We start from the raw sequence: 72,089 nt of genomic DNA on the forward strand, positions 1-72,089 counted from the left end.
AGGGCAGTCATCTGGGGCCCAGCTGTGGGTCCCACAAGCACCGGCATTTTGTAAGGCAAGTAGTGTTTTGCAAGAGTAGGCTAATCTTTGTGCCTTGGGAGAGGCAGAGTCCCTGGCTCCTGGCAACGTCCAGGCGCGGAAGGGCGCACACGGGCTTGCCTTAGGTGTGCCTTTGGCACACCAGCGGTGCGTCTGCTGTGCGTCCTTGCAGCAGCGACTATTAAATGCCACGGGGGCTCAACAGGCTCCACCCGGGATGCGCACTGATTGGCTAAGAGCCGACCAATCAGCGCACGAGCACTGCCAGAGGCAGGAAGTGAAAGCGGTGATTCGAGTGCGGGTAGGCTTCGTCACATTTTAAAAAAAGAGCAGTTTAAGCAATTGTGGGTGCAATCATAAAAACGTTTAAAAAATGTGGGCTGCAACCCTTCCAGGCGCCGTCTGCCACAAGTAAGGCAGCTCTTGGGTACAGGCACCTTCCCCTTTCCCTTACTATTGGAGGTACCCTTACTCATGGTTCTGGGTGGGTGGGGGCGGGAAAGAAAATGTAGGAGTAAAAAATAAAGTCAGGAGAAGAAGTAGGAGAGTAAAACAGCAAGTAATATAAAACAGTAGAATTTTTTTTTAAACGCAGTAAAAGTAGAAATAAATATACACTTAAGGAGAGAGAGGGATGGATAATAAATAAAAAAGATCAGAAAAACTGTGTAAAAAACAAAGGATTGCACTCATTAGAGAGGGATGATGACAAACAGGACCCAGAATCCTTCAAAAAGTAGGAAAACAAGTTGGCTGCGCCTATTGGTGACTGCATGGTGAAGTTTGTGCGATATTTCCCCCCCAACACGCAATCCGCGTTGTCAAACAGCAAAAACATTAACCCTGGGAGGAGACCACCGCTCCGCCAGCAGCGTGTGCAGAGATTTGCCTTATCTGCGTTCCATGGAGAACGCGGAGAAGGCAAATCTCTGCACACTCTGCGGGCGGAGCGGAGTTGGCCAGCCCCCGCCGCCAACCCCACTATTACAAGTAAGTAAACATTAGGTAAAAATACATTTAAAACCACTTACCTACATTTATATGTACGTTCTCACAAATAAATGTGCATGCGCGGTCACACGTGCATGCGCAGTTTTCACCAGGATTACCCATACTACGAGGAAGATGAGGACTCCAGCCTGTGGACACTGCAATACATAGGTAAGTGGTTTTAAATGTATTTTTACTTAAAGTTTACTTACTTGTAATAGTGGGGTGTGGAGGCGTGTGGCATAGCAGAGCTCCGCGAGCCCTGCGTAGCCCCCTACGCCCAGGGTTAAAAAACATCTTGCAAGCATGCGGAACAAGCAACTCTGCATGCTCGTGTAACTCCGAGTAGCATTGTGGGGTGTTTTTGCTGCTTCGCGTAGCCTCGCGTAGCACGACTATGCGAATTCTGCTCGGGGTTAGATATATCACTAATATACCACATATTTCCACTACACACAATTCCACAACAAACAATTCCAATCCAACACATCTCTTTCTTGCACTTCCACCAACCCTGTCAACTCTCCACTCTCCCCCATACACCCACTGCCCCTCTCATCTCTCCCTCATGTTGTCTTTACCACCTCTCATCTCATAATCTCACTGTCCCCTCTCATCTCTCCCTCACATTCCCTATTTCTTCTCAAAACTGCCTACTCACACATACTAAGGCAGTTTCTTTCCTGTACCTTTTCAAGGTTTCTGTCCCTCAAATCACACTCACCACCTCTTCTTATGGTGTCTTCTGCATACACAGGCACACCTTTTTATGTGTTTGTGGCCTGCTCTCTCCTTTTCACACACTCTTTCTGCTCCTCTGTCTCGAGTTCATTCACCTCTTCCTGCGCAAATGACTTATTCCTCTCTATCGTCCTTACTATATATTCTGTGCAACTTTCACCCCATCTATTCACCATTCCACATAATCCCACTCCACAAATATACTCAAACCAAACAATACCAACACACAAAATTCCACAACTAACAATTTAAATACAACCCATATAATTCCACTCCACACCACATACATCCACTACATTCTAAACCAAAACACATGGGTAAAAAGACTATCATTTATAACGCCAATAGCTCTAACTCTCCCAAATGCGACACCTATTGCATTGCCAATGCTTGTTCACTTTAACACTTATATTCCCACATTTATGGCTGGTAAATGCAATATTATAATAATAATAACCTTTAATTTGTAAAGCGCACAACTACCTCCAAAGTGGTTTCCCGGCGCTGGGGCCCTCGGGAAGACTAAGGGAGCTATTGCCCTGAGTCACATGGTGCTGGGCTGACCTGCCGCCGGCGATCGAACCGTGCAGCCTAAGGTCTGGAGTCAGGCACCCTGGCGCTGTGCCACACCTCTTCCACTATCAGTACCATTAAGCAAAATAAGGAGAGCTGAAAGATTCAATTTGGCAGTATTACTAGCATGAAGGGGCCTCAGCATTTAATGCTCATACATCATACTGCAGTGTGGTGCAGTACTTGCAAACAAGTTCACAGCTTACAACAAACAGGTTCATCTAACTCAGTCACGTTAACAAGTAGAAACAACGTAGTAGTAAAGACAAGTCTCATTCAGCATGGCAAAAGTTATATGAATTATGGTTTAGCTACCAATGAAGGTTTAAGTGGAAGTATTACTTTATCAAATCAAGGAGAGACTTAGCACAACTAGTGTTGCAACTGCACATTTCAAAGAGGTTGTGCTTTCTTTCAAAGGCCTTTTACCAAAAATATGTGAGAAAATATAAAGCTTCTCTTTACAATACTTTCCTGTTGATGTCTGTGTACGGACTGATGTTAAAGAATTGTCATGTAGTGCTAAAGGCAATTTCTGTATAAACTGAACATTTAACCCGTTACGTGCTAGTGACGGAACCACTCCGTCATGAGCCACGGGCGCACTGTGCTCATGAGGGAGTGGTTCCGTCACGCCGCGGCCGCTCCGCCCACGTGGCATCAATTCCCTGCGCGGGTGAATTAATGAGCGGGCGGGGCCGTGATGGAACTACTCCGTCATGAGCACAGCGCGCTCGTGGCTCATGACGGAGTAGTTCCGTCACAAGCATGGCGGTGCCACGCAACCCCCACCCTCCCCCTCAGCGCCGCGGCGGAATTACCGCCACGGCCAAGGGGTTAAAAAGTGCAGATTTTTTTTCATAAGTTCAGTAAAACGTTTAGGTCATACATTGTTGTATAATTTATAATGTATGAGTAACTCACTTATGAATGGATTGCCCTTGGGCACTCTTAATTATCAATAGACATGGATGCATCATGAGAATAAATCAACAAATCCCAAAAAGTAAAAGGAAAAGGAGAAGGAGAAGAGAAAAACACTGGGAGCATATACAAACTTAAAAATATGTTTTTAATTCTCTATTAAATCTTTCTTCATTAAATATTACTTTTATAATTCGAGGGAAATACTTTGTTTCTCAAATCCCACACTTTAGCCGTTATATGCAACTAGCAGTTTATATAGGCAAGCAATACATAAATGCTTTCAATATGTTAAATATGTTAAAAAGGGGAGAAACAACATTGGGTAGACAAGGAAAAACAGGAACAATTCTCCAAATCTTTTTGAGAGAAGGTTGTACTAGTTATTTATCATATTTCATCAGCCCTTACAATGGCACAATCTATTGACGTTTCAGTCCCCTTCAAGAGTTTATCGGGACCATCATCAGGACTAGGTGAAAGTTACAAAATATTCAGAATAAGGATACTGTTAAAAAAAAAACGTAACCAGTTCTCAGTTAAAAAAATGTATTGTATACTTCAGTTGAAAGTCAACTGCATCCTTATATATCAGTCCTACCTTAGGATCTCCTATATTTAAGTTGTGTCCTTTCACATAGACAACAGGGACAATTTGTTCTTCACCATAATCTCATAGAAACTAATAGGCAATGATTGTAACTTTTGAAAAGAACATCTGCCCATGTGATCATTCATTAAAAGATGGTAACATTGGCTTGCCCTTAATTGCCATATTTAATCTACTTACAAGTTCTTAGTAAAGAGACTTTTTACCACGCTCAATCATTTTTAATGCCTATAAGTCACACCAAGCGTCCTTCCTAAACAGCCCACAAGGCAGTGTGCAATTTATTTTAAAAGTAGGACATGCGATTGTACGTTTTACATGTCCTGGTAGTGAAAAACTCTTCATTTTGCGTTTCACTACTGTACGGATTGCTTCTCCCGTAGGATAACTTTGGTGATACCTTTTACATGTACTAAGCCATAACTTCTAAATGGGAGCAGGTGAACAGTTCATGTTTTGAGTCTTTGGAATTATAATAATTATTTATGGTAAAATCAGATATTGAATTACAATTTTGAAAATGCCACTTTTAGAAAGTTGGATTTTCCTGCCAAAGCCAATAGGTGCTTGCAGCCTGTCTCTGGGTCACATGACTGGGTGTGAGTGTAGTTGGCAGCTGGTCTGTGTGTATTTGTCATAGACAGCCACACACAACAAAGCACTTACATGTGCCTGGATGGGGCATCACTGGCAGGATGGGAGGGCGGAGTTAGGCATAGCCCCACTTACTCCTGAATAGGATGTGTCCTGCCTTGACAGAAAGGATTACCTACTCCCTATAGTTAGTCTGGAGCCAGGGCAGGGGTGGCAGGAAACCTGTGCACTTCAAAGGTAATACTCTAAAAGTTTCTTCCACTTCAAAGAAGGCACTAGGTATAAATATTGAACCTCAGGTACCAACTCTTCAGTACACTTCTGGACCTGTGGAAGACTGCCAGGAAGAAGGAAAGATGTGTTGCTGAAAGGACTGCCATTCTGCTGGACTGATGCCCTGAAGAACTGCTTTCTGTTGTACTGACACAACTGTGAGTCCTACCTTGCCAAGTGGTGCTACCCCCGTCCAGGACCCTTGGGAGTGGACCTGAAGGTGACCATCTCTGGAACCAATAGAACTGATGCATCTCTGCTGATGCACGGTGCAACCCAGAGCAGAACTGATGCATCACCTCTGCTGCATAGTCTTTTCTGACGCGAGGAATTCGCATTGCAGCCAGCAGCCTCATCAAAACCGCCACAGCGTGATGCATCTTCAACGCAGGCCCTCACATCACAAGTCACTTATCAACGGTAGCCTTGACAATGACGTAGAGCTTCACACTGCAAGCCCCACAACTTCTTCAGAACCAGCCGGTGCCCGATGCATCTTCAACGCCGGACTTTGTATTGCATGCCCTCTCGTTGACAGCCTCCTCGACAATGATGCAGGACCTCACATCGCAGTCTTGAAGCTGGAACTGATGCTGCATGACATATCTCCGACCTGCACCTTGCATTTCCTTGGCTGCGCAGCGCATCCTCAATGCGGGTCCTCGCAAAGCTCAATAATCATGATTGAAGGTACTCTTGTTTAGCTGCCCTAAGTGGGTCACTATAGCCATTGCGCTTGGCCTGCAGTGCACTTGGGACTTTGTCCCGGTCTAGAACAACCAGATCTCCATAGTTGGCGTTTTGTAGTTCTTGGCTCTATTTTCCCCTAAATCTTTAAAATTGCATTTCCCTGGTTTTTCTGATTGGATTTTTGGTCTTGTTTATTTATTAACATCTACTCTATGTTTCTAATCTGGTGAGCGACTGTTCTTGTGTTATGTTATTGCTGTTTACTGTTTTAAGTGTTGTACAAATACTTTGCACATTGCCTTGGATTAAGCCTGTTTTTTTTATCAGGGTACCAGAGGGTTGAGCACAGGTTAATTTAGGATTTTCTTGTGACTTCACCCTGACAAATATTGTAGTTTCTGCTTGAGCAGGGGTTTACTCCCTTTAACCAGGTGCACTTTTTCTTACAAGTGGCTTCTGTAAAACATTGGGAATAAGCAAGAAAAAGTCAAGAGTAAAAATAAATTTAGGGAAATATACTATACCTTCCCCTATGAAAACAAAAAGCAGTGTTCTCTATGAAGGATAAGATGAGGCTCTGTAAGGATGGCCTGGAGGACATAGAAGCCTTGTGAAGGGATGTAATGGGTCCTTAAAGCTTCTGTTGAAGAGTCAAAGGTTACCTCACCACCTACAAAATCACCACTTGTGGAGTCTTTAAAAAAATATGTGCTAAAATATTTTAAAGATTGGAAATGGTATGGAAAATGGCCTGAATTAATCCTCTGGAAAATTTTGAATACACATGACAAAGTGGATCAACTGAATGTTGCAACATCTTTAACATCTCCAGAGGTTCCAATTTCTCAGACATCAGTGAATGTAGTGGCACCAAGGTTATCTTATTCACTATGTAGGAACTTTAGTTCTTTCTTGTGCGACAATGTATCACTGGTTGAAACAGAATTATTAGGTACCTACATATTTCAAATGCACTTGACCGCAAGTCAACATATTCACAAAGGAGACCATTCGCAATCTATGTCCAATAGTGAATAAATGGATAATGTACATTTTTTATTATTATACCTTTTAAGTATGTTAGTAACCCCCACAACTTCAATGCTAGATATATTATTATTATTGAAAAAGAAGCCCTGCATGGAATATTAGCACCGTTCGTCTTAAATATTGACTTAATGAAAGCTCAAAAAGGTTTTTTAAAAACATTTTCTCTGAGTAAAAACAAATAAATTCATGTATGCCTACTCTTGGGCAAGCAGTAGTGGTGTGTGAATTGATAATTCTATCACAAGAGAATAGCGGGACATACTCCATGTATGCTAAAGTAGATCACCTTCCCTCAGTATACATCTCTCCTAGACTGATGAACATTGAAAAATTAAGGGAATGTGGTCTATGTTTTTTTAGATATTTTGTCTGCTTGAGGAGCCTCTACTTAAATAAGGTAACATTAGTATTTTGGTTCCATTATTAAAAGGAAAGAGTGAAAAGGGAAAGTGGAGCAAATAGGAAGCAATAATGCTTAGACCCTTTGAGAAATGTACAACTCTCTCATTGCAGGATGGGGAAGCTTCCAAAAGATAGTTTTAGAGATTACCGAATCAAGAAGGTTGGGGGAAATAGGGGATGTGGGGACTAATCAGGATAGTTGTTGCAAGGAAAGTGCGATTGTTGTGGATATGGAGAAAAATTAACAAATGCTATCCTATAAATTAGAGAAATTTCAGACAGCAGACCCTTCATGTCTGTATTTTGATATATGCAGAGAGGGGGAGAAAGTTACAACATTAAAACCTCTAAATCATTCTTGTCTACTGCGGATTTTTTGAAATATCACACATTTAATGGGAACATCATCTTTAGAGTTAAAAAAGGTTAGCTTGGTAACAGACCTGGAGAGGAAGGATGTCACTAAAGTGGTTTCTATTTACATCTTAGTAAAGATATCCAATTAAAAATACAAAAAGAACTAAACAATAAAGGATGAATACAAATAATAGGAGAGGAAATGTGTTTTAGAAAATACATGTTTTTTAATCAGGTAGGTGTGCGCTCCAATCAAATATAATATCTAACAAAAATCAACCAGTTAAGTCATGCAAATAAACCAGTGAAACATAGGTTGAAAATGGATGTATGACGTTACATCGTGAACTTTTACAACGCACACCGTTACAACGCAATGTTTACAACGCAGATACATTTACAACAAATGCTTTTACAACGCATGACATTACATAGCAGATGCTATTACAACGCATGCCATTACAACGTAAGTATAGGTAAGTATATTATTTTTAAAAAAATGTAATTTATTAAAATTTAATTAATTTAATAAATTAAATTATTTTTTAATAATTAATTTTTAAATATATATACTTTAAAAAATTGTTTATTTTAAAAAGAACAATTATTATTAAAGAACTAATATTAAAAAATAATACAATTATTAAAATTAATTATTTAAATTATTTAAAATTATTTATTTAAAAACTGAACCCTAAAAATACCCATCACCCTGAACCCTTAAAATACCCATGTACCCCATAACCCATACCTAGCCCTGAAACCTAAAAATACCCCCTGTACCCCAAAACCCATACCTAGCCCTGAAACCTAAAAATACCCCTGTACCCCAAAACCCATACCTAGCCCTGAAACCTAAAAATACCCCTCTACCCCAAAACCCATACCTAGCCCTGAAACCTAAAAATACCCCTGTACCCCAAAACCCAAACCTAGCCCTGAAACCTAAAAATACCCCTGTACCCCAAAACCCAAATCTAGCCCTGAAACCTAAAAATACCCCTGTACCCCAAAACCCAAACCTAGCCCTGAAACCTAAAAATACCCCTGTACCCCAAAACCCAAACCTAGCCCTGAAACCTAAAAATACCCCTGTACCCCAAAACCCAAACCTAGCCCTGAAACCAAAAAATACCCCTGTACCCCAAAACCCAAACCTAGCCCTGAAACCTAAAAATACCCCTGTACCCCAAAACCCAAACCTAGCCCTGAAACCTAAAAATACCCCTGTACCCCAAAACCCCAACCTAACCCTGAAACCTAAAAATACCCCTGTACCCCAAAACCCATACCTAACCCTGAAACCTAAAAATACCCCTGTACCCCAAAACCCATACCTAGCCCTGAAACCTAAAAATACCCCTGTACCCCAAAACCCAAACCTAGCCCTGAAACCTAAAAATACCCCTGTACCCCAAAACCCATACCTAGCCCTGAAACCTAAAAATACCCCTGTACCCCAAAACTCATACCTAGCCCTGAAACCTAAAAATACCCCCTGTACCCCAAAACCCAAACCTAGCCCTGAAACCTAAAAATATCACTGTACCCCATAACCCAAAACTAAATATATACTATTACTTAAATTAATTTATTTAATTTACATTTAAAAAAATGATTAAAAAAAATAACATACTTACCAATACTTACGTTGTAATGGCATGCGTTGTAATAGCATCTGCTATGTAATGTCATGCGTTGTAAAGTCATGCCTTGTAACGGATCCTGCGTTGTAATGGTGTGCGTTGTAACGGTGTGCGTTGTAATAGTTGCGTTGTACGGGTTGTTTCCCGTTGAAAATTATCTAAGAAAATATCTCAGGATAGTTGTTTCAATAGACAGGAAGCCGGAGCCAAAAAGGTTATCTTGTTTTATCTAATAGGTTTACATGTATAGAAGAGGATGCAAGATGTGGCTTATTATAAAGCGTGTTCACGCAAACTTGCTCTTGTAGAGTAAGGAGGTTCCCCTTTAATGACCAACACACGCAGGATGAAGTTTGCAGTTAGTATGTTTATTTATTATATAACATGTGGAAGAGCGCCGGGCTAGCCGCTCCTATCGCGCTCCTATTCGCACTCATCTGGCGCGAACCGCCGTTCGCGCATGCGCACCAGCGTGCGCCGTGTTCCCAGTGCGTGTTGCGTCACACGCACGCATCAGCGCGGCTAGAGCGCTGACACCACATATCTCCTCCTTTTACACCAACGAACAGTTCAAATCCAAAGTCAATTGTTCATTCACTCAAAGACTCTGAGGTGTGCAGGTCTGACAATCACTCTCCCCGCTCACGTGCGCCTTACCGGAGTGGAGGCTACATGAACACCCTTGGCCGCTGGGCTACTCTCCTTTACTTTCTCATGGCCTTGTTCATTCTCCCGGGGTGTCACTTCTTCCTTGGCTGATGACTCGCTCACACTCGGCTCACTCGGATCTCCATTTTCTCTGCACGCACCTTCTTTCTCCTGGTTTCCATTGTTGTATGCACTTTCTCCTGCTTCCTCTTCTAGTCTCTGGACTGGAGGGCTGCTATCTCTTTCCTCCGGCCATTTCACAATTTTGTTTATCTTCACCATGCGATCCTGGGACCATACTTTGCCGTCGCTCAGAAGTGCTGCTCTGTTGTACACCTCTTCCACTTGTAGGGGTGGGCTATACTTGCTTTCACCTATCTTCTTCAGTGCCGCCTGCTTGACTCTCACCCACTCTCCTTTCTCTAGAACCGATTCCTTCACCTTTTTTCTCTGATTGTAGTGATCCGTGTATACTTTCTGGGCAGTTTCCAAATTATGTTGGACTACAGCAGGTGACCATTTACTGGTGATGGTCTTTTCCCTCCATACTACAATGTCTTTCGTGAACGGGTGTCTGCCCTGTAAAATTTGGAAGGGACTATATCCTGTTGCAGTAGGGGTGATTCTGTATGCCCACAACATTTTCTGAATCTCTACTTCCCAGTCTTTGCCCTGCATGATGGCCGCTTGGATTGATCCCATGAGGACTCGGTTAAACCTCTCCACCTGTCCGTTGCTCGCTGGATGGTACGCCGAGGTGTGCTTGGATTTTATGCCGTTCCTTTTGGTGTATCGGTGCCACTTATCGGAGGTAAACTGCGGACCATTGTCTGTTAATAGTGTCCTAGGAATTCCTTCCCTTAGGAACACTGAGGTGAGAAACCCAATCACCACTTCTGAGTCCATCTCCTCTTGCACATGCACCTTAAGCCACTTGGAGTATTTGTCAATGATGGCACATATGTACTTGGCTGTCCCTTGGCTATCCAGTACCGGCCCTAGTATGTCCACCGCCAGGTCCTCCCAGGGATTGCGGGGTTGCTCAAATTTCCCCAGCGCAGGTCTCAACGGTTTGAGTACTTTGTCTGACTCTTGGCATTGATTGCAGTCTCTAACATGTCTCTCACTCTGGATATCCATTCCTGGCCACCAGTACATCTGTTTAACCCGTGACTTGGTTTTCACTATGCCCAGGTAACCCTCATGTAGCAGGTTCAGCAGAGAAGGGATCAGCTTCTCCGGCGGTACCACCTTGTCATTGCGGTAAAGGAAGATTCCCGAATTACTCATGGATAATTCTTCCCTTATTTCATACAATCTCCGGGGTACTTCCTTCAGTCTTGTCTTTTCCGGCCAACCTTTCACAAGATTCCTCTTAACTTCTGCTAGGTTCACATCTTCTTTGTACGCTTGCTCCCACTCCTGTAAGCTGATAGCCTTCTCCACATTTTCCATCACCGCAACCATCTCCTCGTTCTCTGCTACTGGTGTGGGTGCGTCCTCCATGGCTGAGGCCCTGCTAAGGTAGTCCGCCACCTTGTTGCGTGTCCCCGGGATGTACTCCACGTCATACGTGTATTCTAGGAGCTTCAGAGTCATTTTCGCGATCCGCGGGGTGGCTGTGTCGTGTCCGCAAGAGGTAAGCACTTCAACCAAGGGCTTGTGGTCGGTCTGAACGCGGAACCTTGTTCCCCACAGGAACTGTCGGAACTTTCCCATGGCCCAGGTGACAGCTAGCATCTCTTTTACGATCACGCTGAACTTTTGTTCCGTCTGTGATAATGCTGTGGACGCAAAGCTGAGTGTTTCCACGGTGTTGTCATCTCTCTTCTGTGCCAGGACCGCGCCCAAACCTTTCTCACTGGCGTCCGTGGTGAGAATGGACCTTCCTGCGGGGTCGTGCCCCTGCAAAGGCACGGCTTGGCTGATGTTCTGTTTGAGCTCTTCGAACTCCTTCTGAGCTTCTTCGTCCCACTGGAACGTTGTCTTGTCTCGTACCAACTGTCTCAACTTGTGCGTTTTTGTTGCAAAGTGTTGGACGAATTTACTATAGTACTCGGCCATTCCAAGGAATGACCGCACCTCATCTTTGTTGGCTGGGGCTCTGGCTTCACAGATTGCCCTCACATTTTCCTTCTTGGGAGTGATCCCATGTTCGCTTATCTCGTGACCCAGATAGGTGACGGCTGTCATCCCAAATCTGCACTTCTCCCATTCTGCGGTCAGCCCTCTCTGATGTAGCACGCTAAGTACTTTGTCCAGTTTGTCATCATGATCTATGCGATCCTTCCCCATTATGAGGATGTCATCCTGAAAGTACTGGATGCCATCGACCTCTTTGAACAGACGGTGCATGAGTTTTTGGAACACCGCTGCGGCGGACGCCAGCCCGAAGGGCATCCTGCGAAACTGGTAGCATCCGTATGGTGTGATGAAGGATGTGAGTTTTCTACTCGACGGGTGCAGGTCAATCTGATGGTATGCTGACGTGAGGTCCACCGTTGAAAACCATTTCACTCCTCTGGTCTTGGCCAGTATTTCCTCGATTCTTGGGAGCGGGAACTTCTCTACCACCAAGCATTTGTTCAGTTCGCGCAGGTCCACACATAGGCGCACCTTGCCATTGGGTTTCCTGGCGACCACTAAGGGGGCCAACCACTCCGAGCTGTCAATGGGCTCTATGATCCCTTGTTCTTCAAGTCTACGCAGTTCTAGTTGTACGGCCTCTCTCACTGCTATGGGCACATTTCGGACTTTGTGGGACACCGGTTGGGAGTTTTCCTTGAGGATGATCTTGTGCATGAATTTCTCGAGTTTCCCTACTGTTCCTCCAAAGACCCTTGGAAACTTCCTCTTCACACTTTCCAAGTCTGGCCAACTTTCATTGTCATTGAGAAGTATTTGTTCTTTGCCGCCAGGGTCTAGTTTGATTCCTAGGTCTCCCTGGTCTCTCAATCCTAGGACCGACGGACCTTTCTCCGCCACGTACAGCTTGCATGTAGCCGTCCTTCCCCTGAACTCGAACTTCAGGCTCCGGTAACCCACCATGGGAATCAGGTTTTCCGTGTATGACACAGGCCGTATGTCCGGTGGTTCTAGCTTGGGACTTAGGCTGGGTTTGAATTCTTCTTCCCATACCAACCTCGGCACTATTGTGTATGGAGATACCGAGTCAATTGTGATTCTAATTTTGACTCCCCCTATCAACATGTCCGCACGTGGTTTGTCTGAGCGTTTGGTGTCAATACCCAGCACAAGTTCTTCGATGCACAGCACTCTGTCATCTTCATCTGATTCTTCGTTGGTTCCTTCTTCGTGCTGTGGTTGTGCAATGTACTTCACGACTGACCTCTTCTCCTTCCTTCGACATACTTTCTCGTAGTGGCCCACAAGACCACAGAAAGTGCACTTCGCGCGAAATGCCGGGCAGCGTTTGTCCTGGGCTGCATGGTTCGCACTCCCACACCAAAAGCACGCGGGCTTGGTGTGTGGGAAGTGTTTCTCTGCTTGTCCTGGCCTTCCCGCCCATTTTGCGGTCTCTCTGCTGTCTCCGGGCGCCATCTTATGTCTTCCTGACGGCCCTGCGTCGTCCACTCTATTGACCATGACTCTTTCCGCACTCTCCCTTTTCGCTGCATCAGCACAACGCTTCGAAAGTTCGGCCTTCTTCACCATCGCGATGACTGCCTTCAGCGTAGCCTCGCCATGAGCCCACAGCTTGTCTTGCACATTCCTGTTGGTTGTGTGCATTACTGTCTGGTCTTTAATGAACTCTTCTTCGTTCGCTCCATACTTGCACGTGACCGCCAACCGTCTCAGGGCTGCTACGTAGTCGTCAACGGACGCTCCTTCTCCTTGCTTCCTCTGTTGGAAGTTGTACCGATCAATTGAGACACACACTGCTGGGTGGTAGTGGGCCTCTAGATCTTCTAGAGCTTGTTTGAAGACGTCCGCATCTGCTGCCTGTCGGGGTGTCGTCGTAATGTTCGTAAACACCCTGATACCTTCTGGGCCTAGGTTGTGTAGTAGTATGTGTTTTCTTCTTGCGGGGGTGAACTCATCACTGGACTCGTCTTCTAGGGCTTCTAGGTAGTTTTTGAAGTATTCCCTCCAGTCCTCCCACTTCATCTGGGGTTCCCCCGGCCTGGGTAGGAAAGGGATGGGTGCCGTGAGTGAGGACGCCTGGTTGCTCATTCCAGCTCGACTGTCTGGCTCACCTTCCTGATTCCTGGGGCTGCCTGGCGAGCCGTCGTTCCCTCTCTGGTTCTTGGGGCTGCCCGGTGCGCCGGTACTTGCCGCTTGGGACGTGCTCGATTCTCCTCTCTCCCTTTCCACGTGGTCACCTTTTTCCGCCAGGGCCTTTGTGGGGGACGCTTGCTTGCCCCTGCCGTGCTCCTGTGCCGGTGCCTGTGTTGCTGGGTTAGTGGTTACATGGTGTGATTGCCTGGTTCGCTGTGCCTCTGCCACACTCTTCCTTTCGTGTCCTGCGGCGGTTTTAGCCTCACCTTCTCTCCTGTCGGTGGGCAATGGCTGTTGGTGTGTCTCGGGTCCTTGTTCCCTTCCCCTCTACTGTTTGTTTTCTCTTAATCTTTTTTGTGTGGGTGAGATCCCACTCCTCGTCGCCACTGTAGAGTAGGGAGGTTCCCCTTTAATGACGACCACACGCAGGATGAAGTTTGCAGGTAGTATGTTTATTTAATATATAACATATGGAAGAGCGCCGGGCTAGCCGCTCCTATTGCGCTCCTAATCGCTCTCCTCTGGCGCGAACCGCCGTTCGCGCATGCACACCAGCGCGCGCCGTGTCCCCAGTGCGTGTTGCGTCACACGCACGCATCAGCGCGGCTAGAGCGCTGACACCACAGCTCTCCTGTCTTGTAATGGCCATGGCCTTGAAAGATCACTGCAAATGGGATCTTAAGAAAATATATTAAAAGATACAGACATCATTTGTTTACAAGAGACATAGATCTATGAACGTCCAGCAATAAAAGGGTTTATTCAAAAGCAAATATTGGCTAAACAATACAGTGTGGGATGAGCTCAAGGTAGGATGTTACATTTAATCTCATTCTAGATGGCAAGAATAGTAATACAAATTAACTCAAGGTGCGAATAGGTTTTTAATTAGTAAAATCGATGTATCTCCCAATGTAGGAAGAATGGGTTCAATGATTGTGATGTGTATGTTTCCCGTCTTGATAATAATATATAATAAGATATGTCAATTAGGTAAATTGGACAGTGACTAGTCAGATTTTCAATAACTTTCCCAATGTCATGGTCCCAGTTCTCGTGAGCTTAACTTTAGAATAATCCCCCCGAATTCTGATGGATCGTAAAGAGACATTCTGGCGAACTACAACATCTACAGTGCATTTTTTTAAAGGCTCGGGTGTACGGTGATCACCTGTCACTTAGTATAATGATGGACAATGGAGAAAAGATTCAAGACAGAGGGTCATTTTCACTTACAATCATTCTGGACAAGGTCTTAGTTTAACAGACCCAAATAGAGAATAAAACTAGTTGGATAAAACTATTAAAACGAAACGATGCTGGCAAAATAATGTGTTTTTTTTTTTTTTTTTAGGCGCATGTGTTTCTACTGAATGCGGATACAGCCGATAAGATTACATTTCTGAGAATAAGAATTCTGTATCTCCTCCAACCAGTGAATGAATAGGAAGAGGGGACAAAAAGGGTTGCACCGTCAGTCACCGCAAGAAGAAGTTCGGACAATTGGTGAAAAATAGTTATTTTGCAGAGCTATTTCCCACATATTATAGGTAGTTATGAAGGAGTATCTAAAAAACTATTTTCAATATGTCAGGGTTTGTCACAAGGGCTGGCATGTGTGCATCGTTATTAAACCAGGAGCAATGCTGACAATGTATTTGGAGAAACTGAGGGACATATTTACTGGATTGTTGGCTCAGGGCAGCGCAGCAAGTTGCCTTGCTGCGCTGCCTTGTGCCACAGGAGAAGGGCAGGAATGCACTGTATATATCTAATCTAGTGCATTCCTGCCCTTTCCCCGGAGCTGGCACCACTTCAGCAGTCTAGTGCCAATGAGGGCACCCTTGCAATGTGATGCAAGGGTGCCTGCTTTACAGGCAGGATTGTTTTTGTTCAGGTATCCCACCTTCTGGCACAAAAACAATCCATAGAGGTGTATTCCTCTTTCTGTGTGAGCTGGAGGAAAAAACGAGGAGAAATAAACATATTTCTACTTGTTACGTCTCACCTGGGAAGGAATAAGATTTTGACACATTCCCAGATTTACAAGTCCTTGTAAATCTGGGAATGCCTCAAAAACCATCAGAGTTGCGCTGGAGCACCCATCGCAATGCCCATCTAACGTCTCCCTTGTGCAGAATAATTCAAATCAGCAATTTGCGCTGCATTGCATTGCTCCATATTTGTGCATAAATATGACGGGGTTTTAGCTCTAATTGCAAACACAACAGTGATGGACAGAATGTGGATCAATGTCACACATTCACCCCAGTCCAAAGATCTAGGCCCAAATCCATCGTTTTTCCACTCCACACCACCCTGGGTTAGACAATGGCGATATGCAAATCAGCGCTGACCCTGTGCCCCATGGGAACAGTCCAGTCCGAACTACAAAAGCCATGTCCTTCCCAGAACGGAATCAAGCATCCGAGGACCGGCCCGGTTTCGAGGTAACACCTCTCATCAGCCCGGCTAGCTTGACTCCAGTGGTGTGGAGTGCCTGGGACTCACGTCTGAGCATCCCCAGTACACTTAGAGCGGTAATTGCAAACACAACAGTGATGGACAGAATGTGGATCAATGTCACACATTCACCCCAGTCCAAAGATCTGGGCCCAAATCCATCGTTTTTCCACTCCACACCACCCTGGGTTAGACAATGGCGATATGCAAATCAGCGCTGACCCTGTGCCCCATGGGAACAGTCCAGTCCGAACTAGAAAAGCCATGTCCTTCCCAGAACGGAATCAAGCATCCGAGGACCGGCCCGGTTTCGAGGTAACACCTCTCATCAGCCCGGCTAGCTTGACTCCAGTGGTGTGGAGTGCCTGGGACTCACGTCTGAGCATCCCCAGTACACTTAGAGCGGTAATTGCAAACACAACAGTGATGGACAGAATGTGGATCAATGTCACACATTCACCCCAGTCCAAAGATCTGGGCCCAAATCCATCGTTTTTCCACTCCACACCACCCTGGGTTAGACAATGGCGATATGCAAATCAGCGCTGACCCTGTGCCCCATGGGAACAGTCCAGTCCGAACTACAAAAGCCATGTCCTTCCCAGAACGGAATCAAGCATCCGAGGACCGGCCCGGTTTCGAGGTAACACCTCTCATCAGCCCGGCTAGCTTGACTCCAGTGGTGTGGAGTGCCTGGGACTCACGTCTGAGCATCCCCAGTACACTTAGAGCGGTAATTGCAAACACAACAGTGATGGACAGAATGTGGATCAATGTCACACATTCACCCCAGTCCAAAGATCTGGGCCCAAATCCATCGTTTTTCCACTCCACACCACCCTGGGTTAGACAATGGCGATATGCAAATCAGCGCTGACCCTGTGCCCCATGGGAACAGTCCAGTCCGAACTACAAAAGCCATGTCCTTCCCAGAACGGAATCAAGCATCCGAGGACCGGCCCGGTTTCGAGGTAACACCTCTCATCAGCCCGGCTAGCTTGACTCCAGTGGTGTGGAGTGCCTGGGACTCACGTCTGAGCATCCCCAGTACACTTAGAGCGGTAATTGCAAACACAACAGTGATGGACAGAATGTGGATCAATGTCACACATTCACCCCAGTCCAAAGATCTGGGTCCAAATCCATCGTTTTTCCACTCCACACCACCCTGGGTTAGACAATGGCGATATGCAAATCAGCGCTGACCCTGTGCCCCATGGGAACAGTCCAGTCCGAACTACAAAAGCCATGTCCTTCCCAGAACGGAATCATTCTGGGAAGGACATGGCTTTTTCTTGTAGTTCGGACTGGACTGTTCCCATGGGGCACAGGGTCAGCGCTGATTTGCATATCGCCATTGTCTAACCCAGGGTGGTGTGGAGTGGAAAAACGATGGATTTGGGCCCAAATCTTTGGACTGGGGTGAATGTGTGACATTGATCCACATTCTGTCCATCATTGTTGTGTTTGCAGTTACCGCTCTAAGTGTACTGGGGATGCTCAGACGTGAGTCCCAGGCACTCCACACCACTGGAATCAAGCTAGCCGGACTGAAGAGAGGTGTTACCTCGAAACCGGGCCGGTCCTCGGATGCTTGTTTCCGTTCTGGGAAGGACATGGCTTTTGTAGTTCGGACTGGACTGTTCCCATGGGGCACAGGGTCAGCTCTGATTTGCATATCGCCATTGTCTAACCCAGGGTGGTGTGGAGTGGAAAAACGATGGATTTGGGCCCAGATCTTTGGACTGGGGTGAATATGTGACATTGATCCACATTCTGTCCATCATTGTTGTGTTTGCAGTTACCGCTCTAAGTGTACTGGGGATGCTCAGACGTGAGTCCCAGGCACTCCACACCACTGGAATCAAGCTAGCCGGGCTGAAGAGAGGTGTTACCTCGAAACCGGGCCGGTCCTCGGATGCTTGTTTCCGTTCTGGGAAGGACATGGCTTTTGTAGTTCGGACTGGACTGTTCCCATGGGGCACAGGGTCAGCGCTGATTTGCATATCGCCATTGTCTAACCCAGGGTGGTGTGGAGTGGAAAAACGATGGATTTGGGCCCAGATCTTTGGACTGGGGTGAATGTGTGACATTGATCCACATTCTGTCCATCATTGTTGTGTTTGCAGTTACCGCTCTAAGTGTACTGGGGATGCTCAGACGTGAGTCCCAGGCACTCCACACCACTGGAAACAAGCTAGCCGGGCTGAAGAGAGGTGTTACCTCGAAACCGGGCCGGTCCTCGGATGCTTGTTTCCGTTCTGGGAAGGACATGGCTTTTGTAGTTCGGACTGGACTGTTCCCATGGGGCACAGGGTCAGCGCTGATTTGCATATCGCCATTGTCTAACCCAGGGTGGTGTGGAGTGGAAAAACGATGGATTTGGGCCCAGATCTTTGGACTGGGGTGAATGTGTGACATTGATCCAAATTCTGTCCATCATTGTTGTGTTTGCAGTTACCGCTCTAAGTGTACTGGGGATGCTCAGACGTGACTCCCAGGCACTCCACACCACTGGAATCAAGCTAGCCGGGCTGAAGAGAGGTGTTACCTCGAAACCGGGCCGGTCCTCGGATGCTTGTTTCCGTTCTGGGAAGGACATGGCTTTTGTAGTTCGGACTGGACTGTTCCCATGGGGCACAGGGTCAGCGCTGATTTGCATATCGCCATTGTCTAACCCAGGGTGGTGTGGAGTGGAAAAACGATGGATTTGGGCCCAGATCTTTGGACTGGGGTGAATGTGTGACATTGATCCACATTCTGTCCATCATTGTTGTGTTTGCAGTTACCGCTCTAAGTGTACTGGGGATGCTCAGACGTGAGTCCCAGGCACTCCACACCACTGGAATCAAGCTAGCCGGGCTGAAGAGAGGTGTTACCTCGAAACCGGGCCGGTCCTCGGATGCTTGTTTCCGTTCTGGGAAGGACATGGCTTTTGTAGTTCGGACTGGACTGTTCCCATGGGGCACAGGGTCAGCGCTGATTTGCATATCGCCATTGTCTAACCCAGGGTGGTGTGGAGTGGAAAAACGATGGATTTGGGCCCAGATCTTTGGACTGGGGTGAATGTGTGACATTGATCCACATTCTGTCCATCATTGTTGTGTTTGCAGTTACCGCTCTAAGTGTACTGGGGATGCTCAGACGTGAGTCCCAGGCACTCCACACCACTGGAATCAAGCTAGCCGGGCTGAAGAGAGGTGTTACCTCGAAACCGGGCCGGTCCTCGGATGCTTGTTTCCGTTCTGGGAAGGACATGGCTTTTGTAGTTCGGACTGGACTGTTCCCATGGGGCACAGGGTCAGCTCTGATTTGCATATCGCCATTGTCTAACCCAGGGTGGTGTGGAGTGGAAAAACGATGGATTTGGGCCCAGATCTTTGGACTGGGGTGAATGTGTGACATTGATCCACATTCTGTCCATCATTGTTTTTGCAGTTACCGCTCTAAGTGTACTGGGGATGCTCAGACGTGAGTCCCAGGCACTCCACACCACTGGAATCAAGCTAGCCGGGCTGAAGAGAGGTGTTTCCTCGAAACCGGGCCGGTCCTCGGATGCTTGTTTCCGTTCTGGGAAGGACATGGCTTTTGTAGTTCGGACTGGACTGTTCCCATGGGGCACAGGGTCAGCGCTGATTTGCATATCGCCATTGTCTAACCCAGGGTGGTGTGGAGTGGAAAAACGATGGATTTGGTCCCAGATCTTTGGACTGGGGTGAATGTGTGACATTGATCCACATTCTGTCCATCATTGTTGTTTTTGGGGTTTTAGCTCTTGCATGTACCACATTGCGTGGTGCAAGCATGACACAAGGCCCTTGCAAATTTGCCTCTGAGGCTCTGCAAGAAATAAGCATTCACCGGACGGGCTGCATCCTCAAACAGATCCCTCAAAATTAATTTCACAAATGTGTGTAGCATGTTGAAATTTATTATAATTGGTGATCTATGTGAGCAAATTTATGAAATATCTAGAAGAACTGGCGATTTATGAAATATCTAGAAGAACTGGTATATGCATAATAGTGGCACACCGTGAAAGAAGGGATATAACTCTATGTGTGCTGTATTACTTAAACTAACTCCGCTGCCAGAGGTGAGTCCCTTGTGCTGCAGAATTGTCAAATTTTTCAGGTTCAACTATGAAGTGCTCATCCATATTATAGTTTTGGGAAACCTGAAAACTCTGTTTGCAGCAAACCATGACAGGATGATATTTTAAATTCACCACTTGCCTCCCAACCAGTCCGACAAGGGTGAAGTTGATCTGATAGGCTTATAGTAATTGCTACAATTTCCAAGGGATGACAGTCACTTAATTGACAACATCAAACCGTGATAACCCTTTGCTTAACTGCTGTCTTTTATTTTATGGTGTCCTCAGATTTTAAATATTTTGACAAAAGGCAGCTCAAGTGACTAAGGAAATGCATGTCTTTCTTTTTTCCTTAAGAAATTGAAATCCACTAATTTTGTGAATTCATATAAATCAGAGTTCTTCTTATAGAGTGTAATTGTCTTACAATTTAGAACATCTCAGCCAAGATAGCCCCCTGCCTGTTAACTCTGTATTTAGCTTTATGTTACCTGCTCTAAAACGTTTTCTGTGGCATTGCCTTGATGTGATGCTGCGGGGTTCTTTTGACTGCCTTAACTAGTCACTAGTGCCTGGCCTAGTCTATCAGGATCTAGAAGGTAATCAAAAGCCTTTGCCAATGTCACCCTGATTGTGGGACAATAAGAATAATGAATTATTTATGAAATAATGGACGGGTTTTCATCCTACTCAGATTCCAAAGGTAGCTCTGGACCTATTACATACTCTTTCGTCATATTGGATTGTAAATTTAAATGGACACTTTGCTGCAGATGCTCCTACAAATGGAACCTATAGATTCTCTTATCTGAGCTGTCCCGTTGGCTATCTTTTTTTATTCAAGCCTGGCTCTTCGAAAAGATCAAATTCTTTGAAGTGCCCTACTAAATGGGTAGCGATCATTGGCCCTTCCATTCTTCCATTCAAGTTGACACATTTAAACCCTGAGAAAAAATGCTCCCGCTAAAAACAAATTTCCCCCTGTGTCTTATGACTTATTAGAAGAAAGAAACCTAGAAAAAGTATCACAGTGACATTGTTTTAAAGAGTATGGACAAATTAATTTAGTAGCTAGTATATCGGTTAGATGGTACGAAAAAAGTATGCAGAATGCTGTGATTTGTTTAAAAGTTGAATTTATATCTATGGATGGGAAGGGAATTTGAAATACTGATATAATAGTAGGCTGGTTGGATCAGGAATGTCGATTAGAAAAAAGGTAAGTGAAGGACGTTGAGATTAGCAGCCAGAAAATAAACGAGCTGGAGCAACAAAATATGTAAGTGCTCTTCAATTAAAGTATATAAGACTAACACAGAGCAAGAAAGCCTCATCTAGAAATTAATGCTGGGACCAGATGCCTATAGCATTAGATTCCTATAATATAAGGGAATTCTTCAGAACCCATCTGTCATTTTTAAGGCGTCAGAACATTCTTAGAAAGCTTTCTAGAATTAAGGTACAATATGAACTGCTCCACAATATGTAAGTGACAATGAAATCATAAATCTATTTTCTTTTGATCTATAGTAAAAAAAACACAATTGTTTTTTAGAATCTCTCTAAAGCATCCATTCCGATCACTTTGCTTGCCCTCATGACAAAAAAAGGATATATATTAGTGGGACAATTTACTTATAGCCTTTTTAGGTCTCGCCTACGCAGTGCGCCTGCGCTGAATAAGAGGGGACCTTTTGGAATCGATCAGAATTTTGGCAAAAAGCGTGCACGTTTTGCATTGCTTTCTTTTGCAACACAAGCACGTTTGGCATTTCCCTTGCGGGAGCTAGCTTTGGCGCCATCTGTTTGTAATTATCACGCCTGATGCCGCTCGCTCCCGCAAAGTAAATGCCATACATGCCATCATCATCTACTTTACAGCTTTCAACCTCGAAGCCCACCCTCGTTCTCCACCGTGGCGTTGTCGGCCCTGCTCCACTGAAATCCCCTTGGCTGCTTTTGCATTTCTACATTTCTTCGTGTTGTCATTTACAACGTTCACACTTATTCTATGACCCTCTCCTAGAAGCCCCCCAACCATCTCCCCCACCCATCTGTCCTCTTGTCCACTCGACCACACCAGCTCCTCCCAGGACGACAATTACAGGCTCCTCCACGGCAGGCAAGTCGGGCTTCAGGTCCTCCCATGGAAGCCCCCAGGATGTAAGCTCAGTTCAGCCGGGGGCAGCGTTCACGCTTCGGCCACTCTCCCTGGGGCTCCTGGCACCTCTCACACTGTCTTCTCCCCCCAGGGGCCTGCCGTACGACTCCTGCTCACCTCAGGCCACAGCAAATTCCCAGTCCAGGCCCCGCAACACAGGGGCACGCGAAAACGGCTGCGGACCTGGGGGAGCTGCTGGTGCCCTACATGCCCACCATTCGCGTGCCCAAGACCGAAGACCACGTCTACCACTCCGAGCGCACCTACTCCTATGACTCTCCGGTGAGCGCGCGAGCAGCCCGGGATGCTGGGGGCGGGGGTCCTGCTCAGGCAGCGCACACGGCAGACTTCCCACTCTGTACAGACCTCTGTGCTCACCACACACTGCATGCCTCCAGACAGCTTACCTTCTGTTGCAACACATTTTAAATCAAATGTGTGAACAGTTCTACAGTAGAACAGCTAGCACATGTTCCTCACCCATTTATAAGTCATTGAACTATGATATATGCATGTGCCTGCATTTACCTCCTTGAACAGCGTATACGATTTTATCCCACCAAGCCCAACAGTCCTTGAAGCATCGTTCATGATGATTTACAGCGTTTCAGGGTTTTCAGTTATTTAGGTGAGTATTAACGAACTCACGGAATCTGTGCCACTCGCTGTTGTTGTCAATGCGTGCTGCAAATCCCTATTCCACACATGGCCCAGGTTTAACACGCTGTGTCACTCCCAGGTTTTCCAGGAAATGCCTTTGCTGACCCTTGCTGACACGTCCGTCGTCCCCTTCTCCCGCTCTCTTGTGCGATCTTTCACACTCGCACTAGATGGGTGCCGTGAGTGAGGACGCCTGGTTGCTCATTCCAGCTCGTCTGTCTGGCTCACCTTCCTGATTCCTGGGGCTGCCTGGCGCGCCGTCGTTCCCTCTCTGGTTCTTGGGGCTGCCCGGTGCGCCGGTACTTGCCGCTTGGGACGTGCTCGATTCTCCTCTCTCCCTTTCCACGTGGTCACCTTTTTCCGCCAGGGCCTTTGTGGGGGACGCTTGCTTGCCCCTGCCGTGCTCTTGTGCCGGTGCCTGTGTTGCTGGGTTAGTGGTTAGATGGTGTGATTGCCTGGTTCGCTGTGCCTCTGCAACACTCTTCCTTTCGTGTCCTGCGGCGGTTTGTGCCTCACCTTCTCTCCTGTCGGTGGGCAATGGCTGTTGGTGTGTCTCGGGTCCTTGTTCCCTTCCCCTCTACTGTTTGTTTTCTCTTAATCTTTTTTGTGTGGGTGAGATCCCACTCCTCGTCGCCACTGTAGAGTAGGGAGGTTCCCCTTTAATGACGACCACACGCAGGATGAAGTTTGCAGGTAGTATGTGTATTTAATATATAACATATGGAAGAGCGCCGGGCTAGCCGCTCCTATTGCGCTCCTAATCGCTCTCCTCTGGCGCGAACTGCCGTTCGCGCATGCACACCAGCGCGCGCCGTGTCCCCAGTGCATGTTGCGTCACACGCACGCATCAGCGCGGCTAGAGCGCTGACACCACAGCTCTCCTGTCTTGTAATGGCCATGGCCTTGAAAGATCACTGCAAATGGGATCTTAAGAAAATATATTAAAAGATACAGACATAATTTGTTTACAAGAGACATAGATCTATGAACGTCCAGCAATAAAAGGGTTTATTCAAAAGCAAATATTGGCTAAACAATACAGTGTGGGATGAGCTCAAGGTAGGATGTTACATTTAATCTCATTCTAGATGGCAAGAATAGTAATACAAATTAACTCAAGGTGCGAATAGGTTTTTAATTAGTAAAATCGATGTATCTCCCAATGTAGGAAGAATGGGTTCAATGATTGTGATGTGTATGTTTCCCGTCTTGATAATAATATATAATAAGATATGTCAATTAGGTAAATTGGACAGTGACTAGTCAGATTTTCAATAACTTTCCCAATGTCATGGTCCCAGTTCTCGTGAGCTTAACTTTAGAATAATCCCCCCGAATTCTGATGGATCGTAAAGAGACATTCTGGCGAACTACAACATCTACAGTGCATTTTTTTAAATGCTCGGGTGTACGGTGATCACCTGTCACTTAGTATAATGATGGACAATGGAGAAAAGATTCAAGACAGAGGGTCATTTTCACTTACAATCATTCTGGACAAGGTCTTAGTTTAACAGACCCAAATAGAGAATATAACTAGTTGGATAAAACTATTAAAACGAAACGATGCTGGCAAAATAATGTGTTTTTTTTTAGTTTTTTTTTAGGCGCATGTGTTCCTACTGAATGCGGATACAGCGGATAAGATTACATTTCTGAGAATAAGAATTCTGTATCTCCTCCAACCAGTGAATGAATAGGAAGAGGGGACAAAAAGGGTTGCACCGTCAGTCACCGCAAGAAGAAGTTCGGACAATTGGTGAAAAATAGTTATTTTGCAGAGCTATTTCCCACATATTATAGGTAGTTATGAAGGAGTATCTAAAAAATATTTTCAATATGTCAGGGTTTGTCACAAGGGCTGGCATGTGTGCATCGTTATTAAACCAGGAGCAATGCTGACAATGTATTTGGAGAAACTGAGGGACATATTTACTGGATTGTTGGCTCAGGGCAGCGCAGCAAGTTGCCTTGCTGCGCTGCCTTGTGCCACAGGAGAAGGGCAGGAATGCACGTATGTATCTAATCTAGTGCATTCCTGTCCTTTCCCCGGAGCTGGCACCACTTCAGCAGTCTAGTGCCAATGAGGGCACCCTTGCAATGTGATGCAAGGGTGCCTGCTTTACAGGCAGGATTGTTTTTGTTCAGGTATCCCACCTTCTGGCACAAAAACAATCCATAGAGGTGTATTCCTCTTTCTGTGTGAGCTGGAGGAAAAAACGAGGAGAAATAAACATATTTCTACTTGTTACGTCTCACCTGGGAAGGAATAAGATTCTGACACATTCCCAGATTTACAAGTCCCTGTAAATCTGGGAATGCCTCAAAAACCATCAGAGTTGCGCTGGAGCACCCATCGCAATGCCCATCTAACGTCTCCCTTGTGCAGAATAATTCAAATCAGCAATTTGCGCTGCATTGCATTGCTCCATATTTGTGCATAAATATGACGGGGTTTTAGTTCTTGCATGTACCACATTGCGTGGTGCAAGCATGACACAAGGCCCTTGCAAATTTGCCTCTGAGGCTCTGCAAGAAATAAGCATTCACCGGACGGGCTGCATCCTCAAACAGATCCCTCAAAATTAATTTCACAAATGTGTGTAGCATGTTGAAATTTATTATAATTGGTGATCTATGTGAGCAAATTTATGAAATATCTAGAAGAACTGGCGATTTATGAAATATCTAGAAGAACTGGTATATGCATAATAGTGGCACATCGTGAAAGAAGGGATATAACTCTATGTGTGCTGTATTACTTAAACTAACTCCGCTGCCAGAGGTGAGTCCCTTGTGCTGCAGAATTGTCAAATTTTTCAGGTTCAACTATGAAGTGCTCATCCATATTATAGTTTTGGGAAACCTGAAAACTCTGTTTGCAGCAAACCATGACAGGATGATATTTTAAATTCACCACTTGCCTCCCAACCAGTCCGACAAGGGTGAAGTTGATCTGATAGGCTTATAGTAATTGCTACAATGTCCAAGGGATGACAGTCACTTAATTGACAACATCAAACCGTGATAACCCTTTGCTTAACTGCTGTCTTTTATTTTATGGTGTCCTCAGATTTTAAATATTTTGACAAAAGGCAGCTCAAGTGACTAAGGAAATGCATGTCTTTCTTTTTTCCTTAAGAAATTGAAATCCACTAATTTTGTGAATTCATATAAATCAGAGTTCTTCTTATAGAGTGTAATTGTCTTACAATTTAGAACATCTCAGCCAAGATAGCCCCCTGCCTGTTAACTCTGTATTTAGCTTTATGTTACCTGCTCTAAAACGTTTTCTGTGGCATTGCCTTGATGTGATGCTGCAGGGTTCTTTTGACTGCCTTAACTAGTCACTAGTGCCTGGCCTAGTCTATCAGGATCTAGAAGGTAATCAAAAGCCTTTGCCAATGTCACCCTGATTGTGGGACAATAAGAATAATGAATTATTTATGAAATAATGGACGGGTTTTCATCCTACTCAGATTCCAAAGGTAGCTCTGGACCTATTACATACTCTTTCGTCATATTGGATTGTAAATTTAAATGGACACTTTGCTGCAGACGCTCCTACAAATGGAACCTATAGATTCTCTTATCTGAGCTGTCCCGTTGGCTATCTTTTTTTATTCAAGCCTGGCTCTTCGAAAAGATCTAATTCTTTGAAGTGCCCTACTAAATGGGTAGCGATCATTGGCCCTTCCATTCTTCCATTCAAGTTGACACATTTAAACCCTGAGAAAAAATGCTCCCGCTAAAAACAAATTTCCCCATGTGTCTTATGACTCATTAGAAGAAAGAAACCTAGAAAAAGTATCACAGTGACATTGTTCTAAAGAGTATGGACAAATTAATTTAGTAGCTAGTATATCGGTTAGATGGTATGAAAAAAGTATGCAGAATGCTGTGATTTGTTTAAAAGTTGAATTTATATCTATGGATGGGAAGGGAATTTGAAATACTGATATAATAGTAGGCTGGTTGGATCAGGAATGTCGATTAGAAAAAAGGTAAGTGAAGGACGTTGAGATTAGCAGCCAGAAAATAAACGAGCTGGAGCAACAAAATATGTAAGTGCTCTTCAATTAAAGTATATAAGACTAACACAGAGCAAGAAAGCCTCATCTAGAAATTAATGCTGGGACCAGATGCCTATAGCATTAGATTCCTATAATATAAGGGAATTCTTCAGAACCCATCTGTCATTTTTAAGGCGTCAGAACATTCTTAGAAAGCTTTCTAGAATTAAGGTACAATATGAACTGCTCCACAATATGTAAGTGACAATGAAATTATAAATCTATTTTCTTTTGATCTATAGTAAAAAAAACACAATTGTTTTTTAGAATCTCTCTAAAGCATCCATTCCGATCACTTTGCTTGCCCTCATGACAAAAAAAGGATATATATTAGTGGGACAATTTACTTATAGCCTTTTTAAGTCTCGCCTACGCAGTGCGCCTGCGCTGAATAAGAGGGGACCTTTTGGAATCGATCAGAATTTTGGCAAAAAGCGTGCACGTTTTGCATTGCTTTCTTTTGCAACACGAGCACGTTTGGCATTTCCCTTGCGGGAGCTAGCTTTGGCGCCATCTGTTTGTAATTATCACACCTGATGCCGCTCGCTCCCGCAAAGTAAATGCCATACATGCCATCATCATCTACTTTACAGCTTTCAACCTCGAAGCCCACCCTCGTTCTCCACCGTGGCGTTGTCGGCCCTGCTCCACTGAAATCCCCTTGGCTGCTTTTGCATTTCTACATTTCTTCGTGTTGTCATTTACAACGTTCACACTTATTCTATGACCCTCTCCTAGAAGCCCCCCAACCATCTCCCCCACCCATCTGTCCTCTTGTCCACTCGACCACACCAGCTCCTCCCAGGACGACAATTACAGGCTCCTCCATGGCAGGCAAGTCGGGCTTCAGGTCCTCCCATGGAAGCAACCAGGATGTAAGCTCAGTTCAGCCGGGGGCAGCGTTCACGCTTCGGCCACTCTCCCTGGGGCTCCTGGCACCTCTCACACTGTCTTCTCCCCCCAGGGGCTTGCCGTACGACTCCTGCTCACCTCAGGCCACAGCAAATTCCCAGGCCAGGCCCCGCAACACAGGGGCACGCGAAAACGGCTGCGGACCTGGGGGAGCTGCTGGTGCCCTACATGCCCACCATTCGCGTGCCCAAGACCGAAGACCACGTCTACCACTCCGAGCGCACCTACTCCTATGACTCTCCGGTGAGCGCGTGAGCAGCCCGGGATGCTGGGGCGGGGGGTCCTGCTCAGGCAGCGCACACGGCAGACTTCCCACTCTGTACAGACCTCTGTGCTCACCACACACTGCATGCCTCCAGACAGCTTACCTTCTGTTGCAACACATTTTAAATCAAATGTGTGAACAGTTCTACAGTAGAACAGCTAGCACATGTTCCTCACCCATTTATAAGTCATTGAACTATGATATATGCATGTGCCTGCATTTACCTCCTTGAACAGCGTATACGATTTTATCCCACCAAGCCCAACAGTCCTTGAAGCATCGTTCATGATGATTTACAGCGTTTCAGGGTTTTCAGTTATTTAGGTGAGTATTAACGAACTCACGGAATCTGTGCCACTCGCTGTTGTTGTCAATGCGTGCTGCAAATCCCTATTTCACACATGGCCCAGGTTTAACACGCTGTGTCACTCCCAGGTTTTCCAGGAAATGCCTTTGCTGACCCTTGCTGACACGTCCGTCGTCTCCTTCTCCCGCTCTCTTGTGCGATCTTTCACACTAGCACTAGATTTGTGGCTCTCTCTGTTCCCCCACACACGCATACAAATCACCCCTCTCTTTCTTTAGCAGTCTTTTTATTCTGTTATTTAGCACCTGTGATTCTGTACTAATTAATGGGGTTACAAGGGCAGGCGGCGCCATTCTATGTTGATAGTCTTAGTGAGCAGGCCAGTATAATCTCTTTGTTTAATTATGTGTTATATTGGTGCATAAACTTTCAACAGTTTTGTTCTTGTAGAAGTTCACCGGTCATGGCCAGCCAACTCTGCAATTATAATTCTCAGCATAAGTCATATTGTTTCAAATCGGTGGGTGCCCCACCTCCTGGCTCATTATTGCACCACAAATGTAAAAAACAAATTTTGCTGGGGCGGCGCTCCCTTGGAGCAGACACCCTAAGTGTTGTTCCCTAATGGCAAGTGCATTGTTCAAAATTGGATTATTAATTGGCCTGCAAACAAAAGCTCGGACGCAAAATTGTCTTCAAGGAAGACTCGTGACAGGCGGCCTCAATAAAGCCAAATCTCTTGAAGATGTAAATCTGGGTAATGGAAAAAGAAAAATGTGTCAAAGTGCATAAGAAAAAGAAAGGTTGATATCTGTTGAATTTGGGAAGTGAGAGTTAAGTTTTCAGCGGAAGTCTTACACAACATTTAGGGACTCAATTGAAAGTAAAGACCTGTTAATCTAGGTATCTCACCCAATGTTGTACATTTGGGAAAACTTGTAATAACAAGCATTGGCATAGCCAATAGGTATCGCTATAGCACATCAATGCTCAAATATATAATTAAAGAACTTTCAATACTATAAGTAAATGTTTGTTCCACCTGAGAGCACTCTGCAGCAAGACAGTATTTATCTGTGGAAATTTCTACCAAGCAGGATGTCATCAAGAAGCTGCAACCACAGCTTATGATGAACCAATTGCCTCACTGGAGCAAAGCTGGTAGCAAAGTTATTGTTTATCCTGGGTCATCTACTGAAGATAGCATAACCATCAATTGCTGACAAGAGTTGTTCAGCTTAAAATCCAAAAGGATACCTCAAATAAAATGTTAACTTCAGACCTAATACCAATTTCTGACAAAGGTTACTTGGTTTCAAACTCCTAATAATATCTCAAAAAGAGATAGCTTCAAACGGCACAAAATCGTCCCATTATAGATCATTGCCTGCCATCCAGTTGAGTTTAGGTTGGCAATATAAAACATAGAGCATGTGAAACAATGTTTGCACAGTCTCTTCTCTGAAGACTCATTTTGGAAAAGTAGTTGTGTGAAAATCTGGAAAACTCTGGAGCATCAATGCAGAGATCACACGGCTGTCTGGGAGTCTCAATAACTAGCAGTTAGGAATGGGTGGTCAGGACCCACCCAAGATGGCTGTTGACACATGTTGTGAGCAGGTGCAGCCTCCCTTTGGCATTTGAGAACTAGTGGGGCTTCAATTTGGAGCTTTGTTGACTTCAGGCAATGTTTGATCCAGTGTATAAGGAGTTGCTTTGGATGAAAGTAATGTAAATCACAATTCTAAAGGGTTTACTATCGACCTTGATTGAACTCCATTGGGGGAACATCCTTTACAACGCGGATGTTACCCCGAAGTACTGTTACGACGCGTCTTTTACAACGCAAGTCGTAACCACGACTTGCGCTGGAGGGCGCTCAAGGACAAGGAATAGTAGATTTACTATTCCAACACCTTCCCTACTGTACGTAGGCTGGTGTTGGAATAGTAAATTTAACTATTCTAAGTCCAGCACCCCTACAGCGCAAGTTGTGGTAACGACTTGCGTTGTAAAAAACCCGTTGTAACGGTACGCGTGGTAATACCACGCGTTGTACCGTCGTACATCCACTCCATTGTTCCAATAGAGCAGGAGTAGAAATTAAAGACATTTTATACCTGTTGTTTAAATAATTATCTCACGCACATAGATAAAACAGAAGTCTAAGGGACCCGTTATGATGTCGAGCGGATTGCCCCCGCCAGCTTGGTGGGGGCAATCCGCCCGACATCCACACTCATTTTCCACCCCGCCATACTAATATGGAAAGACCGTCTGCCGCTTTTCCCCCCCGGTCGCCTTGCGGCCGGGGCTGAAAAGGAATAATATGGTGGCGGTGTGTATCAGACACCGCCAGCCATATTATGATGGGCATTTTTCAATGCCTTTCCGCGACGGCAATGCCGCCACGGAAAGGCATGCGGAGTCCCCTTGCGAAGTCCCCCTGCACACGGTGGGTACCTATGGTACCCCCCTGCATTTCAATGCACAGCATGCATTTTTAGCATTACGGCGGGTGGTGCTTTCAGCACCGCCCGCCGCAATGCTAAAAATGTGGGAAGCGCCCGCCACTGTGGCGGGTGCATCCTAATCTGTAGGACCTCCGCCCTTATGGCGGATGGTCCCATGCACCGGAAGGATGACGGGCGGACCCCTTGGTGTTTGGTTCTAGTCATAAGTCATTTTCAAGAGTCCAAATGTTGAGGATGTGAATGTCTGCAATTATTTATTAATGAACTTTCAACGAAATATGCAATTGAATCTGCATTGAGAAATGTTAGAAAATCGGTGTTGTCTACAACTATGGGCTTAAAAAAATGAAAAAAAGATTTTGAAGGCCTTACATTGAAATGTTTAATTTGAGTGTACAAAGCAATGATACAACCTCAGGTTTTATATAGCATGGTAAACATCTCTCTTACTTCACATCTCATCCCAATTATGATTTAGTACACTTTAACATTCCTTGTATGTTTAAATTCTTAATATTTGATTCCAACTGTGGCAAATATCTATGTACAAACAATGGGTATTGCTGGTGTACAAAAGGGAAGAAATGTTCAAATGCTCATTCTTTTAGATGGTCAGAACTATTGAATCTAAGATGTCATTATCTTAAACCTGTTTTATTTAAATATATTAGATGTTGTGAAGCAGCAAGAAACATTTAATTGACATGCTTTTCTAGATGTAGCATTTGAGTTGGGTTCAAAACTGGTTAAAGGCACATGGTAGTTTCTTAATGGGATTTTATAATGTAATAGTACTAAAAAATATATGAGAGCCTGCAATCCCTGTTAAAAACCTGTCTCTGATGTCCTCTATTACAGGCAACTTCTGACACCCTAGTAATCTATAATAAAGATATTGCATAGCCGTTGTACTATAATAACTTATTACAGCTAAGTTCTGATATCACAATGCCTGCTGCCAGAGTCTGCAGCTGAAGAGAAAGGCAGGTCACAGTGCATAATTAAAGCTGCACATTAAAAATTAAAAATAAAATTGTGGCTTTTGCTTCATCTGCTTTGTTTTTCTGGTACATCCTTCATCACAACCTCATATGAAATTTTCTTTTCCATCCACACCCAGTCCCTCTTTAAACAAGGTCACCTTCCTCTCAATAAAACGAAAGGTGAAACCTTAGTATCTGCTTTAGGTATAGTGGGGATTGCCCACAAAATGTTTTTAATTTTTCAAATCCAATCCAGACCACTAGCTAACAACACTTGTAAATTTTCCTTGATCATTCACTCTATTACATCTTTCCACTAAATAAATACTCCTAGGATGATGCAAGGAGTTACTTACATGCTTGATACCCAAATTCTTAGGAAACACTTCCAATTCACATGAAACAAATTATAGCCCATTGTCTGTAATATCTAGAACACCTTCTCAGAAAAATAGATTCTCCATCACCTTCTTCAACTTGCCAGAAGTGGTAGAGCTCACAAAAGCAACTTTGGGCCATATAGAATAATAGTCCATGATAACCCCTCCATACTTGATTTGATTTACAACATTTAGAGGTCTAATAATGGCAATAACTAACAAGTTTAGAACAAGCCTTACCAGGCACCGGAACCCAGCTTATGGGATTCAGTACTGTAATGTGTGACTTATCATTGGCTACCCCGAATCTACTGCCCCACATATATGTCCATAATTGCCACCAGAATGAATCCCTCACTCTGCATTTCATGGTTCATATTCCAACCTGTGCCTCTTGTGTCTGACCAAACAATTACATCATGGATACCTGACAATTCTGAGGCAATATAACAAAAAGCATCCACACCACCAATGGTGGAAATTGTCATGCAAAACAAGAGGCTGATTAACTGATGCCACATCTAAAGTGGAAAAATCCTCACCCTCATAATCATAGTCAACATGCTTGTGATATTAGGTAAGGAGTTTCTGTTTACACAAATGCCTGAGCTAAGATCTACTCACATCTTACTCACATCTTCAAACTACAACAGGAGATAGTCACTCAGAACTCTCAATAGGTTATCTTGGGTATATAACGTGTCTAGTTCCAAACGCTATTCAGGTTTAATCACAAAAAAAGAACTCCTGAGTTCATGCACAATAAGATGTGCTTCAGCTTTCAGTTGGGTTCTGTGTCTGAAACCCTTCAATTTTCCAAGGATTTCGGGGAACATCTCATTTCCCATTCCAAAGATTGCATAGCCCATGCACCCATATATTCCTTCTTGAGAAGTACTTGTTCCAAAATTTTGGGATGCAAGATTATACCTAGCTTCCTTTGTTCCAACTATCCAAATAATCTGTTACATACACTGCTGCGTACAAAATTGCTTGTGTGAAGATACCTTTGAAAGATACAAGAGTTTCAAATTCACCCATAACCTCTGTGGGTTTTCCCACAGGCCACACGTTTAAATTGAGCTACTTTGCTCATGTTAAAGTAAAAGGAGACCACGAATATGTCATGGCATTAATTCTCACCTGGCAGTACAGTCTTCTAAGAGGGGTACAGCCTACTTGCATCACTTGACCTTCCTTACACTCAACATCAAGGGGAATTATATCCATGTACAACACAACACTGTCATTACTGGGATCAGAAGTGTTAAGTACAGTATAATTGTCAGTGATTAGAATAAAATCTGTAGACTGTTGGTTCTTACTGAATTTACACACCTTAACACAATGCCCCCTTTTACATTTAATACATACTTCAATAAAGAGGATAGGACTTAGATTTACCCAACCAATTACTACTGCCACATCTATAACATTTGAGACCCTTAGGTTTACTAGCAATAGGCGTTTCCTTCTTGTTTTAGAGTAACTATTGACATCAGCTACCATGTCATGAGACGTTGACCATTGTTGAGAATTGCCATTTCTGCTAGATAAGATGCAGAACTCTCAATTCCAGCAGCAAATTCCTCTGCTTTATCCTATGTCGGATTAGGTACGGTCAATACAGTTTCCTGGATTTTCCTATTATTGATGTGCTCAACAGTTTGTTCCCTAATAGTAGAAGCTCAAATTCTTAAAGCATCCACAAAGCTTTGAATGCATTCACCTGAAAGCTGCTGACATCTATATAATTTATGCCTTTTTAGGATTCATTCTTGTGGGGTTGGAACTTGGTCGACAACTTTTTTTATATCTGATGCATACTCATCCTCAACATTAACCTCATCCATTGCAGGTTGATGAGGTAAATGCCTGAGAATTTTTCTGCCTTTATTACCAAGGCAATGTCTCAGTAAAGCACACTTTTTCTTTTGTGTGAAGGTTTCAACCTCAGTGGTGTATAAATGATCTATCTATCTATCTATCTATCTATCTATCTATCTATCTATCTATCTATCTATCTATCTATCTATCTATCTATCTATCTATCTATCTATCTATCTATCTATCTATCTATCTATCTATCTATCTATCTATCTATCTATCTATCTATCTATCTATCTATCTTTCTATCTATCTATCTATCTATCTATCTATCTATCTATCTATCTATCTATCTATCTATCTATCTATCTTTCTATCTATCTATCTATCTATCTGTCTGTCTGTCTGTCTGTTTGTCTATCTATCTATGTATTTATATAGTGAGACTGTCACCTGAGAGGGTGACTCAATCGAACAGCCAGGTCTTAAGTGCTCTCCGGAATTCCATTAGAGAGATAAAGGTCCATAGCTGCAGAGGTAAGTCATTTCAGGGTTTTGCTGTGAGGTAGGAGAAGGAGTTGCTTCAGTGAATGAGAGGGGTGTGGGCAAGTGAGAGCAAAGCAGAGCGTAGTTGTCTGGTAGGATGGTGGAAGTTCAGGCTGTGGTTGAAGTAGGCTGGTCCTTGGTTGTGCAGTGCTTTGTAGACATGTATCATCAGCTTGAAATGGCATATTTTCTGTATAGGGAGCCAGTGAAGTTTTCTGAGGTTGGGGGTGTTGTGGGGCTATCTGGGGAGGTTGAGGATGAGTCTGGCAGTGTAGTTCTGTATGGTCTGGAGTCTCTTCAGAAGGTGTCTGAAGATCCCGCTGTGAAGTGTGTTTCTGTAGTCTAATTGGCTGCTGATCAGGGCCTGATTGAGGGTACGTCTGATATTCAATAGGGGAGCCATTTGAAGACTTTTTGTAACATGCAAAGTGTGCAAAATCAGGCAGAGGAGATTGCATTGATTTGGGAATTTATGGTCAGCTTGCTGTCTAGCATTATGCCAAGGTTTCTGGCATGATCGGTCGGTTTGGGTGATGGACCTAGTTCGGAGGGCCTCCAGGAGCCATTCCATCAGGTAGTGTTGTTGTCAAAGATCATCACTTCTGTTTTGTCCATGTTGAACTACTGGCAGTTGTCCTACATCCAGTTGGCAATGCTCTTCATGCACCTTTGGAGTTGGTTCTTGTGTTGGCAGGATCTTCTGAGAGAAATAGGATGAGTGGAGTGTCGTCGGCGTAGGATATGATGTGTAGTCCATGAGATCTGGCGATGTTGGCCAAAGCTGTCATGTAGGTAATGAAGAGGGTAGGGCTGAGGGAGGATACTTGCGGAAAACTGCAGACGATGTCCTTGGGCTCGGAGGTGTGTGGAGGTAGGCAGACCTTTTGCTTTCCTCTGGTTAGGAAGGAGGGAATTCATTTGAGCGTGTTACCTTGGATACCGATGTGATGCAGTCTTCTGATGAGGGTCTGATGAGATATGGTATTGAAGACTGCTCAAAGGTTTCTCCCCCCGGTCAAGGAGTGCTCAGATGTCATTGGTGGCCATGATTAAGGCAGTCTCAGTGCTATGGTTGGCACATAATTTAAATTGGGAGCTGTCTAGGAGAAGGTTCTGCTACAGATATTTTGTGAGTTGTCAGTTGATGGCTTTTTTCAGGACTTTGGAAGGACTTTGACACAGAAGGAAAGAAGGGAGATGGTCCAGTAGTTCTTGACTTCATCCGGGTCTGCAGGTGGTTTCTTGAGGAGTAGTTTGAGTTCTGCATTTTTACAGTCTTCAGGAAAGGTGGCCGTGGGAAATGAGGAGTTGAAGAGGGTGGTGAGCTCACTGCTGATACTGCAGCTTCCGAGGTTTAAAATTGGTGCGTGTAGGGGTCTGTGGGGGCTCTTGAGCAGTGGCAAAGGTGGAGGAGCATCACCCCACTGTTCTTAGAGCAGTGAAAAATAAAATGATAATACCAAGATTGTTATTTTATTTTTCGTTGCTACAGGGCTGGGTTAGGGTGGGACATGTCTGGTGGCTTAGGGAGAAGGAGTGGACTGTGCACACTGAGGGGCTCATTAGGATGGCGGTTTTTCCGCATCCTCTGGGCCGGCGGAATCCACCGCCGGCCCGGAGGATGCGGAAAAACCGCAGCGGACCCACCAAAGACCCACCGCCACATTAGGATGGCTGGTGGGTCCTGGTTTCCGTCCGCAGCTTTTCCGCCGCGGTTGGCTTACAACCGCGGCGGAAAAGCTGTAATATGGTGACGGTGTCTCTCAGACACCGTCCACCATATTAGGATGCACAGAAAGAAATGCTTTTACACGGCGGATATTCCGCCGTGTAAAAGCATACGGAGCTTCACTGCGGGGGCCCGTTGCGGGCCCCCTGGGTGAAGGGGGTGTGGGGGGTGCACATGGGGGGTACCTATGGTACCCCCCTGCATATGTATGCAGCAAGCGGCAGGCACCGCGCGCTGCCTGCTGCTTGCTGCATACATATGCAATGTATGCTTTTTTAACATTGCGGCGGGTGCAGCTTGAAGCTGCACCCGCCGCAATGTTAAATATCCAGGATGTGACCGCCAGGGTGGCGGTCACATCCTAATTTGCACGGAGGGACCGCCGCAGCCCATGCGGACGTTCCTCCTACTCTAGGGTGGCGGATGGACGCAAGTCCGTCCGCCATCCTAATGAGCCCCTACGTGTGCCTGTCTGCTTGGCCGGTCATATTTCACTTGGCCAAACAGTCATACACACGTTGTATATTCCTCACCAGTCTGTAATGGACAGACACTAGTGCACAATTAGGAGGTCAGGGCATTGGAGATGTAAAAAGGATTTAACCAATGGCATCAATTGGTACCACTTAAGTCCTCTCTGTGCAAACCATTTAATGTCCACATTTTGTAAACCTAGGTCTAAGTCAATACGTCTCTCACTCATCCAGCACTATCGACATATCCTATCACTCCGCAGTACCTAAACACTTATAAATTCAATATGTACTTTCTTTGCAGCACTGACATTATTGTAATTACTAGTCATGTACCTAAGAAATGTCCTAGCCAGTAAAACTAGTACAGCTACACTATTCTGTGCACTATGCATGCAGACCTCTAATCAGCTACATAGCATTGATACAGTCTTTTAAATACTCAGTTAGGACCTATGCAGTCTAGGAATCCTTCTGTCTGTCCCATGCACTTCTCCATTCAACCATCCAGCACTATCTACATATCCTATCACTCTGCCAATACCTAAGCACTAATAGATTTAGCATGCACTCTCTTTGCAGCACTGAAATTACTCCAGTTATTACTCATATATTTAAGGAATGCCCTTGCCACTAACACAAGTGCAGGTGCAATATTTTGTACAATATGCATGCAGACCTCTAACCAGCTACATACTAATAATACACTCTTCTAAATACCCAGTTAGTACCTATGCAGTCTAGGAATCCTTCTGTCTGTCCCATGCACTTCTCCATTCACCCATTCAGCACTATATACTTATCCTATTACTCCATTAATACCTAAGCACTTATAGGTTCACTATACACTCTGTTTGTAATACTGTGATTATTCTAGTTACTAATCATGAACTTATGAATGGCCTAGCTACTAACACAAGTGCAGCTATATTATTGTGTGCACTATTCAAGCAGACAGCTAACTAGCTACATATTATTAATACACTCTTCTTAATACCCAGTTAGTAGGTGTCCCTTCCTGCACAAAAACAATCTCCCCACAACACAGACATCCTTGCACCGTGGTGCAAGGGTGCCTATGTCACCTCATGGCTGCAATTAGTGCAGCAGTGCAGAGGGAAGCACAGAGTTGCAATATATTCATGTACATATGTCATATCCCTGTGCTTAGGAAGCGCCACAGCACAGTGCAGCTAAAGAGCTTGCAGTGTCATGCTGCAGTACTTCCTCATAAATATTCACCTATAAGTTCACCATAAATTCCTAATGCATACTTTCAGTCAATCATGCTCTATACATATATTCAACCAAACTTGTACACATTACCATACAATTATAGTTCTTTCTTTAACCAGATAAGGTAGTTCTGATAAGAACTCATTTTTCCCTTCTTTTTTCTTTTCTTTTCTTTTTTTAACATTTTTTTCTGTGTTATTTCAAAAAATGAACACAAAATAGAACGAATAAAACTGGAAACTTTTGGAATTACTTATCATTCAAAAAACAAACAAACAAAAAAATTAGCAACAATGGTTGCGTTGCGCAGTACAAACTGCATCCACCGACTGCTCACTGAAGCATATTAGTTTCTTGCACTTCACGCAGTGCTGTTCAAGAAAGGTGAATTCTGACCTAATGTCCGATGCAGGTGTTGCTGAGGACGTACTTGCCACAGCAGGTGAGGGTTTCAAAGCAGCTTGCCTCGATTCCTCCAGAGCAAGATTGAGAGGATTTATTACATAGAAAGTGCTGCAAGAGTATTTCTTTCACTGCCTCTTGTCAGGACTCGGTCACAAATTTTGCACATCACTTTTCTCGCGTTTACTTTCTTCTCTCCAGGTGGAAAAGTGAAGAATTTCCACACAACAGATTCTGGCCTCCGTGGACGTGGTTCCTCCTGCAAAAATTCTTCTTCAGAAGATACTTCCTCCTGCTGTTGCTGCTGTTCAGAAGCCAATTTTTTGATATTTTTTGAAAAACACCAAAAAAAACAAGCAAAAAGGGATTTTGTAGGGAAAAGAGATGTCTCTCTAAAGATGCTCCAACAAGAATGATTGAAATGGGTGTGGTCCTTCAATAGTTACAGTGGGAAAAGTTATGAACCAATCAAATCTTTTATTTTTGAGGTCACATGGGATCCGCACACCCTGCGCCCACGAAGCATGCACCCAAAGTGAAAATATATTTAAAAATAATATACGTTTATTTCAAGTAGAAATATATTATTTTAATGAATACCTTAGATAATGTCTTGCCCTAATATGTATAATAAAGACACGTACATATCATTTTAGAACATACATTTTTTTGCGGGAGTTGCGCACCCAGCGCGTCTCAGTATGTTTTTTGACGTCACGTGGGGCCCGCCACCGTGCAAGCGTCGCGTACCGTAATGCGCATCTGTCGTGAATGCGCAGTCCTTGTGGGACCCCCTGAGCAGGCCTAGGGGGTCAGGGTGTGTCTACCCTGCCCGCTTTTCACACGTTCCACCCATATTTTACCGACTTCCTCAGCCTCGCTTCTACCGAGGTATAAAATGGCTGCCAACAGTTCCTGATTTTGAATGTTCACAATCGGTTGACAGCCAATTAGAATTGAGCGCGTGATCGAGACGGTGCGCTTATCTTACGAGGCCAATCCTCGCACAATCGGCGGATCCTCCGCACCCATAAATATATAAATAATTTTAACCGTAATTTTCAAAGAAACTACTGAACAGATTGACACCAGATATGCTAAAGATACAAGTCGGAACTGAGGACTACCACTCTGCCAAATTTGGTGCAATTCCGTTCAGCCGTTCGAGCTGTAGCCGTGGCTAAAGGTCCTATGGGAAATTGCATGGGGAAAACACGTTTTGGGACCCCTCTTTTTCCTCGACTCCCGCATAATCAATCACCCCCAACCTTTCGGGGAAGGAGCGGAACTGAGCTGGCCAAAAGTTTGGAAAATTTCAAGAAGATTCATCAATCGACGCCATAGTTATTGCCAATAGAATGTTGCGGATTTCTTATGGATAATAGGTCCTAACTATAACTATCTACTGGCGACCGAAAGGAGACCAATGAAATTTTATGAACATAACAGAATGTTAATAAGTATGATCAAACTATGCTTAGAGAATAATTTCTTCCTGTTTTTATGTCAAGTCTTTCAGCAAGTGAGGGCAGTTGCTATGGGGGCCTGTTTCTCTCCTAGTTATGCCTGTTTGCATATGGGCTACTGGGAGGAACAGGTCCTCATACCAACATTCCCTGATGTCATGCAAAATTAGGTGGTACAGGTTTATAGATGACCTTTTTATCGTCTGGAAAGGGTCGATGGGGGACGCTGAAAAATTAATTGCAGACATGAACAACAATGACCTCAACCTTAAGCTTACTAGTGAGATCAACAGTAGCTCGACATGTTTTTGGGACATACAGATTTACGTACAGGAGAATGATCTGCGTACCAGATTGTATCGCAAGCCCAGTGCGGGCAATGCGATATTGCATGCTACAAGCCATCATCCTGCTAATTTGATCCGGAGCATTCCCGACGGGGAAATGCTCCATATCAAACGTATTTGCAGTGATGATACGGATTGTGCAGAGGCTCAAGTTGAGTGCAAGGCGAGACTATTGAGGAGGGGCTATCGACCAGGAATGGTAGATGAGGCCATAAGGAAAGCTAATGATCCCAATAGATCTTTAAGTAGAACTGATCGGCCTACTCAAACTAAAGCACCCATTAATGTAACTCGCCTAATCATGAGGTACAGCAGTCAACATAAAAACCTCCACAGAGTAATCAGCAAACATTTGAGCCTAATAACCAGTGATCCAATACTGGGACAGACAATTACATCTTCGCCCAGTATTGCCTACAAAAAAGCAAAATCACTTGTTGACCATCTGGTTACTAGCAGTCCTGAAGTGAGAGTAAATAAGAACTGGTTGAGCAGTAGTAAAGGTTTTATAAAGTGTTCAGTTTGCAAGACCTGTAAATTTAGAGAAAGCAGAACTCAATATACATTTCCACTGAGTACTAATCCAATCATTTTACAAAGCAAGTTGACCTGTAAAACCGAGTACGCCGTGTATGTGCTGGAGTGCCCTTGTGGCCTGCGCTATGTGGGAAGCACTAAGTTGCAGGTGCACAAGCGAGTGCTGCAGCACATACGGGCCATCAACAACTGTGACACGGCGTACCCGGTGGCCAGGCACTTTGGAGAAGTACACAATGGCAATATGTGGTAATATTTAGAATTGTATGATGCAGTCATGAAGCAGTGGAATTGCATCACAGTGAATGTTCTAATGTTAACCAGTATTTTGCTTGTACTGCTGATGGTTGCTGCATGAAACTTGTACTCCATTAAAGATACTTCAAGAACTTATATGAAGTTTTCTGTGCGGATTACTACATATTTTGGCAACGCGGGTCCTGTGCAGTGGACAGGTGGCGCAACCTTCACCTCTGGAATGCGGATTGTCTCCCTAGAATGCCGGTGGAAGATGATTCTTGTGTGGAAATTTTGGAGGATTTTGTTGTTAGTGTTGACAGTGAATTTGTTGTTAGTCAGTATGAGTGGAGAGAAGCTATGGAAAAGGATGAGGGATATAAGAGGTGAAAGATTTGATTATGTATTCTTGGAATGGATCTAGTGAAGGGACAGTGCATAAACAATACATGAAAGTTAAGGATGAACTTAGCTTGCAAGGTGACAAAATTTTAAGAAGAAATAGGATAGTTCCACCGGTATTGTTGAGGTCAAAGTTGTTGAGAATTGTACATGAGGGGTATTTAGGTAGGAGTTTGACAATGCGTAGATTAAGGGAATCTTATTGGTGGCCGGAGATGGACAAGAATGTGGAAGATCTTGTGCGAGATTGTAATGCTTGCAGCAATAGTGATAAGGTAAAGTCTACTAGAGAGCCTCCATTGAGATGTGTGGAACTACCTATGAAACCTTGGGAGAAATTAGGTTAGGATGTTTTGGTTCCGAGTGACAGGTTAGAAAGCAATAATCGATTTTTACTTGTATTGGTTGATTACCATAGCAAATGGTTTACTTGTAAATCAATCGGGCAAGTCTGCACTGCAAATGTAATAGCATTTTTAAAGGAGGTTTTCCTAGAAGAAGGGGTGTCGAAAACTCTTGTAACTGATAATGGAGTTCAGTTAGTTTCTTCGGAAATGTCTAGTTTTCTTTTTAGTCTTGGAATTAGTCATGAGAGAGTGGCTTTGTTCCGTCCGCAGGCCAATGGACTTGTGGAAAGGGTGAACAGGATTTTAATGGATTGTATTCAACTTTCACTGGCTAATGGTTTGTCATGGAAGGATGAATTACGGAGAATGATGTAGGGTCATAGGATTACACCTCATTTGGTGACTGGAATTTCTTCTTTTGTGGCCTTGAAAGGAAGGGAGCCGGGTACTAAGGAATCTCCTATGTGGTTGAAGGAAAAAAATTAAGTGTGGGTTGATAGGGAAAGGATGAGATCGAGAGTTGTAGATTGTCAGTGGCGTAATAAGATAGATTTTGATAGTAGGAAAAGGGCTAAGGAATTGGTGTTTGTGGAAGGTGATTGGGTTGTTGTAAGAAAATTTGGTTTTGTGAAGAAGGGAGATAGTAAGTTTTCTCAGCCACATAAAGTAATTTCTGTCAAAGGTTCTGTGGCTGAATTAGATGATGGCAAGAAGTGGAGTTTTGGTAGTTTGTGCAAAGTATCTAATTTGTAATGTTATATTTATATGTGCATTTTCATTCTGTAATTGTTGTACATAATGTTTTCCTGTAATATGAGTATTTTATGGATTGAATATTTTCTCTAATGTTTTCCTATTTTTTCTTTTAGATTCCATAGGGGGGAAGATATGTGGTAATATTTAGAATTGTATGATGCAGTCATGAAGCAGTGGAATTGCATCACAGTGAATGTTCTAATGTTAACCAGTATTTTGCTTGTACTGCTGATGGTTGCTGCATGAAACTTGTACTCCATTAAAGATACTTCAAGAACTTATATGAAGTTTTCTGAGTGGATTACTACATATTTTCTCAGGCTTGAGATATTTTGTCATTGATACGGTTTCACCACGAAGAAGAGGTGGTAACCGGGAGGCTGAACTGAGGAAGCTAGAGACTAGGCTCATAGTTTTATCAGACTGTAAGGTGCCTAACAGTTTGAACACCAGTGAGGATTTTTATACCTATCTTCATTAATCGTGATAACATAAGGGATTAGAAAACATCGAGTACAGTTACCTCTCTTTCTCTAGAAGATTTCTTGATTTTAATCTTTGTATCATATTGTTGTTCTTATTATAATTTAACTCAGGGTTAGCACAAAGTTACACACCACTTTTTTCTAAGTAGTCTCATGAGTCAGATGCAGTATGGTTGTAGTTACTAAGTTGGCTAAAGAACGGCAGGTCATTAAACAGCGGAGCCACTTGGTGACTGTTCAAAATTCATTGCCAAATCTCGAAAGATTATTCAGAGGCAGTTGGTTCAACCTTATGACAAGAATGATGTAGAACCTACATATATTTTTTTAATGCCTGTATTGTTGCAACCATACAAATGTAGAACTTTTTGCTTTTATTTTGTACAAAGTATAATAATAATTGATAATACAAACTGGAATAATACAATTTATTTTTATACAGACATTTTACTAATGTGGGTATAATCAATTGTATTTAAGAATGTATAGTTGTTATATAATATATATTTATGTTTAAGATGTATTTAATGTTTATCTTTTTATATATCTATATATTTGTTTATTTATTTATTTATATATGTATATATATTTATATACTGACATGTTTAAATTCGAATTTATTTATCTCCGAATTAATAAGTTTGTGTTCTGGAGATATTGTATAACTTAACACAACATTCATATAGCCAGGCTTTAAATTCTCAAATATGAATTTTACATATATTTTGCACAGATCTGTATTTAACAGAAAGTTTAAGCATTTATGCAGTTAGAAAAACACAGTATTTTTTCTTATCTCCATGACTCAGAAAGGGAAGTACTTACTTGGACATGCACTTTAAAAATGGCGACCCCTCGCACATGTCATGTGATCAAGGCCCCACATGGGCTGAAACGCGTGGTGGTGGTGTTGTTGGGCATAACGAAAATAAAATAATTGCACCATCCATCCGGGTTTGTGCCTCGTCTGTATATCCATCCCTGGAGTGTGGTTGAAGACGACTTCTGGTGAGATAAATATATATATATATATATATATATATATATATATACATATATATGTACCAATAACATAAAATCTAATTTAAAAGAAAATTATATTACAAATTAAAACATTAAACTATTTAAAAATCTTCAAACGCAAATTTCCGATTCCAGTGAGTGCAACGGAGGGGTAGAAATTGCAATTCCCACTCTAGTGAGAGTAACAGTAGGAAAAGTGTTGGATAGCAGAGGAGTAAAAATTTCTATTTCCACTCCAGTGAGTACAACAGTAGGAAAAGTGTTGGATAGTGGAGGGGTAAAAATTACGATTCCCACTCCAGTAAGTACAACAGTATGAAAAGTGTTAGATAGCGGAGGGGTAGAAATTACTATTCCCACTCTAGTGAGTGCAACAGTAACAAAAGTGTTGGATAGTGGAGGAGTAAAAATTACTATTCCCTCTCCAATAATTGTAAAAGTAGGGAAAATGTTGGATAGTGGAAGGGTAAAAAATACTATTCCCACTCCAGTGAGTGCAACAGTAGGGAAAGTGTTGTATAGTGGAAGGGTAAAAATTCCTATTCCCACTCCAGTAAGTGCAACAGTAGGGAAAGTGTTGGATAGTGGAAGAGTAAACATTACTATTCCCACTCCAGTGAGTGCAACAGTAGGGAAGGTGTTGGATAGCGGAGGGGTACAAATTACTATTCCCACTCTAGTGAGTGCAACAGTAGGGAAAGTGTTGGATAGTGGCAGGATAAAATTTACTATTCCCACTCCAATAATTGTAAAAGTAGGGAACGTGTTTGATAGCAGAGGGGTAAAATTACTATTCTAAATTACTATGGCCCGTCCTCTTTTTTCATCTGGCGCTGTGCAGCACAATCCATGTTTGCTGAAGAGATATCAGATTACATAAATCATGTTCCACAGTTACTCACAAATTAAGATTATTATCAGCAGGACATTGTGTCAATTTATCCCAACAGTAAGAGGTCGATTATGATGGCGGACGGACCTGAGTCCGTCCGCCACCATAGAGAAGGAGGGACCGTCCGCAGGGGCAGCGGCGGTCCCTCCGTGCTAATTAGGATGTGACCGCCACCCTGGCGGTCACATCCTGTATTGTTATCATTGCGGCGGGTGCTGCTTGAAGCAGCACCCGCCGCAATGATAAAAACGTATGTTGTGCATTTGCAGGCACAAACCGGTAGGCACCTCGCGGTGCCTGCCGCTTTGTGCAGGCAAATGCAGGGGGGTACCATAGGAACCCCCCATGTGCACCCCCCACCCCCCCTTCACCCCTGGGGGCCCACAACGGGCCCCCAAACACAAATCCGTATGCCTTTACACGGCGGAAATGCCGCCGTGTAAAGGCATCTGTCAGCAGACATCCTAATATGGCTGCTGGGGTCTGATAGACACCGCCAGCCATGTTAAAGCTTTTCCGCCGCGGACGGAAGGCGTCCGCGGCAGAAAAGCTGCGGACTGAAATACGATCCCCCAGCCATCCTAATCTGGCGGGGGGTCTTTTTCAGTCCGCTGCGGTTTTCCCGCATCCTCCGGGCCGGCGGTGGCTTCCACCGGCCCGAAGGATGCGGGAAAACCGCAATCCTAATCAGGCCCTAAGTGTCCAATTTCTGTTTTACATCGGTCAACTGGCCCACAGCCAAAGCCACATTTCAACATATGGACTGATGTTTCACAACACCACATCAGGTGTCTGACCCAGACACAGTTGAGGAACTGCACCCTTTGTTGCCATAGATGTCATCTGCATGAACATGGACAGAGGAGACACAATCACCCACATCCTCCAGGACCTTTCTGCAGCATGTCACCCAGTCTAAAACACCATCTCCACTCAACACATTCATGTCATGGCAATCCAATGAAATGTACTCAGAGTGATTGGCTGGCATCTGCATACAAATACCCACTCATTCAGAATGACAGTATACACCTAAGATTCACACTGCCACATTTGAGAACTTTCCCACCCTTCCTCCCTGAGGCCCACACTCTTCAATATGTGTAGATTATCACCCTAGCCTGCATCATTCTATATCATAATAGCAACATCCTTTCCTCCATCAACAACTCCTAAGTTGGCATCTCCATCACACCCAATACCCAGGTAACGTACAAGGCCTGCATGCCTGAAACTGCCAACAGGATGGAGTCCAACCTTTTAAAGCAGGATATGGTTAAGTCAGTTAAATGATTTCTGGGGATGAGATCATGAACATCATGCAGCACCTCGCAGCCATCAAAGCACAGACCAACCCCCACTATGACCACACACACAGTAACCAACATATCTAAAGCCTAAGCAACATGTACCCACCTGATGCTTTCAGACCCAGAGGATGCTGGGCAAGCGTTTCAATTGAAAAGGATCACAATCAGCAGCCAGAATATCAACTATGACATAAACAGACTCAGGTTGGACCAAGGACTGCCCTTCTACACCTTGTTTGAAATTACTCTCACCAGAAGGCTGTTGCCAGCTCAGTCATTGACTACATTATAAACCCTCATGCTTTTACACCACACTCACACCAAACCTGGTGGCTTGGCCATGGCTTCCTACATACATTTGCTCACTGTTCAAATTCCCTAGACAACCTTTAAAGACACTACAGTACACCAGCACGGCATCACTTTTGACACACCGTCCAGACACCTCTGCTCATCTTCATTCATACCTGCACACATCCCATGCATACGTGTAGAGTCAACATCTACATCACTCTTACAGTGTGTAAGTACCTGCACTACACATTGAAGTCAGTTCCTCAGTTCTCATGTACCACCAGCAGACGAAGGCCTGGCTTATCAAGTAGACCCACAAGGATTCATTGTTGGCTAGGCTCACACCTGCTTAGTGCCAAGATGCCCGCCCATATGAGAGTGAGCTCTGAATATCGGCATTAAATCACTGTACATGTCTTCACATTTTGTCTACAATTCCTGGACATGATAGACTTCTGATCATCAATCACCTTCATTTGCACCTTCAGTGAATTCTGTGGGCTCTATGGGCTCTAGTCCTCCTGCTATGATGAGATGAATTATTTTAGAACATGCACATAATATTCCTTTTCACACTTTTCACATGTATGTTTTCATACACTTATCAGCTTATCTTAATACACTTCAGCGACTGAATGCCTAATCCCCTTTCATCATATGTTAGTGAGTCAATAGGTTTATCTCTTGATGTATATATGAGCATCAGATACCAAGGCCAAGACATGTGAATGAGACTTACAGGCTAAGATTGATAAATCTATTTATACACAGAGAATGAACTATATCTACTTGCTTCAGTGATTGCAGCCAATATAAAGACCATAGGTATTAGAAAGTGAGGGGCAGATGTACTGATTGACTGTCGTAACGCAGTTCACTCACATGTTACGCTGCACTGTATTGTTTGGGAATGAGGGCACAGGTGGGACATATTTCCAGACAAATGGCCGAGGGCTTGGCAAACTCTCTGACAATATTAAAGAGCTCTTTGCTATGGTTGGAGCTGGCCTCAATGTGGCTAAGACTTTCCTATTTGTCTCTCTCAGTAGCCGGTGATATAGGTTGAGGGAGGTCTTGAAGATGGTTCTCACTGTGGTGCCCTTGCTTGTGCTGCATCTTCTTTCCAGTTGCTTACAGTGGCGTTTTCCTGTCCTCAGTTCCTTGGTGGACCATCTTGCCTACTTGATAGATCCCTGTGTCTGCTGGTCTTAATGGTAGCGATGAGGTTGGCGTAGTTAGCAACCCAGGAGTTGAGTTTTTTGACAGTTTGTTGCACGTTTGATGCAGTGTTGGGGCATAATGCGTATTGAGGGTGTCGGCTCTTGGCTCTCTGATACTTTGCTCCAACTGAAGTGGGGGGCACTGTGTTGCTCAGCGGGGGAAGTGCAGGCTGGAGATGTTGAAGTGTATGATAAAGCGGCCAGTGTGGGTGAGTTCAGTGATGTGGCTGTACTTGACCCTGTTGCTGGAAGGGAAGATGGGGTCTAGCATGTGTCCTGAGATGTGGATGGGGTTGGTGATGTGTTGAGTGAGTCCAATGTTATTAATAATTTCAAGGAGGTTGGTGGTGTTGGTGTTGGTGAGGTCGTCAAGTTTAAAATTCAGGTCACTGAGGAAGATGTAGTCTTTGGAGTCAATGATGAGAGGGGTGATAAAGTCAGGGATGATGGTGCAGAAGCTGGGGCATAGTCTGGGTGGTCTGCAGGTGAAGGTGCCTCTGATGGTGGTTTTCTGTCTGTTTGGAGTTTGAAGTTGAGGTGTTCCATGGTCTCGATGATGACTTCTGTCTCTGTGGTGCAGTGGATGTTTTCTTTGTGGATGATGGTATTTCCACCTCCGGTAATGAAGAGTAGGCAGGCGAGTTGAAATGAAGTAGAGGTGTTGTGTTGGTTGGTTCACGTGGTGCTGTATGTATGGTGTGTTGATGGGAAATCTGATGGTGCAGGAGAAGGCCCAGAGGTTACAGGAGCACATACCTACTGTGGAAAATGAGGGGTGCAGCAGCATTGGTTGACATGGTGTTCTTGGTCCCTGGCTAGGAGTTTGGTGGCGTTGTAGCTGTGGGGGTGTAGGAGAACCAAGGTTCCTGGCACTGGTCGCGGTTCAGGCGTGGATGGGCGCAGATGGGTTTTGCTCTCAAGCAGTGTGCCGGCTGCGCACATCCGCTGCACAAGTCTGTTGTGCTGTGCCTCCATTAAATAGGCCCTGGGAGGAAGCAGGGACTGTGAGTGGCAGCGGGCAGGGCTGGCGGGAGGTTGGAAAAGAGCAGCTGCAAAACAAGCAGGAGAAAAGGGAGAGAAAAATGAATCACAGGTGATACAGAATTAAAAGGCGCAAAGAGGCATGGCAGAAAAGGAGGGAAACAAGGCGCAGACAATAAGGATGAGAAAGGCAAAGTCAAAGAGGGAAGAATGGCACTGGTGGTGAGAAAGGCACAAAAGGCGGAGGAAAAAAGCACAAAAGGAAGAGTCTGGAAAAGGAACAACAAGGCACAAGGCAGACGAGAATCTGGCGGTTTGGGGGCAAACAGAGAGAGTTAGGGCTGGACCTCGGAACTGATCTATCTATCTATCTATCTATCTATCTATCTATCTATCTATCTATCTATCTATCTATCTGTCTGTCTATCTATCTATCTATCTATCTATCTATCTATCTATCTGTAAAACATTGTGTCCAAATAGATCAACTTAGTTATATTTGCTATGCTACAAACAATAGCACTACACCTTCAGTCTGAGCAGGATCTCAAGAATTCACCAACACTCCATTTTTTCACAATTTTTGTTTAATCTTTAGATGAGAACTCTAGCCAATAAGCTCCATCAGTTCGGAGCATCTTTTTATATGTGGAGGAATCATAGACAAGTTATTTTGCCTCATGCCTCACTGAGCAATTACAATTCGCTAACCTCTGCTCTAATGAGAGAATGTCTATCTGTAGTGTATTGGTTAGTGATGGACAATTTTCCCAAAGTTAATCCATCAATTCGTATTAACTCAATTTTGCTTTTTTTCTTAAAGTGTTATATAGTGCGAACGTGACCCGAATCGGGTATCAGAGCGCTTACATAGCAGCAGTTGCATTACATGAGGACACATTCATTCAGGAGGAGATTTGGGGGCAGATGTATCAAGATACTATTTTGCGATTCTCAAATAGCGATTTTTAAGGAATCGCTATTTGAGAAGTGCAAAATGGTATGTATGTAGAAATTCGCTATTTATTAGTGATTTCTTAAAATTCCTTAATTGCGATTAGCAAATTGCTAATCGCAATTAAGGAATAATTTCCCATTCATTTCTATGGGCCAGGAGGCCCATAGGAATGAATTTGAAATTATTCTCAATTTGCGATTAGCAATTTGCTAATCGCAAATTGAGAATAATTTCAAGGGTGCAAGGGTGTCTTAAGGACACCCTGCTGCACCCCTGAATTTGACATGTGTGCGCATATGGCGCACATACATGCTCTAAGGGCATGTATGAGCGTCATATGGCACCTTTAGAATTTAAAAAAAGTGCATTTTGAAAAGAATTTGCCAATTACCACCAACTACAAGTTGGTGGTAATTTGCGAATTCTTAGTCAAATATCGCAACACTGAAATGCTTAATACATTTCAAATAAGAAATCGCAATTTGCCATTTCTTAAAAGCCTCGCAATATTAAGGAATCACAAAATTTGCGATTCCTTAATATTGCGAGGCTTTTTGCATGATACATTCCAAATCCCGTTTTTTTTGTCGCAATCGCTGCTATTTTGCGAATCGCAGCATTTGCGACAAAAAAAACGGATGATACATCTGCCCCTAAGCGATTTGCCCAGAATCATTGGATGTTCAGCGTCATTTCCGAGACTCAAACCAGTTCCCCAGATTCGAGGTCAACCGCTCAAGCCGTTAGGCCAACTCCTCTCCCCAGGACGAGGTTCTCACTTTTGGCCAAAGACTATAGGTCCTCCGCCTCCTCCAAATCAATCTCAGAATCCTGTTTCGCTCCAAGTTTTCTCTGGTGCAAGAGATTTTTTTAGTGGCCACCACTTGTGCCTATCATTGATGCATTATAAAATTCCTTATGTCAAAAACAGTCTGCATATCCCAGTGATCAATGCATTTGTAGATACAGTCTAGATTGTATTATGCCACCTAGATGTACCTCCAGTTACCTGGCAGACACATACAATGTAAGCAATTGGTACGGAACACTGCAGCCCAGGTTTCTACCAAAGCACTACATCATGCTCCGATAATCTGATCCTGAAGGCACTTCACTTGTTGCCTATACGCACTAGGATTGAGTGTAAAGCCTTAACAGCGGTTTATCCAGCTCGACAATAGAACAATCCCACATTATGAACCAGGAAGTTTGCCTTCCAACATGCTAGGTGCACGTTGCACTTCTCCTTGCAAAATGATTATGCCATTCCTAAATCCTGTTTGACCACTTGCGTCGATAGGGCATTTTCAACTGCTGTAGACAGATAGTGTGAGTCTCTCTCTTTCGCATCGGTGCTCCCCCAAGGGGTGCCATATAAGGGATTAATTGAATGTGCACCACTTATCGTGGTGCACAATCAGGGCACCTTCCATCATCCTGCATTTGTGTCTGTACTGTAGTGTGGTTGAAGGACAAAGGCATTCATTCATTCATTCACTCATTTGTTTCATGCCAAACCCGAAGCACATGTGCAGTCTGAATTACAAGAAAGGGCTGCGGAGGAATCTGGAGCCCCTTCCCTAATATCTAAGTGCCTGAAACAGGCTCAAATGCCCATTGCTTCTCTGGTGTCTTTCTACGCATGGTGGAAAACAATGAACTGATGCATGACTGTCCCCTGCGGCATAAAGGTAATAAATACAAAGGGGCAGATTTACAAGCCCCTTGCGCCAAATTTGCTTCACTTTTAACATGGGAAAAGTGACACAAAAAGTGGCGCAAGGGGCTTGTAAATCTACCCCATAGCCTGTAAAAGGCAGTACAATAATCTCATAGGAGGAATACCTCGCCAGTGTGCAACTGTCAGGTCAAAGCATGCTACATCCCCTACAGCAGCTCCTTTTTTCTGACATGGAATTCAATCACACTATTATAAAGATAATGTATTAAACAGGAAGGCAGCCACATGAGAGAAGATCTAAGAGCATCCAAAGAATAAAACGGTTTTGGAGGCGATTGCAAACACTTTTTGCTAAAAGGATCACCTAACAATCAGCCACCGTCAATACTATTTATTAAGCATTTATTCATACACTAAGTTAGACTTTTGAAATGGGAAGCATGTTAAGCTAACATTAAAAATGTAGGTCAGTTGCAACTCCATTGTAGAGTCTCACAGTATTGATGTTCAGAAGGATATATGCATAACTCTTTCTGGTCCAATCTATATTGTGCAGGAAGAACACCCTGCCCTAAAAAAAATTATATTCAAAAGAAGAGCTCATATCAGAAGAACACGAGGGACATGTCAATCCAGGCACCTCGACGGAAGCACTACAGACCTGAAAAGTTTGTTGCTTTATAACATTTTTGTTTTCATTTATTCATTGGTAAGCTTCACAAAACCTGCTCGAGTACTGTCGTGAAAGCAAGCTCTACAGTCTTCTAAATTCCCTGTGGATGTTGGAGAGAGGGGAAAAACTCATTTAAAGTTCTTATTGTGTAAAACTCTCAAAGTTTAATACATCTTTTTTAGGTTGTTACTTTCCCACATGAGTGCTGACTTTGCACTTGCACGGTTATTACATTTTTTTCATATAATCCAACATCAAATAAAAACAGCCAAAGCCTTCTGAAAGCAAGGTGTTATCCTCTTCTCAAATTTAGATTTAAAAAAGAGTCTGACTACTTTTCAAAAATTGGAACCCTTATGGGAGTCTGAAAATGCAATAAGGAGACAGTGAAATGTGTTGCTGGAGAAGCTGCAGGCTTTAGGGCTACCTTAAAGTACTTAGAGAAGGTTAGCAGCATGTTAGAGTAAGATGGCGTCAATGCACCTACCCTTTCCCCTTTCTTTTTAAATCACGTGTTCGGTGTATTTGTGCATTTTGGAGTTACATATTGATCTCTGCTCAAATAGAAGCATTGCAACCGTTTCATTTTCAAGTTGTACCATGGCATGTTTCCCGTCCATAACCTAAATCCAGTATGCCATTGCAATTAAAAAAGAACAATACACATTAAATTATTCTAATCCATTTTATTACAAAAATATTCAGCAATTTTAAAAGATAACGCATTTTTCAATAAAATATGTACACCTAGCCTCTTGAGGGTTCATGTAAGAATTTGTTTGTATTATCTTATTGTGAATTAGACTGCAATTAACTGGCGTTAGAAAGAGTATTCTCAAACAGAGTGCATATTCAGAAACAATTTTACAAATGTGAGTAAATAACAAGTGATCCTACTATGCCATTGAGTCATGCATCACTAGTAACTATGGGAATATTTAACAGAAAATGACCTCGGTAAGATCACTACCCAATTACTGTGACAAATACACACGGAGCACGTTTAGCCATGCAAGACAAATGAAGAGCTGATGCTATATTTAATATGATACTGCATCACCCTCTTGAAGCCCTGGTGCTGGTCAATAAAATAAAAAAAGGGCTAAAACAAGGACAAAATACTGCACCCCTCCTTACTAAACACTCCCACAACCAGATGGCAACTCGGAAGCTTTGGCCTCTGGCTGACTAAATAAATCCTGCCTGCAGTGTAATGGAAGGCAAGAAAGACTTGTGCCCCCTAGAAATGTAAGGATGAGTGGTGCTTCTGTAGCCGTGCTCCTTGCCTCCTCCAGGGCCCAGGGGAGGGAGACTACCAGATGGCCTTAAGGTAGTTTTTGGGGTCACCCTAAACCCTGCTTGCACACAGCCAGACAACCTGACGGGCAAACCTTGCCCAAATAAAGAGCAACACAAGGCTAGATGTTAACAGCCTTGACCCCACTAGATAGTTAATCCTGACACAGACTCCTCTACTGGCAGGAGGAGTTTCATATTTACTTAAAGTATCAAGTAGAATTAGCATTTGGTTCATCACAGAAAGAGATACCTTGTTGGTGTTTACTTCTAATGGCAGCAGCAAAATCAATACGACCACACTCAATCCATTTTTCCAAGCCACTGGCCAACGTTCTATTTCTGCTGGCAGCACAGCACCACCAGCGTTTCAGTACCATGAGTCAGGTTCTACTACTATACATACACAAAATATGGAGGGACTAGCGAATGAGCCTTCACTCTCCCAACAAGACTATAGACTATAAGTGAAGTGGTGTGGCTCACTGGTTAGAGGTGGCAGACCCGGGAGCAGAGGACGGCTCGGGACCAGGGTTCAATTCCCGATGCGGCAGGGTCTGGGACCAGGGTCAGCGGACTCGATAATTCTCGCCTCGGTGCCTACTCTAACTAGGGATCACACTCGGCAACTCTGGGCATTAGCTTGCCTCATCTCCACAACGGCCCCCCACATACGCCGGGGATGCCTGGTTTCACCTTGGAGATGCCCAGTAGAGACCATCTCACAGGGAAAAGCCTGGACGGGTTCCCCAGCGGTCTATAGCGCAGAGATACTCCTTCGGGAGTCGATTCTAGCGCCTTAGAAACCCACAATTAATTAATTTAATTATAGACCTCACTGCACGAGAAGGGCAAATCCCTGCTCCTGAGATAAGGAGCTGGAGATATACTAATCAAGAAGTAACTGAAGGGCAGAAGAGAAAAGAAAAGAACAGAAAAGAAACTTACTGGGAAACCCAAAGGGTTATATGAATGCCCCCACCCACTATGTAGGGGCTTGCTTCATAATAGGGCCACTAACGCACGCTGTTGCAGACCAACACTCATACTGGAGCGCTTGTTTTTTTATAGAAAATAAAAGAATATTTTCATATGAGGGATCCCTATTGCAGCCAGTGTTTTCATGTCATGAATGTGTATACAGATAAGAATGATGAAGGGAGTGATTGTTATTGAGGGAAGGATAAGCAAAGTAAAACAAGGGAAGAGATTATTATGTATTTGTGTTTTTCTTTGTAGGTGCTCATCTTGAGTGTGTTTAGGAGCAGATCTGGCATAATCATTTTAAATCAGTATATGATGGGGACGACATCTGTGTCAATCCAGATTTTAAGACTGAGGCGTATACTCTATCTTTCTCAGATTCAGAGGTGTCAGTGGCAATAAAACAGATGACGAGCAATAAGGCTCCTGGACCGGATGGCGTGCCGGCTGACCTCTTTAAATCTGATATCAAGACATGGTCCAAAATACTCTGTAATGTTTTTAACAAGGCCTGTCAATCTGGCCTAGCCAACACGTGGTCAGAGTCCGTAATAGTACCGATCTTCAAAAAAGATAATAGAGGGGATCCTACTTGTAACCGTCCGATTTCCCTCATCGATTCCGCAGTCAAGGTGCTTGGAAGGTTGGTATTTAGTCAACTTACGGGATGGCTAGAGGAAACAAAAACCCTTTCAGACCTGTAATATGGTTTCAGGAAGGGTAGGGGCACGTCAGATCAATGCCTCAATTTACACCTACTGATTGGAAAATACACAGTTGCCAAGAAGGGAGCACTCTTTCTGGCATTTATGGACCTCTCCTCGGCCTTTGACCGAGTGAATAGGTCCAAACTGTGGGTCATGCTCCAGAAACTAGGAGTCGATAGTAACATTGTTTATTTCCTTGCAGACCTGCATAGGGGTTTATCGGCTACCGTACGATATGATCAGACCGGGCAACTGTACTGGAGGAATACGCACTACTAACGGTGTCAGGCAGAGTTGCATTTTGGCACCCTTACTTTTTACTCTTTACATGAAAAATCTGGACTCTGCACTATGTGATGCGTGCAAAGAAATCCCACGTGTTGGGAAACGCCTGATCCCGGCACTACTTTATGCGGATGATACAGCTCTTTTAGCACGAACTGCAGTGGGGCTACAACTACTTTTAAATTCCTTTGCGGCTTTCATGAAATCCCTAGACCTGAGTGTCAATTTCTCCAAGTCACACATAATGAAAATTGGTCCTAGAACCATAAGGGATAAAACCTTTCACTGCGAGGGAAACGTATTGTCCAACGTCTCTACCTTCCTGTATTTAGGATATATATTTGACGATCAAGGATCTTGGAATCCACAAATTTTAGCAAAAAGAAATGTTTTGGCGAGATCGACGACTGCTATTTTGGGTTTTGCACGTAATTTGGGGGCAAGACCCATGCAAGCCCTCTTGAATATATACGGTGCGAAATGCGTCTCCCTCGCAATATATGGTGCTGACATTTGGGGAATTAGGAACGTGAAAGCAATTCAGATCGTTGAGGACAAGTTTTTTAGAAAAATTTTATCTGTCCCACAATCCACAGCTGGTTACCTCGTTCATCAGGAGTGTGGAGCTGGTTTTGTGGAGGACTTAATAACCATGGCACCCCTTTTAAAATGGATCTCGACCTGGCTGAATCCGGAACTGGAGCTAAAACAAGAAATTTTTAAAGACTGTTTGGATCTCTATTATGGGATTCGCATCCCTTGGCTCAGATAGGTCTATAACTTGACAGTGCAATTGGGCCGACCTGAGCTATATAACTCACCTGAGAAGCTGTTGAAGGGGGACATTAAATGGGTCAAGGATTCATACCTTTTAATGGCTGCCATGGCTAGAGAAGATAGGGAGTTGGCAAAGCCAACGGTAAGGGCTCATCAATTGTGGAAAACCACTTTGACCATTGAACCATATCTGGTTATCGTTACAAACCCCAACCATCGATTCTTACTGGTCAGATTTAGGCTGAACCAAGTTAATTTCCTCCTTGCAGAGTCACCAGGATGGAAGAGGGCGGAAGAGTTGGGGGTTTGTACGTGTGATGATTTTTCCACTCAGGATACAATGCACTTTATTTTTTTTCTGTGAGTACTTTACCACTATCCGGAAGCGTTTCATCCTCCCAATTCTAGCTAACGAACGCTTTTTACAAGCAAAGCCAGCTCTCCTTTATCTCCAGCTATTATCAAATGTGTGGGAAATTTTTAATGTTGCTAGCTTCCTCACTGCGGCCGTAAGAACTATGAGAAAAAATAAGTTATGTATAACCGGCCCCAATACACTTATCTGAATTAACTGAATGTATGGTGTGTCTCAGTTCAGTAATGTAGTTTTATGAAATTCGCCCAAAATGAATTTGAATATATGTATTGTGTATCTAAAATTTAAAGTTAACTGTTACTATTTTTATATGTAATTAATGGTTTTATAATTCTTGGTATAAAATTTGTAGTATGCTTTTATGGTTTTAAAACAAACCGAATAAAGTATTTTGACTGACTGACTGAGTGTGTTTACTCAAAGGCAAGTAAAGCCACATACCCATCCCTTCCGTTCATCGAAGTAAATTCAGAGGGATTAGGATTGTAATGAGGGATAAGTATCCTGTGGAAGGCCAGTGACCAAGTACAACATTTGTAAGTGGCTGAGACATGTTGGTACAGGTAGATGGGGTAATGGAGATGTAGCTCCTCCCATATACCCAATTGGTAATTTTTAACCCTGTCAAGGGGGTTCACGAATAAATAAATATATAGGCACCCACTTAGATAGTCTTAAATACTATTCTTTCTGCAATAGGGATCCCTTATATGAACATTTTCCTTGCTTCTCAATAGAAAAACAAGGTCTGCACTTTGTTTTTGTTTTTTTGTTTTTTTATTGAGACAAAACATTTGGCATTACAGATTCACTCTTACACAGCAGAGTTGGTTATTGATACAGATTAAAGAACAACATTATTTTAGACTATAAGCCTTCGGTACAGCAAAGCATTCCTAGAAATTGAGAATAAGGAAAGAGGTACACAAGAAAAAAAAAACAACAAAAAGAGATAAAGAAGACAGTAATACGGACGAAATATCGGAATTCCATTAACCGACCCATTCAATCACCGGCGCCCAAATCCTGGTTGCCAGTTGTCGCCTCCTCCCCCCTTTACACGAGAAAGCAGAAAATTCAAGCCTATGAATGGCTAACAATCTTGCTCGCCACTGCATGAAGGTTGGAGCTTCCGTAGAAAGACACTGAGATGTTATACATAGGCGGACCTGCGACATAGCTATAAATATAAGGGCTGATTGATGTAACAGATTCCTGCCTGTTGGACTATTACCAACCTCCACCCCAAATATCACTAATGCCGGGGTCAATACAAAACTAATCTTAAGTATAGCATTAATAAAACACTCAATGTCTTCTAGAAACCCGGCAAGGGATGGGCAGGAATAAAACATGTGTATTATATCGGCAGCCAGCAACCCGCAACGAGCACAAGCATTGCCCTTTATGGCACCCCCACTTTGCAATCTTAGCGGGCGTGTAATATAGATCTAACATTGCCATATAACTTTGAATCTTAAGTGAGCCTGACACCATAGCCTGACTGGCAAGTTCTAACACCGGAGTTAAATCGATACCTGCCCTTCCAAGTTTCAATTCCCACTTAGCGCTTTGGGCGGTCAGATCAAGGTCTGCACTTTGACTGTTGGTTTGCACCAGGGTGTGTTAGCAGCCCTTTGATGAAGCATGCCACTACATAGTGGTTGAGGACATTCTTAAAAACCCTTTGAGTTTTCCCAGAAGATTTCTTTCTTTTCTTGTCACCCCTTCAATTACTTCTTGATTAGTATATCCCCAGCTCCTTATCTCAGGAGCAGGGATTTGTCCTTCTCATGCAGTGAGGTCTACAGTCTAAGTTCTACTACTGCCTTCTGAGTACAATTTTATTTAAATATGCATAGGCTTTCCTGTTTTCAGTTTCTATGTTTGGACAATTCTGGTGGGTGTTTTTAGTGTTTTTATCAAGTGATTTCAATATCTTAAAAAAACAGTTATCAGTGGTTACATATTTCTCACCATTAAAAACAACAGAAACAGTGTTTTCTTCTGGTGTTTATGGAACGCTTTTCATACATTATTGCACTGATGGTGACTGTTATATAGACAGTGTACATGCAGTGTATATGAGGTCCAAATACATTTTTACAAATCAAACTTATTGTACTACATCATACAATACTTCTTCAGTGAGTCTTTGGTCATGCGCGTGCACTCTTTCCTTCCTATGTATACTTTGATCTGTGAAAAGGCCCTATCAACATTGGTACTTGAGGCGGGAAATGCCAAACCAGCCAGTACACAATTTGCTACCTCTGGCCACTGATATAGCTTTCCATACTAATACTGGTGAACCTGAAGCTTATGATTCTCTGGGACAGGTTCTGCAACAAATGCGTTAAACTGGGTGGCTATGCCCTCAGAGTTATTGGAACAGTCAAAAATGAAGCAGCCCTTTTGAAAGTCCGGAAAATATACAGTGAGGCTTTGTTGACTTCAAATACCATGGCTGGTGATGGGTCATTTCTATGCATCATTACAAGCATTTCTCATGCATTGTAAAATAAAATGTCCTGAATTGCTCCTCAACATTTCTCTGCTTACCAAGTGGCAGGCACTCTAACATGGAACATGTACCAGTGTCAAAGTCACTAAAAGCATGGCCCAGCCTACTCTCAATGAGATGTTTCACATCTACATCAATTATGCTGAACACTTGGTAGACAAGGGTGTTTTCAGACTCTAGTTTTTTTTTTATTATGTCCACTACAGCAGTCATGTTTTCCTGTAAAAATGTAAAAATGCAGTAGAGTGTACTTTTTCACATCACTATCAATATGCGACCGAAGATCCTAACATTTCTTGCCTTTGGCGTCCTCACTCAGCAAAAATTCTGTGAACGGTTGCTACATGAATATTAATGCATTGTTGGCCTCTAGGCCTGAAAACCACCAGCTAAATGACACAGTTGGGATGACACTTTCTTTGATGCCACACAAGCACAAAATGAGAAATATTCTTGTTTTAGCTCCTGTGCACAGCAAAACAGTGCACCAGAATGGACTAAAAAGCTGATAGCATTCCTAACTTACTCTGAAGATTGTAAAGATGCTTGAAGCACATCATGTAGCAAGTGGCAAGGATCTCTTACAGGGAAGCACTTCAGCTCATGTATCGATTTTGGCAGGTCATCACACAACTTTTTCATATACATAGCTGAATCACTGCAAATACAAACAATATCACTCTAATCTTTATTCAACTTGGTAAGAACTTTTTGCAGCAGTATTCCAAAAGTCTGGTGCCATGTTTTCGCCACTATCCCAGATGCTTGGTGACAGCACACTTTTCACATATACCTGTCACTACACCTTGCCTTGAATGTTTAATGCCTGGGGTGTTTGACAATTCACCTACTATCAATACTGACTTGCTAGAAAAGGGGTCTGATGTATCAAGGGGCTGTGGGTAAATGTAATGGTACATATTGGGAAAGATTCTAATGAAACTAGCCTTTTACCTATTAGAAAAAGATTAAAACCTAGCCAAAATATCAAATACGATTTTGATATTTCCCGATTCTCTACAGGTCATAAAATAATTAAACCATACCTAAAACATGTTTCTAAACCCTGCATCTTTAGACCAAAGACAACAAAACTGAAAAAAGCAAAAGGAAGAAGACACAATATTTTAGCGACATCCCGAAACAACAAAACTCAAGCAGAATAATGTTAGCCAAGTCTTTCCTGATGCTACCTTGTGTAACAAAGTTACATTGTATTAGCCCCTTCAGGAAGAAATAACAATTACTTTCACTCTACTTTTCCTTTCTTTGAATGCCATTTAGTTTGTGGTTGTGCAGGTGTGTTTTCAATGTTTATATGTTTACACCAGTGAGGGCTATTTTCCATTTGGTGTGGTTTTATCAGTTATTATAGATTTAAACCTAAAACAGTAAAGCCTAAATATGCACTATAGAACTTTGATACTATACACACTGTGCAATGTTTAACAGCTATATTTTACCTAAACATATGATTCATTTTGAAGTCTGATGCTGTTTTTCTCTCAGATGATACAGCTCAAATATAGATGCGGTATTAACCATAAATCAATATTTTTTGCCCTATATATGGATAACTAAATAGTTACTAACAGCTTTTTGTCTGCATTTATGTGTGCAAATGTATTGCTGTGTTGTACTTGCATTCTTCTGGTATTATAAGATTCTGTTATGGCAAGGAATGGGTATGGAACGTGATTGTACAAGGGGTACTAGAAGGTGGTCATTTGAAGCTGGTGGAAGGAGGAGGAAGATATCTATGCCACCTGTTGACCAGGGCTGACTAAAGAGCGTACTAACATTTTCAATCTTGATTGAGACTGCTGTTTGTACACAAAATTTCACATAATAATTTAAACCCTGTGAAACAATATCCTATAAAAAATCCTATTAATACTACAATAAAAAATATAAGCCTTCAAGTACATAAAAGTAATATAATCCTCTAGGTACCTGGGCCTCTTGACATTACAACCAGATTTACTTTGTTCACACCTTTCCTGGCCAATACCAAAATTGTCATACCTCTCTTCACGCTGGTTCATATCTACTACTCCTTCATCTTCTCTCTCTCTATCATCTTCCGTCTTATACTCATCCAACCGATCATAATGCTCCCTCACCACTTCATCCACCCTCACTGCACCCTTGCATCTTGCCATTCTACTCATATGCCATAGAAGACCATCACTTATTTCACAGCATTCAAATATACATCTTTTGCCATCAACGGTTTAGAACTTTTACTTTCACCTTCTCTCACTTCTCCAGGTTTTCTGACTCGTACCGTCCATCCCACAAGTAGCTACACAAATGTCGCTCCAGATTTACCATCACAGTACAATTTATACTTCTCCTGTGATCTTTTGGTACTATCTTTAACCTCATTGGGTGTCCAATTAAATTGCTTAGAATGTTCCACCTATCCCTGAGAATCCGTAGTGAAGGGCCCTCTACCACGAAGGACTGTAAAAGGACTGCATCCTCTAAATCCTAGTTTACTGGATACATTCACATATTTTTTTGCTAGTGGGCATTTGAAATACCCCATTTACATCACAGTTGAATCTTTCAACTTTGTCATTGCCTTCTGGTTGATAAACATATGTGTATTTATGTTCCACTCGATTATGCTGCAAAAACAATTCAATCTCTGTTGCCTTAAATTGAGCACCATTATCAGCATTTGTTTTTCTAGGCAGACCTCAGACCTTCATTTTGGAACAAGTAATCCAAAAACTTTAGAACATCCTTCGCAGTGGCATCTCCCCAAAAGCCACTTCCGGCCATTTCGAGAAAAAAATTCATGGCAACCAAATCAAAAACACAACTTTCATACTCCTCCCACACTGGACCCATAATATTCACTTCAGTAATTACCCAAGCCATACTGGCACAGTCACTAGAGGTGGTGACAAAGTAACTTTAGATTTGTCAGCAACTTCACAGTCAGGACATTCTCTAAACTCCCTTTCAGCATCTCCATCCATCCCCTGCAACCAATACCTCTCCTTGATTCTTCTCTTGCTTTTCACTATGCCCAAATGCACTTCATGGCATCATTCCACAACTTTATTTTTCACACTCTGCGGTGGTACAATGCCCTCAACTCTCATCGATCTTTCACATAGTACAGATAATTCATCATGAACTTCCCAGAACTTGCGATATTCTTCCTCCACAAATGTCTTCTCTGTCACGAATTTGTGCCAAGTTATGCAAAGCAGCACTGCATTCTGCTGTGCATTCCCTTCAATTTACTTCCCAGTGCTATACAGGTAAATCATGTTGTTGAAAAGGTAATCTGTGTAATATAGTGTGAAATTTGTGAAGCAAAATAGTGGCAAATCTCAGTAAACAGGCCATCTCATGTGTAACTGTCTCAATTGGTCATATCAAAGACTAACCACGACTACCAAAATATTTTCCCAAATCAATGTTGCTACTCATTGCATAAATTATAGTGTTTTGCCACATTAATTTAAGAAGTTAGGCAAAGTTAATACGGTGTGGCAAGGTACCAGACGGTGAATTACAGGTCGATTAGCAAAGATAAATGATATACTAACCCAATTAATACTGAAATATCAATAGGATATCAGCACAGCCCTATGGGAATGGAGATGTGCAATAGACATGCTTGTTAGGTATACATCTTAAAAAAGAACACATTTATATATAGTTTAATAAACGTATGTTACACAACATCTATTTAAAAGGTATACATAGAAATGTCTTGTTGGACTTTGAATAAGGCTCAGAACAATGCAGCAATGTGTTTTGTAATAGTTGTGTCTATGTATGTAGCCAGTGGTTGGAAAGCAAAAAAAAAGGCAAATGTGATGCTGAGTGCAAGGAAGGAGGGGTCAGTGAGTGTGGGCGCAGGTTCAAAGGTGTGTGTAAAAGAAAAGAATGTTCGGTACACTTTTTGGTCTTTGTCAGATAGCTACATATAAAGTAATGCACAACGTAAAATAATTTTTTTTCAATAAAAACTGTACCCTGTGGAAAATGCAGTGCAGTGAATTTTGGAACCTTCATTAATTAATGCACTGCAGTGGTCTGTGTGTAACCAGAGAGCCACATAATTAAATCTTGGTTGGTGCAGAGGGGAATAATGACTTGTGTATTTTCAGTGGTATGTTATGTTATGTTATGTTACGCAAACTTCATATAGCGCACAGCTGCACCAGCAAAGGGGCGTCCCAGCGCTTAGGATAGGCAGAGGCAACATAACACTACGCAGACCAGCAGAAAGAGGCAACGGGAAGGATGCTAACATTCGGAGGGAAACAGAAAAGTTTTGATCGCCTTCCTAAACTTAAGTACATCATTAAAGGCACGAATATGGCAAGGGAGAGAGTTCCAAAGTTTTGCGGCCAAAACACGGAAAGATCGTCCACCTACTCTACAGAGCTTAAAGCGAGGGACAACAACCAAATTTTGCCCCAAAGACCTCAGAGAGCGCGACGGGATGTAAGGGGTAAGAAAGTTCTCAAGAATCCGAGGAGAGGACATTTTCAGGATTTTAAAGGAGAGACATAGGGTCTTAAAGTCAATCCTTTGCCTAATCGGTAACCAATGAGGTGCACGTATTGTGGCTTTTGCAGAGCAGAACCTTGATAAGCCCACCAAGGCCCTGGCTGCAGCGTTCTGTGCACGTTGTAGCCGGGAAATTTCAGCTTGATTAGCCCCTAACAGAAGGGAACTAGCATAATCAAGTCGGGACAAGATGGTTGCCTGAATGACCAACTGCCTAGTGGGGGCATCAAAGAATTTTAGTACGGGCCTCAGCCCACGTAGAATCCCAAAACAGGTCGCTGCTACTCTCTTTGTGTGGCCACAAAAAGAAAGGGTCGAATCCAACCAGACACCGAGGTTTTTGACCTCTAGAGTCGGGATTGGAGTGACACCTAGCTCTGGGGGCCACCAATTATCACCCCAGAGGCTGCTCTGCTTGCCCACGATCAAAACCTCTGTCTTCTTAGCGTTAAGCTGAAGACAGTTAGCTGTCATCCAGCCAGCCACCGCCAGGAGACCATTATGGAACCTCAGGGCATCAAGGTCAGAGTTCCCACTAAGAGCAACCGCCAGCCGCGTGTCGTCCGCGTATGAGACAACAGTCATACCCCAGCGTTTGACGACAGCAGCCAGCGGCTGCACGTAAAGATTAAAAAGTGTGGGACTCAGAGCAGAACCCTGAGGCACTCCTAGTTGCAAAGGGTAAGGCTTTGAGATTGAGATTACAGGCCGTAACAGAAAGCACTGTGAAAATGTAAGTCATTTTCAACTTGCATTACACACAAATGTTAAAGATAAGATGGTGCAGCAAAAATATATATTTTGTATTCATACCCAGACTGTACCTAATGCAACATTTTGTACATAACTGTCCCTTCAACATGCAAAGGGTATTAAGTGCTATATGAATACTATCACAATTAAAAGCACACGCTTGACAGCGCACTTGGGCCATATTATCAAGAACGGCGATAAAATGATTGCCGCTTTAGCGGCAGGAAACTGCAGCTAAAGCAGTAATAAGGGGGTTGATAATATGACCTTGTGAATTCCCATAGAAGCCCGGGTTCGCTGCTTTATCGCTGCTTTATCGGCAGTTTCCAACTGCTAAAGCGGCGATAATGTTATCGCCGTTAATCGCTGTTCTTCATAATATGGCCCCTGGTCACTCTTTGCACTGCCACTCCAAATAAATCTGAGTCATCACAAAGGTTCAAGTGAATCAATCAATTAAAGTCAGTACCGTCTCCCAAGCATCCTTTCCATTTGCAGATTTACCTTAGAAAAAATTTGCAGGAATACATTGTTGCACACATTTGTTTTTCTTTCAGGCAAGCAGGAAACCTGGCAGGAAAGAATGCTTAGATGGCTGCTTGGATTCGGTTTCACAGCACAGTAGACTCACTGAATGTAACCACAATAAAAATAAGGTATGCGTCAAATTAGTCACGCAAGGCAACAAAAAATAATTTAAAAGTCACACAATAGCGTATTGCAAGTGGCTCCATTTCCTGAATTCAGCTACTCACCCAACATCGTCTCCCTGGTTGGACAGATTGTAAAACACACCTTTAAGAGCATTCACAGGTACCTGTCGATGTTTGGTTAGTCCCACTATAGAGTGTATTGCGAATGATTCATTGCGTCTTGGTGTATGTGTAGAATTTTGTGTGATTTACATGTTGTGTCCTGATGACGTACATCAGAACCAAGACAGATGTCAGCGCATGGGCACCTGCCACGCTGGCCATCTTTAATGCAGAGGAGCTGGGTGTCCCACTCCACTATGTGATGCAGTACCTGTCAATCTTGCTGAAGGAAGTGGGTCGGGGCTACCCTTTGAATGAGCGGCACAAGAGATGGAACCGGGTCACTTATCAGGTCACGCAGGCCAGTAGTACAGAGAAGTCGATGCACCAGGTGCAGCATAGGTGGGCAGACATAGTTGCTAGGGAGCAAGACCTACTGCACCACCTTGGGATTGAGGTGAATGGACCACTTTGTAAGTACCGTGGTGCCGTGTTTGCATCACAAAAGTTACACAAACTGGCGTATCTTCTGATTTTTCCCTCTTTAGTTTCTTGTGCTAAACTTAGCTGTTACACAAAACTGACTGAAGTAATGAAATTCAGTGCCTGGTGCCACTTTACATTACTTAGTGCCAAGGGGGTGTTGCGTGGCTGATGCATGGATGTTTAGATGCACCCATCCTCGGGTTGTGGCAGCAAACCCTATTGTCCAACATAAGTAGACATTATTGTACATCAAAATATTGTACACATTACAAATAGGCCCTAGCATGGAGAAATGCTCAAATGTGCCCTTTCTACTCCGACTTTCCATGTGTCCTGCACTGTACAACACACATCCAAAGTGGAGAAAGGTTAAAAGTTAGTCTAAGGAAAGAATACTGTACTGGAGTGGTATACTTCAAGTACCAAACCCATGGTAGACTCGCGCACACACTCGTGCACTATGGTGCACTTTCCGAGGATTGTATTTCTTTCTGCGCACCATTATAGCCCAGATATCGAATCAGAGCCCTCACATTTAGACCACGTATCGGCTATTTACAGAGCAATAATTGAAAACACGTGCCAAAAATCACGGCCCGCGACTTATTTGTGTTATTGGTTCACATTTCAACTTTATACAGACCAGACTACGGCGTCACCATACGAACGTCTGCCTACCGTGCCTATCTTTTGTGACTTTTACACCTGAAATATCATCGCTCGCTATAAATACGCTTTAGAGCTCTTGATACTTATTTTAATCAGCACTCTCCTCCCCAAACCGGTAGCTAAAAATAATTTTATACAGCATTTCAGCTCCATGGATATTGCAGTTTTTGTATTGGTGCCATCTACATCCTGACTGGTCACCTCTCTGTGATTCAGGATCCAGATTCACCACCTTCATCAATTAACTGTGAGATTTATTATCAAGGTATTTTCCTGACGAAGATACGACAGTGTCGAAACACGTCGAAGAAACCACATTTTTTTCACCCTACATCAATTGGGTTGTCGTCAATATTGTTGATTAAGCTGTATCTGATCATTGATTTAAAAAATCTCTCAATTCCATGTATTTTTAAACACATGACAAAGTACTTTTATCATTTTTTTATTGATTTTATTAAATTGCATATTCTTGTCATTTTAAGTGCATAGTTTGTCTTCTCAATTTTGTTTACATTGCCATTTCGTATAATTTGCCTGGGTTTGTTACTTCACATAAAATGCAAAAGTGTGTATGTGACACACAGCTGCCTGATTGTGCGCCTGTGCTAGGGAAAGGGGACGAGAGTGCCTTTTGTCTTCAAATATGTTGCACATTTGCATTCTTATTCAATGCAGCACTGCATTACTTGTGTCTGCACTGCATTGCTGAGCAATTTTGTACATCTGCCCTTCAATTTCTAAAGCGTAAGGTCTGAATTTTAATTTTGATCACTGAAGAATGTAGACTTTGGTTATTGCAGGTGTATTTTTTGAAAAATCAATGTTAACCAGTAAGTCTGATTCACATGTCTTGCACTTGGTTTGTAATGCTCATACATACATCAAAAGATAAACATAATGACTCACTAATAAATGAAATTTAGGAATAAGGCATCTCAATCTCAGAATTGTAGGAACATAAGGTGATACCTGTATCCAGAAGCATTTGCAATGCAATAGGTCTCGCATTTATGCGAGTTTAAACTATTGGCATTGTAAAAGACAATGCCTTTTATTTATGTTTTAAAAAACAAAAATAATAGGCATTGTCATTTACAATGCCAATAGCTTAAACTTGCGTAAATGCAAAACCTATTGCATTGCAAATGCTTGTTGATATTGCAGTGAGCCTTTTGTGTGAGTGAATGTTTTTGCATGTGAGAGATCGGAAACGACGGCGAGATCATAGGGACATTCTCGGAAGGTATTTTACAGAAAATGTGGGCGCCTGTCTGCTTGTTCTTGTGCCTGTGTGCGCGCACATGTGCTCATGGGCAAGATAAATGTATGAATGTTCTGACTAATACAAAGAAATAAGAACTGAATCTGCAAATAACGCAGAAACGAAAGCATTACATATTGTTTGGCCTTCATTTCATTTTTTGTAAGGAGTCAACCAGTTTATGTTAATACATTTATCAAGTGTTTTGGTATGGGCTTCAATTGCTGTAACTCATTAATTGTGCTATTCTGAATTCTTGTATCTAAATGCCCGAAGGTGGCTGACCATTAACTCAATAGTGCTATTGCTCAGAGGGCATGGCTGCACCGAGGGTAAAGAGGCTCCTTCTTTTTCTGGGTTGGGACCTCTTCCCAGCAGGTCTTCACAAGCCTCTGTAACATATCGAAAGTAAAACCATTCTCCATGACACTATGCATAGAATGGTTGGGCCCTAAAAGACATCCTTTCATACTTTATTCACAGTGTGTAGCTACATCCTCTTGGAACAGTTTGGTCCACCCCTGCAGGTTGCTTTTAAATTCACCAGAGAACCAAAATTGCATTTTTAGTCAATTTCAATAAACCAACTCATTATAATGTCAGTTATGTTGTAAGTGCATAACTGCCTTGAGGATACATATGTGTTTACATCTGGTGCAAAAATAATAACTTATTTTATCACACTACCTGTGCTTGGTATAGAATGACAGCCTGAAATAGTCCACATTTATAAATATTGTCTACAGAATGTCACTGAATAGGAAATGTGCACAAACAGTAATTATAACAACTTCATTTGGAATTGACCATAAAACAACAAAGGCTCTCTTCAAATAGACCAGAGTTGTACACATAATCAAAGTTGCGCTATTCAGCATTTAATGAGGTGTAAAAATAATTCCTCTTTCATAATATTGGTGTACTAAAAGCATCAATCTCAATAGACCATGTTGGCCCAGTCCATCTAAATACACAAGGTCACACAGCATTGTGGCAGCATCACAAGGCGCAGGCCTGGTATTACAAAGCACAGCCCCACCATGAAACAACACTCATTCCAAATATATGAGTGGCCCAACGTCACAAACCTTCTGCCCAACGCCCAATATCCTAAAGTCCTGGGCTCCCATATGCTAGCCTACAACATTGCACAGGCCCAACATCACCCACAGTGATGACCAATGTGCACAGCTCTTAATCTGTCAAAGTGATTGGAGGATCCTTTGGCCCAGGATGGTGTGGTCCATCCACATACACATAGCGAACTGCATGAATATGACCAGTGTGTACGAGAGATAATGAGGATGGAGCCTGTTGTAATCTTCTAAAGACGTTGAACTTACCTTGCCTCAGATCTTTCTTTATTACAACAGAGCCCTTCAAACAAGGATCACTTGAAAACCGTGGTACAGTTGAGGTGGTGCCCAGAACTTTACAGATATTACCTAATGTACATATATTAGCTAGTGAAAATAAAAAATATGGCAAAGCAGGTATGTGCGTGTATGTGCGTTGAAGCTGTTCTGTAGGAACTGCCCCTGCAATCCCCTTCCATGGTAGTAATGAGAGGTGGAAGGACCATGACACTTCACAACAAGAAAGCTTATTGTATACATGGCAATATATAGAGAATACTTGGGAATATTTTGAGAGACGACGTAAATTTAAATAATTTTATTTTCCAGTTAGCTTTCCTCAGAATGAAGGGAAAATTATGAGAACGTTCAGATATAATTTAAAGCCAACAACCTCCCACCTACATTATGAGTTTTGCCATTAGGAACTGAGTGCTGCTTTCTGTAAGCTCACTCTTGACTTTTCATTGGATGTGCCTCAGTGGGGAACAAAGCACTGGGCATAGATATGAAATGACTGGGCCAAGATCAGACAGGATTGAGCCAAGATCAGGCAGGACTGTACCAACACCCTACAGGACTGAGACAACACCCGGCAGGACTGAGCCAACACCCAGCAGGACTGAGACAACACCAGACAGGACTGAGCCAACATAAGACAAGGTTGAGCCAACATCAGACAGGACTGAGCAAACACCCCAGAGGACTGGACCAGATGTCTCCCAGTACTGGCCTATATCACAGCAGGGGCTCAAGATCAGGGCAGGATGGCTTAAGCACACAGGGTGTTGTGCCAAGAACACAAATTACTGGCCAATCTTACTCAACAGCAGTTCAAGAACACACATTTCTGGCTTAACAACGCACAACGCTGGCACAGAATCAAACACTGCTGGTCCATGATCACACAGTACTTATCCAAAGGCATTGTAGCGCTAATACCACACTGAGCAGATCAGTATGCACAGTTCTAAACCTTGTAGATTTGTACTGGGAATCCTGTGACGAAGAGAGCTTAGTCGAAACATAACTTGCCCACATGTGCAGCAGGAATTTGCATGTACAAGAAATTTGAGACTATCAACAATGGTAATGCAAGGGCAAAAGGAATACTTAACAGATAGCAGTAGTGCCTTTATATAGTCATGTCTCGCCCCCTGCCCTGCCCCTTTTCCCGACCTTCTAACTTAATTTGATGAGTACCTGCACTTATTTTTCCCATTTAAATCTTTGCATGAGGGCTTTAAGTGGGCTGAGCCTTACTATTGCTGACTACAAAGGAGGGGCTGAGACGGGTCCCGATCGGTATCTCTATTTTTGCCCTCACCCTCAGGATGAAAAAAAGAAATCTACACTCTGCAGCAGTGCCACCCTTCACTGCCTTTTACTTAACTTCAAAGAGGCTCATTATAGTTCTTTCACAGTCCCAAAATTTAAGAACTGAAGCATTTTCAAAATGCTATACTATACGACGAAGCCATTGTTGTTGCTTGTTTATGTTAAGCAACTAACAACCATGGACAAAGCCAATAGTACTGGTGTGTTGTAAGTGATTAATGTTACTTGCTGTATTATATATCTGGATGTAATGACAGAAGTAGCAAAATATCAATTGGGCGGCACACTAAGCTAAGCATAGATTTTCAGCTTAGGTGATTTCAAGCCACGCCCTTAATTACATCAGCGCCGCCCCTTTGAGAGACACCAGTTTTTTCATCCCACTTAAAGCCCTGACTGCGCGTGACTTCTAATTGCATCTGCATTAATAAAGCTCGACTAGTGCATATTTTCCCAAATGGATTCTGTAGAGTTCTTCGGAACAACAGACAGCCACTTTATAAAACCCATTGCCACTGTAGATGTTATTTCTAAGATAAGGATAACATGTCAAGCTATCAAAGATGTAAAGTGACCCAGTGTCATTTGCAAGAAGACTACAGTATCCCCCTTGCATTCTGGTACCAGTAGTTTTGCCTTTTACCTTTTGCCTGCTACTGTTGTGTACGTTTACAGTCTCCCAGTGCGCTTGACATGCAATACAAAAAATACAACTTTCAAATAATAGCATAGCGCATTGTAAATCAACACAGCGCTATAAATTGCCCCCGGGTTGAGTATTCAAGCTACGGAAAATGAAACTACAATGCTGCAGACTCTGGCCTGTCTCATTGCTGGGCCCCGGGGGGAGCAGAGTCGCAGACTAGTCTTCCCCCGGGGTCTTTCGCACAGGGGAGGACCAGGCAGGGTCAAGGGGCGGAGTTAGGGGGTGGGTATATGAGTGCAGGGGAGGAAGGCAACTTCCTCTTCCTGCGCTCGGCACCATCGGGAGGGTCAGTTTTGAGAGGAGGGTTTTTTGATGGTAGTGCAGGCCGGGGTTTATTGTGCTGTGTGGCGGTATTTTCCTGGCGGTGGTTTGAAGATTGCCATCATGCTGTCGGACTTGCCTGGCTGGAGGAGTGTTCAGGGCTGCTGGCCGGTAGCTCCGGGGTAGTGCAGGAGAGGTTGCGTCGCTGTGGAGATGTCGGACGTTTCGGCTAATCAGGTACGGGAGGCCTTGCGGGTGCTGGGGTGCGCCGGGCAGGAAGATCTCCTCCGGCCAGGAGTGCTGGGAGAGGCGTGGGTGGGGTTTACGAGCGCCCCATGGGCGGCTTCTGCTGGGGTGGTGGCGGCGGTTTTAGCCTGCCAAGAGGAGCCGCTGCCTGTGAGGTGTCCGGTCGGGAGGGTGCGGGCCGCAGCCAAGAAGGAGCCCGCACGCGGAGGCCGGCGGAAGAGCCTGCCTCCGCGCCTGTCTTTCCCACAGTTGTAGTTCGTGTCCCCCAGGCCGGGAGGACGCGGGGCCGTTTCCCACCGGGGCTGCTAATTACTTCTGAAGGCATACGAATGGAGAAGGGAGGGGGGAGGGGGACAGTGGGCCTGGGCTAGTACAGGGCACAACGGCAGCGGT

The sequence above is a fragment of the Lissotriton helveticus genome, chromosome 2_1, assembly GCF_964261635.1.
Source record: "Lissotriton helveticus chromosome 2_1, aLisHel1.1, whole genome shotgun sequence".
Classification (NCBI taxonomy): domain Eukaryota; kingdom Metazoa; phylum Chordata; class Amphibia; order Caudata; family Salamandridae; genus Lissotriton; species Lissotriton helveticus.